The following is a 72,089-nucleotide window of genomic DNA, read 5'->3' on the forward strand; positions in this document are numbered from 1 at the left end:
TAACGGAAAACAAGTGGTGTGAATCAGGATAGTGTTGCAGTGCTGCGGGCACGCTTGGAATTTGTCCCGGTGCGTGAACCTTCGGGTAAAGTCTGGCACCGGCGGGTCAGCGATACAGCCTCGGCGGCGTCAAAAGGACTGGAGCAGATGTGCCTGGAACCCTCCACCTCGCGTCGCCTTGACGCTAAGGCCGTGTCCTACACGGGCGACAGAAGCGAGCGACAGAAGCGCGCGACAGCTTCTAGCAACAAAACACAAACAACCGCAGGTGTAGTTACAGAGGTGCCCTACGTGAGCCACACCTGTGTCGCTGCCTGTCTCCCGCTGCAACTGGCGATGTTTGAATTCAGACGTGTTTGAATCTTGGGGCTGCAGCACGCGCGGCACAGAGCGACAGCCACGTGTCTCCTCGGCAAAGCTGTGGAGCGGACGTGACGGCAGCTATGAAATACTTACCATCCGGTTTTAAGAAAACTATTCTGTGAAAAAATTTGACTATTTCGCATCTTAGAGCTTGATATCCTGAAACGATAAAGGTCTCAATTTATTTTCCTTATTAGTCATAGTTACTGTGCTGCACGAAATTGAGTACATGACTGCACGAAATTTTTAAGAATTTGCAGAGGTAAAATCACACTGCGTAGACTTCCCGAGTAGTTCATTTAAGGCCATACATTATTATTGTTGTTGTGGTCTTCAGTCCTGAGACTGGTTTGATGCAGCTCTCCATGCTACTCTATCCTGTGCAAGCTTTTTCATCTCCCAGTACCTACTGCAACCTACATCCTTCTGAATCTGCTTAGTGTATTCATCTCTTGGTCTCCCTCTACGATTTTTACCCTCCACGCTGCCCTCCAATACTAAATTGGTGACCCCTTGATGCCTCAGAACATGTCCTACCAACCGATCCCTTCTTCTGGTCAAGTTGTGCCACAAACTTCTCTTCTCCCCAATTCTATTCAATACTTCCACATTAGTTATGTGATCTACCCATCTAATCTTCAGCATTCTTCTGTAGCACCACATTTCGAAACCTACTATTCTCTTCTTGTCCAAACTATTTATCGTCCATGTTTCACTTCCATACATGGCTACACTCCGTACAAATACTTTCAGAAATGACTTCCTGACACTTAAATCTATACTCGATGTTAACAAATTTCTCTTCTTCAGAAACGCTTTCCTTGCCATTGCCAGTCTACATTTTATATCCTCTCTACTTCGACCATCATCAGTTATTTTGCTCCCCAAATAGCAAAACCCCTTTACTACTTTAAATGTCACATTTCCTAATCTAATTCCCTCAGCATAATCCGACTTAATTCGACTACACTCCATTATCCTCGTTTTGCTTTCGTTGATGTTCATCTTATATCCTCCTTTCAAGACACTGTCCATTTCGTTCAACTGCTCTTCCAAGTCCTTTGCTGTCTTTGACAGAATTATAATGTCATCGGCGAACCTCAAAGTTTTTATTTATTCTCCATGGATTTTAATACCTACTCCGAATTTTTCTTTTGTTTCCTTTACTGCTTGCTCAATATACAGATTGAATAACATCGGGGAGAGGCTACAACCCTGTCTTACTCCCTTCCCAACCACTGCTTCCCTTTCATGTCCCTCGACTCTTATAACTGCCCTCTGGTTTCTGTACAAATTGTAAATAGCCTTTCGCTCCCTGTATTTTACCCCTGCCACCTTTAGAATTTGAAAGAGAGTATTCCAGCCAACATTGTCAAAAGCTTTCTCTAAGTCTACAAATGCTAGAAACGTAGGTTTGCCTTTCCTTAATCTTTCTTCTAAGATAAGTCGTAAGGTCAGTATTGCCTCCCGTGTTCCAGTGTTTCTACGGAATCCAAACTGATCTTCCCCAAGGTCGACTTCTACCAGTTTTTCCATTCGTCTGTAAAGAATTCGTGTTAGTATTTTGCAGCTGTGGCTTATTAAACTGATTGTTCGGTAATTTTCACATCTGTCAACACATGCTTTCTTTGCGATTGGAATTATTATATTCTTCTTGAAGCCTGGGGGTATTTCGCCTGTTTCATACATCTTGCTCACCAGATGGTAGAGTTTTGACAGGACTGGCTCTCCCAAGGCCGTCAGTAGTTCCAATGGAATGTTGTCTACTCCGGGGGCCTTGTTCCGACTCAGGTCTTTCAGTGCTCTGTCAAACTCTTCACACAGTATCATATCTCCCATTTCATCTTCATCTACATCCTCTCCCGTTTTCATAATATCCTCATAACGTTTAACTTCACCACCACAAAGACAGCAAGAGACAGTTTCAGAAAGAACTTGTTCAAGGATTTCCAGATCAATAATGACGTTGTCCATAATGTCATTGCTTTCACCACTGTTAGCTGTTTCTATAGTTACTTTCCTTTTCCATGCTCTAGGGGGCGTGGTCACTTCAGCCAGGTGTCCGGATACTTTTGATCACATTGTGTATATTCTCCAACTGATGTTTTACGTTTGAAAATGAAGACATATGTGACCTCTTTTTTAACGAAAAATTTTATGTACTGTGAGTATCCTTTCACTATTTTAGTGTCAAATAGAACTTTAACTTATGTTATGGTCGCACTCTTTGTAACAGTTATGTCGGAATATACACTACTGGCCATTAAAATTGCTACACCAATAAGAAATGCAGATGATAAACGGGTATTCATTGGACAAATATATTATACTAGAACTGGCATGTGATTACATTTTCACGCAGTTTCGGTGCACAGATCCCGAGAAATCAGCACCCAGAACAACCACCTCTGGCAGTAATAACGGCCTTGATACGCCTGGGCATTGAGTCAAATAGAGCTCGGATAGCGTGTACAGGTACAGCTCCCCATGCAGCTTCAACACGATACCACAGTTCATCAAGAGTAGTGACTGGCGTATTGTGATGAGCCAGTTCGTCGGCCACCATTGACCAGACGTTTTCAGTTGGTGAGAGATCTGGAGAATGTGCTGGCCAGGGCAGCAGTCGAACATTTTCCGCATCCAGAAAGGCCCGTACAGAACCTGCAACATGCGGTCGTGCATTATCCTGCTGAAATGAAGGCTTTCGGAGGGTTCGAATGAAGGGTAGAGCGACGGGTCGTAACACATCTGAAATGTAACGTCCACTGTTCAAAGTGCTGTCAATGCGAAGAAGAGGTGACCGAGACGTGTAACCGATGGCACCCCAAACCATCACGCCGGGTGATACGCCAGTACGGCGATGACGAATACACGCTTCCAATGTGCGTTCACCACGATGTTGCCAAACACGGATGCGATCATCATGATGCTGTAAACAGAACCTGGATTCATCCGAAAAAAATGACGTTTTGCCATTCTTGCACGCAGGTTCGCCTTTGAGTACACCATCGCAGGCGCTCCTGTCTGTGATGCAGTGTCAAAGGTAACCACAGCCGTGGTCTCCGAGCTGATAGTCCATGCTGCTGCAATCTTCGTCGAACTGTTCGTGCAGATGGTTGTCGTCTTGCAAACGGCCCCATCTGTTGACCCAAGGATCGAGACGTGGCTGCACGATCCATTACAGCCAAGCGGATAATATGCCTGTCATCTCGACTGCTAGTGATACGAGGCCGTTGGGATGCAGCTCGGTGTTCCGTATTAGCCTCCTGAACCCACCGATTCCATATTCTGCTAACAGTCATCGGATCTCGACCAACGCGAGCAGCGATGTCGCAATACGATAAACCGCAATCGCGATAGGCTACAATCCCACCTTTATCAAAGTCGGAAACGTGATGGTACGCATTTCTCCTCCTTACACGAAGCATCACAACAACGTTTCACCAGGCAACGCCGGTCAACTGCTGTTTGTGTATAAGAAATCGGTCGGAAAATTTCCTCGTGTCAGCACGTTGTAGGTGTCGCCACCGGCGCCAACCTTGTGTGAATGCTCTGAAAAGCTAGTCATTTACATGTCACAGCATCTTCTTCCTGTCAGTTAAATTTCGCGTCTGCAGCAGGTCATCTTCGTGGTGTAGCAATTTTAATGGCCAGTAGTGTAGATTCCAAACTCTTAACAGGAATTCAAAGAAAGTGCTGTAGAGAAGAACGGGGGGGGGGGCGGGGGGCGGGGTGGTAGAAGCCGAATATCAGCTCGCAGCTTGCCCTCTCTGCAGGAGACTGCTGTTGAGTGAGCGCCCCGGGGTCTAGCCCACCCCACACTCTAGAGTGAGTCTACAGTGTGTTAACTGTAACACGGCAGAGTTGTGAGGGGAGTGTGGGGAGAGGAGGAAGCAAGCATTGGCTGGCGAGGGGAGGGGACTGGAGTCGAGGGGGGGGGGGCAAGGCTCGCCTACCAGTTGCAGTGTTGGCACTACAAATTGCGCGTCATGCTTAGACGAAAGCAGACGAAAGGCTTAGAGGTAAAACTCGCTTTAAATGTTGTTCATAAACGAAACTGAAATCGTCAAATACATTAAAGTCTATATATATGAATGTATGTATGTTTGTCTACTATGCGCGCACAAACCATTTATCCGATTGCAATGAAACTTTGGTGAGTTGCTCTCCGAACGCCCGAAAAGAGTAATGGACAATGTTTCAACAGTTAGGTCACTGTAGCAAGCGTAGCGCAATTGATTAGGTTAGATCGCCGGCACGGTAGCTCCGTGTGTTCGGTCAGAGGAATAGCTGCCCTCTGTAATAATAAAAAAAAACTGAGCTAATGGATCAACAACGAACTGAAACGGATGTCTTTCGACGTCCGCCCAGAGCAGATACAACGAACGAAAACGAACAAAACGAGATTAATAAAAAAAAATTAGGTTAAGGCTTGTTATGCAGCGGACCCGGATTCGATTCCCACTGCTCGCAATTTTTTTTTCATTTTATTTCATTCGCCGCAATGTTAAACTATTAATTATAAAATTTAAATATACTTAAACAGGTCATATAGTATAAAGTAACTGTCAATCTCTATATACACTCCTGGAAATGGAAAAAAGAACACATTGACACCGGTGTGTCAGACCCACCATACTTGCTCCGGACACTGCGAGAGGGCTGTACAAGCAATGATCACACGCACGGCACAGCGGACACACCAGGAACCGCGGTGTTGGCCGTCGAATGGCGCTAGCTGCGCAGCATTTGTGTACCGCCGCCGTCAGTGTCAGCCAGTTTGCTGTGGCATACGGAGCTCCATCGCAGTCTTTAACACTGGTAGCATGCCGCGACAGCGTGGGCGTGAACCGTATGTGCAGTTGACGGACTTTGACCGAGGGCGTATAGTGGGCATGCGGGAGGCCGGGTGGACGTACCGCCGAATTGCTCAACACGTGGGGCGTGAGGTCTCCACAGTACATCGATGTTGTCGCCAGTGGTCGGCGGAAGGTGCACGTGCCCGTCGACCTGGGACCGGACCGCAGCGACGCACGGATGCATGCCAAGACCGTAGGATCCAACGCAGTGCCGTAGGGGACCGCACCGCCACTTCCCAGCAAATTAGGGACACTGTTGCTCCTGGGGTATCGGCGAGGACCATTCGCAACCGTCTCCATGAAGCTGGGCTACGGTCCCGCACACCGTTAGGCCGTCTTCCGCTCACGCCCCAACATCGTGCAGCCCGCCTCCAGTGGTGTCGCGACAGGCGTGAATGGAGGGACGAATGGAGACGTGTCGTCTTCAGCGATGAGAGTCGCTTCTGCCTTGGTGCCAATGATGGTCGTATGCGTGTTTGGCGCCGTGCAGGTGAGCGCCACAATCAGGACTGCATACGACTGAGGGACACAGGGCCAACACCCGGCATCATGGTGTGGGGAGCGATCTCCTACACTGGCCGTACACCACTGGTGATCGTCGAGGGGACACTGAATAGTGCACGGTACATCCAAACCGTCATCGAACCCATCGTTCTACCATTCCTAGACCGGCAAGGGAACTTGCTGTTCCAACAGGACAATGCACGTCCGCATGTATCCCGTGCCACCCAACGTGCTCTAGAAGGTGTAAGTCAACTACCCTGGCCAGCAAGATCTTCGGATCTGTCCCCCACTGAGCATGTTTGGGACTGGATGAAGCGTCGTCTCACGCGGTCTGCACGCCCAGCACGAACGCTGGTCCAACTGAGGCGCCAGGTGGAAATGGCATGGCAAGCCGTTCCACAGGACTACATCCAGCATCTCTACGATCGTCTCCATGGGGGAATAGCAGCCTGCATTGCTGCGAAAGGTGGATATACACTGTACTAGTGCCGACATTGTGCATGCTCTGTTGCCTGTGTCTATGTGCCTGTGGTTCTGTCAGTGTGATCATGTGATGTATCTGACCCCAGGAATGTGTCAATAAAGTTTCCCCTTCCTGGGACAGTGAATTCACGGTGTTCTTATTTCAATTTCCAGGAGTGTATAAATGAATGTATGTTTGTCTGCCCTCTGTGCGTTACCAAACCATTCATCCGATTGCGATGAAGTTTTTGGTGATTTGTTCTCCGTACGCCCACGAAGGTTCCTAGCATTCAATCACACGCAGTATAATTTTGCGAGCATCGCTACGTAATACTGGTTTCCTTCTAACCGTAGGCCTACCGGTAGGGGTTGTTGGCGACTCCCGAGATGGGCCAGCAACTGCCTCTTCACTCATTTTGATAATGTTTAGCACAACTGCAGAATAAAAACACGCAGAACAGTACAGTGCAAAACAATAACGAAGCAGGCGACAATGGCTACCTCGTACAACACAGTCAGCTACATAATGTTCGCAGCAGCGAAACTGCGTGCCTACCGAAGCCTCCCGACGTTTACCGACTTCTACCGATTCAGGACTAGGGAGAGGTCTGCCATCTGAAAGTTTACACACTGTGGACGCTTCCGGCAGCCGTGCGGTCGACGCCCTGAGCACAGAGCTACCCGGCCGCTTCTGCTGTCGTATCCTGTAGAGACCTGCAACCAAACTTTTAAACAAAGACTTGGAAAACTGGTAATATTTCACTTCTTAGCGCCACTAAAAATCGATAATTTGTAAAGAAAAAAAATTCTACCCATCCCTTTCTTGTTGTTGCTACTGCCCACGATGGTGGAGACTTTTCAGACGATTCGAGAGGATTAAGATTTACAATAAACTTTTTACTTACACTATGTGATCAAAAGTATCCGGACACCCCCCACAACATACGTTTTTCATATTACGTGCATTGTGCTGCCACCTGCTGACAGGTACTCCATATCAGCGACCTCAGTAGTCATTAGACATCGTGAGAGAGCAGACTGGGGCGCTCCGCGAAATTCACGGACTCCGAACGTGGTCAGGTGATTGGGTGTCACCTGTGTCATATACGTCTGTACGCGAGATTTCCACTCTCCTAAAGATCCCTACGTCCTCTGTTTTCCGATGTGATAGTGAAGTTCGAACGTGAAGGGACACGTACAGCACAAAAGCATAAAGCCTACCTGGTCTGTTGACTGACAGAGACTGCCGACAGTTGAACAGGGTTGTAATCTGCAATAGGCAGACATCTATCCAGACCATCACACAGGAATTCCAAACTGCATCTGTATCCACTGCAAGTACTATGACAGCTAGGAAGGAGGTGAGAAAACTTGGACTTCAAGGTCGAGCGGCTGCTCATAAGCCACACATCACGCCGGTAAATGACAAACGGCCGGCCGCGGTGACCGAGCGGTTCTAGGCGCGTCAGTCCGGAACCGTACGACTGCTACGGTCGCCGGTTCGAATCCTACCTGGGGCATGGATGTGTGTGATGTCCGTAAGTTAGGTTTAAGTAGTTCTAAGTTCTAGGGCACTGATGACCTCAGATGTTAAGTCCCATAGTGCTCAGAGCCATTTGAACCATTTTTGAAACAACAAACGACGCCTCGCTTCCTGTAAGGAGCGAAAACATTGGACGATTGATTAGTGGAAAAACGTTGTGTGGAGTGACGAATCACGGTACACAATGTGGCGATCCGATGGCAGGGTGTGGGTACGGCGAATGCCCGGTGAACGTCATCTGCCAGCGTGTGTAGTGCCAACAGTAAAATTCGGAGGCGGTGTTGTTATGGAGTGAGCTTCCACCCCTTGTTGTTCTGCGTGGCACTATCACAGCACAGGCCGACATTGATGTTTTAAGCACCTTCTTGCTTCCCACTGTTGAAGAGCAATTCGGGGACGGCGATTGCATCTTTCAACACGATTGCACACCTGTTCACAATCCACCTCCTGTGGTGGAGTGGTTACACGACATTAACATCCCTATAATTGGACTGGCCTGCACAGAGTCCTGACCTGAATCCTACAGAACACCTTCGGGATATTTTGGAACGCCGACTTCGTGCCAGGCCTCACCGACCGACATCGATACCTCTCCTCTGTGCAGCACTCCGTGAAGAATGGGCTGCCATACCCCAAGAAACGTTCCAGCACCTGCTTGAACGTATACCTATGAGAGTGGAAGCTGTCATCAAGGCTAAGAGTATGCCAACACCATATTGAATTTCCGCATTACCGATGGAGGGCGCTATGAACCTGTAAGGCATTTTCATCCACGTGTCCAGACACTTTTGATCACATATTGTATCTTTTCTCACACAGATGGCTCCACTTCTTCATGTCTTCTTGAAGCTTAAATTCTTACATTTTAGGCTCTCGTGGTTCAATTATCTAAATCATTTTGAAGAATGTCTTTGCAGAATTATTGTTTTCACGATAATTTATTGTTTCACTTTGTACTGTACCTTACTGTCTTTTGAATTTCCACATTAACAAAGCTGAAATTACATTGTTCGTCCGAAATACAAAAGTATCTCCCATCATATCAGACGCATGCTTACTACTACTTCACTCTGTGGTAATAACAGTATTCCAGAGTGAATGAGATTTTCACTCTGCAGCGGAGTGTGCACTGATATGAAACTTCCTGGCAGATTAAAACTGTGTGCCGGGCCGAGACTCGAACTCAGGACGTTTCCCTTTCGTGGGAAAGTGATATTTCTGCAAGGTTCGCAGGAGAGCTTCTGTGAAGTTTGGAGGTTAGGAGACAAGATACTGGCAGAAGAACTAAAGCTGTGGGGAGGGGGCGTGAGTCTTGCTTGGGTCACTGTTATGGTAGAGCACTTGTCCGCAAAAGGCAAAGGTCCCAAATTCGAGTCTCGGTCCAGCACATAGTTTTAATGTGCCAACAAGTTTCAATGTTTCAAAGGGTTTACAATTTTTCTTGCCAAATGAATTTCTATTAGTTTACAATAGATTATTATTTTATAAATGAGTCCAGAAATAGACATAATAAACAGTACTAAATTGAGTAACTGATAATAGAAATTTTAAATTTGCCAAATATTCCATAATTTCTAATGTTTCAAAAAAAAAAAAAAAAAAAAAAAAAAAAAAAAAAAAAAAAAAAAAAAAAGGAAAGGAAAGCAATTCTAACTGTACATTCAGAGATAGTACATATCGATTGTAACAACGAAAACAAAGTAATACCTTTTCATAAATTTTTGCGTGAAATATAACATATTGTGTATAAAATTCTATGAAATTTTTCAGGAAAACAGCTGAGATAATACTGACCTGTTCAAAATCCGAACAATATTTGTGGTATCGACTACCACTGCTGAGGAAATGTAATGCTAGAGGAGGATGTCCCTTTACAGCCTACAGGTCACGTATCATACATGATAAATAAAATGTTGTATTTTTAGGGATCCACGAGCTCCAGATGATTAATAAACGTAGTAGGCCGTAATACGATATTTATTTCCGCGAACGACTAGCTAATTTCGACTAAGCGTCATTGTCAAGCGCGTTTGTGACATCTGTATTTCATGACATTTTCAAATCACTCTGATTACAAGTAAAAAGTAGCCATTTCCGTCAATTTAACGAAAGGGTCCACACTACAGTGACAGCTTGTAAGATTGTATTCCGAACTTTGGTAGCATACATCGTACTAAAATACAGTAACTGCCATAAACAGTAAGACATATGAACTTTTTTTAGAAACTCTATACAATTTGTAATTTATTCGCTACAATGATGCATAATTTGTTGTATGTATATTTTTTGCTTATGTAGATCATTTAAGTAGTAATTGTCAACAACACTTCATTTTTATTAAGCTACAAATTAACCAAATTTCCTAAATATGAACAGAAAATTGGCTACCGCGGGGGCGGGGGAGTGTGGGACGGCCACAGCTTGTCGTTATTTAGGCGTTTCTTAATCTCGTTACTAAACCGTGGTGGGTCTTTTCCGTCCTTAATTCACTTACTAGGCACGTAATTCTCCAGACCACGATTTAGAATCTGCTTAAATTCTGCCCATAATTCCTCTACGTCCAGCTTAATGAAGTAAACGATGTCAGTTCATTGTCAAAGTGAGATGATAACAACCGCTTATCTGCTCTTTCTAGCAGAAACACTCTCCTAGCCTTCTTAAATGATTTGTGAACTTTAGTAGCCATAGTTGCTATAATGTCATCATGATCGCTAATCCCCATTTGTACACTTTTAACTAGGTGTTGACTTCCTCCGTGTTGGTTTGCTAATTTCTAATTTAACTGATAGCTTTCTGTGGTAATGTCTTAGTTGCTAAAGCTATTTTTCTCTGCTGGCGTAATCGGCCTTGTAAATCATCTGCTTCTCTCCTCCTACCCTAAACTGTACGGCACACTAACTACTTTTCATCCTTTAATACAAAGGGTACACTTTTCTCACAGTCGTCATATTGTGAGTCACATTCCCTCACAATGAATTAGGGGTGAGCAAGAAGTCACGTATCTGTTACAAATCAGAGATTGAGATGTCACAGATATGACAATAACAACTTCACAAAATCTGGCTGCGATTTCAGTCACAGCTGAGTCGCAAGTAACCTTTAATATTCAACACCGTGTGCCATCTATTGGCCGAATTTCGTACTTCTTCCTCTGAACCTCTTGTCTAGCTGCGATTTCGGCGACAAATCGCAAGTAGCAGTCGCAAGTAGCAACCAAAAGGTGCAGGTAACATTCAACGCCGTGTGTCGTCGCGATTTCCGTGACAAGTCGCAGCGAGAATTAGCAAATAGCAATTAAAAAGCGCAATTAACATTACAGGCCGTATGCGATCTGTTGTACTACGTCCGTACTTTGTTCTGAGAACCTTGTGTCTCACGATATGGATGTATTACATGCTTATAGTCGAAGAAATGTACCAAGAAGCTAATTTGCTCTGAGAAAAAAATTTTACTCTGTTGAGAATGGGTGCAGCCGAGGAATGTGAGGCCGAATAAAGGTTGTGTCAACAGAAAGACCATAAGCGTAGCCTGGAATTGTCGTGACACATTTAAACACACACTTCATCATAAAAGCTAAAACTGCACGGTAATTTCAAGAACAGATAATGGATAAGTCTCCAATGAGTATTTTGATGTTTATTACACACGTATATCGTACACAATATACTAATAATGCAATCTGGTGTCTTACTATGGAACTTTTACCAAATGTTTAACAGCTGCATTCACAAGACGAATATTTTTTCTGACAGTACAATATGCAGTTAAACTTTTGTTTGTATTTTCAGATATTGCATTAGTACTATTCCCAATATCAACTTGTAACTGTAAGATCAGTGCTTTCCTCTGTTTTCGCTTGCATATCATCAACCTTAAAACACGCAACGTTCCAAGATAACGTAGACCTCGGGCTAGTCTACAAGTCAGTCTGTCATCACAATCGACATTCAAGGCGGGAGGGATAGACATATGAGTATCACACTCTAGCAAGTCTTTAACAATAAATATATGGTAGAAAATTTTGGGGTATGTGATTTTCATTAATCACTCACAGTACAGTTCACATTTATTTATCATCCCTTTCACATAATGACTTCAATGACACACTATACAAATACTAATTTTGCACACTTATGTTATCAATTACGGCTCTTTTATGCTGTGAATTCTTCAAGAGTCGTTTTGAATCTTCACGATTATCTCTTCTAGATGTGGATGGGTACATGAAGCAGCCAGTAATCGAAATGGGAACTGCGTCTGGAAAATCACTAGGATTATTAAACTTTTGTATTGCTACTAATTACTAGCAATTTAATTCACATTATGCAACTGTGATACTTCTGGTGATGCATGCACTTGAGTGGGGAGGTTTCACACTTTGCATAAACGATGCCCCTCCGTTCATTCACAAACTTAGAAACTAACCTTACTTCTGATGAAGACGGTGTAAAGACGCTGTGGCAAATTTTCCAGTTCTGTTGTCACTGATATTTTGAATTATCGCTATATTGAGTGACTGATAATGTGGCTCAGATACTTGTGAACATAACAATGTGGTTAGAATCCATATTCTAAACATGAATTCCTACGGTACTCTGTGGTGATTTATGTTATGATTCTCAACATCACACTATTGATATTTCCACACTTGTTCCATTAATTTAAACTAAAGTCATAGGAAGAACATCTGTAAAATATACTTAATACTGATTGTGTTGAGATGAAATTTTGTCTGTGGGCAAGGGTTTCTTTCGTATATCTTGTAACAACTGAGGAAGTATCATTGGAAATATTAATGATACCATTTCAGGTAACTTTTTGTCAGTTAGGTTACTGAAACATTACTTTAGGCCTTCACAAATAATCGCCTGTACAGGCGAGAATATATTTCTGGGTTGCAGTGACACAGTTCACTTCTTACTTGCGACTAATGACAGTGTAACATCTACAGTGATAAATCGCGTAAAGCTCAGAAGTCACAGAAATGGCGGGTGTCACAGAAATGGCAGAAGTCACAGAAATGGGACAGAAGTCGCAGAAATGGGGCAGAAGTCGCAGAAATGGGGCAGAAGTTTCTGAAATGGGGCAGAAGTCGCAGAAATGGGGCAAAGTCGCAGAAATGGGGCAGAAGTCGCAGATATGGGGCAGAAGTCGCAGATATGGCAGAAGTCGCAGATATGGCTGAAGTTGCAGATATGGCAGAAGTCACAGATATGGCAGAAATCGCAGATATGGCAGAAGTCGCAGATATGGCTGAAGTCGCAGATATGGCAGAAGTCGCAGATATGGCAGAAGTCGCAGATATGGCAGAAGTCACAGATATGGCAGAAGTCGCAGATATGGGGCAGAAGTCGCAGAAATGGGGCAGAAGTCGCAGATATGGGGCAGAAGTCGCAGAAATGGGGCAGAAGTCGCAGAAATGGGGCAGAAGTTTCTGAAATGGGGCAGAAGTCGCAGAAATGGGGCAGAAGTCACAGAAATGGGACAGAAGTCGCAGAAATGGGGCAGAAGTCGCAGAAATGGGGCAGAAGTCGCAGAAATGGGGCAGAAGTTTCTGAAATGGGGCAGAAGTCGCAGAAATGGGGCAGAAGTCGCAGAAATGGGGCAGAAGTCGCAGAAATGGGGCAGAAGTCGCAGATATGGCAGAAGTCGCAGATATGGCAGAAGTCGCAGATATGGGGCAGAAGTCGCAGATATGGCAGAAGTCGCAGATATGGCAGAAGTCGCAGATATGGCTGAAGTCGCAGATATGGCAGAAGTCACAGATATGGCAGAAGTCACAGAAATGGCAGAAGTCACAGAAATCGCGTAAATCGCAGGAGTAGTAAAAATCGCATAAGTTGCAGAAATACCAGAGGGATACAGGTAGTGAATTCATCAACTGTGATTTGTCACAGTTAAGAATTGTAGCATTCACAGAAATCATTGATATCGGAAAATCGCAGTTTAGCCCATCACTACAATGAGTACTCTCTGCTCCCCACTCCTCCGTATTCGCTCCAACCTCTGTGCTTTGCACTAAGACGTATCTGGAACACATTGCTTTCTCCAACCCCCTACCAATCTGTGGGACCTCCCCTCGCATACCAGGCAGCAGCTGTCCCTACTCACAAAATTACAGCGGAAACGATTCGCAGCGACTGTATGCTACAACTCACGTGTGCAAATGTGCAGTTGTTACCGGCCGACTTGACCGATTTCAGATGCATATTTCAGGACCTCAGCTTTCATATCGTACTACTGTCTGAGATGTGGCTTAAGCCGAATATCTCTTCCAGCTATGTAAGCCTCGACGGCTTTGTGCTTCTGAGACATGACAAGTGTAACAAAAGAGGTGGCGGTGTTGCTGCACATATGGGTGCAAAACGTCACCCCAATGCCCTGCTCACGTCCAAAGATGAGGAAAAACAACTGGAGTTTATGTTCATTGAAATTACGCCTCTCAAAAGAAAGTGCCTTACCTCTGTAATTACAACGGCCTTGCCACAGTGCTAACACTGGTTCCCGTCAGATCACCGCAGTTAAGTGCTGTCGAGCTGGGCTAGCACTCAGATCGGTGACCATCCGGTCTGCCGAGCACTGTTGGCAAGCGGGGGTGCACTCAACCCTTGTGAGGAAAACTGAGGGACTACTTGATTGAGAAGTAATGTCTCCGGTGTCGTAAACTGACATACAGCCGGGAGAGTGGTGTGCTGACCACTTACCCCTCCATATCTGCATCCAGTGCCGCCTGTGGGTTGAGGATGACACGGCGGCCGGTCGGTACCGTTGAGCCCTACAAGGCCTGTTCAGACGGAGTTTAGTTTATCTGTATAATACATACTATGCTGTGCAGCTCTCTAGCTTTGAATCTGCACTCTCAGGTCTTGAATCTTTGTATGAACATGTAATTGTAGCCAGAGATGTGAACATAAACTTTATGAGCAACACTCCTTCAGTTTCAAAATTCGGGTATATGCTTTCCTGCTCAAATCTTGCACTGCTTCCACTTGGGCCAACTCACCATACTGCAGACATACCTCTATCGATATTTTTGCGACCAAGTCCCCAAACAGATATTCACACTGATCAAATTTCTGCACATGGCTTATCTGCTCAAGATGTAATATTCATGAATTATTCGTTGTAATGTCCAAGGAACAAACAGCAACTGGCCACTTTTAGAGATTTAAGCTTATGGCTGACGCCTATGATATCTCTTGGCCAGGAATGACCAGAAATAACTTCGACATGAATTATGAAGTATTTAATTTCGCTGAGAGACTCAGTAATTTATAGAATATACATGCTTCGATAAAAACTCTAAGAGTCAGGAGACAACCTGCACCATGGCTTGCCAATCAACTGAAACACTTGATCACCGTCAGAGACATGAAACACCTGATCACTATCAGAGACACGAAACACCTGATCACCATCAGAGACATAGTGCACAGGAAATATAAACGGCACCTGACCTCCGAGAATCATCTCGCCTAAAAGTGGCTGTGCACCCGATTCAGCCAGTCAGTGAGAAATGGAAAACTCAGACATGCCCACTCCTCAACTAAGACTTTCACTGACCCTTCATCATGTGGAAAAATCTGCAGGGGCTAGGAACAGGCAAATATCAGCGTGCAGCTGAATCTCTGGTTCCTATTGAGGGTCCAAAAGAGTGTTTCTCCAAGACTACATCTCTACCTGACCAACGCGCAAGGAGACAAACCATCGAATTCCTCGAACTGTCTGCGGTGGGTACAAAGGAAAAACTTTTTCTGCAGCCGGTAAGCCTTAACAGAGTCAGAAAGTCAACATGTCAATGTTACAATACAAATGATCAGTTTCCTTGTCGATTTATTACTGCCGATAATAGTGTATATTTTCAGACATTCACTGATCTCCAGCATCTATTCAATGGCCTGGAAAAACGGACTTATTAAACCTCTACCTGAAAAAGAATATGTCAAAGAACCTTCTGACTACAGGCCCCTTTGCACTCGACCAGAATTATCTAAGGCTTTGGAATACGTAGTTCACAACCAGCTTACCACTTACTTAACCTCAACTAACCTCCTGCATGAATACCAATCTAGCTTCCGAATAAATCGTAGCATGACGACTGCTCTTGTGAAAGTGACTGACGAAGCGAAACTAGCTAAGGACAAACAGGTGGCGACCATTATGTGCTTTTTGGATTTCAGCAAAGCTTCTGACACCGCCGACTTTGGTATTCTACTTGTTCAAATCAAAAGTCTAAACTTTTCTTCAAGTGTGCTACAATGGATCCGCTCATACTTTATATCCCACCAATAATATGTAGTGATCTGAACAAAGAGTTCACAGTGGAGGAATGTTGTATCAGGGGTCCCACAAGAATCAGTATTGCGCCCATTACTTTACTCATTATATGTCAATGATGTGCTGACTATTATCTCCCATTGCAAATATCATTTATACCCTGATGACCTTCAGTTATATGTAGGTGCAAGCCCAACAAATCTGAGTACAGCCAACCAGAACGCAAAAGCTGACTTACTTGCTTTATCAGAACAGGCTCAAGACATAGGTTTGAAATTTAATGCATCTAAAACGCAACTAACCTTAGTCATTCACAAAAGATTTATTACAAAACAGTTTAGAGTACCTTAATTTCCATTGCAAAGGCCCTTTGTATATGAAAGTTTTCTTGCAATGTCAGGAGGTTTTTGTTGTGATTATTCACTCTGTGATGATTCATATTCCATTTTGTTGAATGGTTCATGTCCATGTTTTATCAGGTGTTTGGTGAAGGTAGAATGACTGTTTTCATATTTCCAACGTCTTATGTGTTCTTTACATCTAGTTATAAAGTTCCTGTTTGTCATCCCCAGATATGCTGATTTACATTTCTGGCACTCTAGTCGATTATACCTGCTCCCTGGTATTTATCTGGTTTTTCTTTTGTTTGTAAATATGACTGGCGTGTGTTTCTTGTTCTGTAAGCTATTTGTAATCCCTGGTTTTTCAGTGTATTTTCTGTTTTGTGTGGTGCTTTGAGTTTGTATGTAAGAGTGTACCATTTTTTTTTTTGTTCATGTCTTGAGTGTTATTGTTTTGTGTTTCCATGTGTACTGTAGTGTCTGTGAGGTTCTGTGCTCTCTGCTTGTTTTGATTTTTCCTTAGTTGTGTTTTAATTTTTTGATTGAGTTTTTGTACTATATGGGTGCTTTGTACTATATGGGTGCTGCAACCATTGTTAGTGGCTATGAGTTGTATTGTTTGTAACTCTTTTTCATAACTTTCTTTTTTCAGTGTGATATTATTTAGCCAGTGTAACGTGTTGTAGGGCTGATAATTTTTGATTTTGAGGGTAGTTAAATGATGCATGTATGATAATGTCTGTGGCTGCTGGCTTTCTGAAGAGGTCAAATATGTGTTTATTGTTCTCTCTCCTTATTGTTATATCCAAGAAATGATTTGCTTTTTTTCAATATACCCATTGTGGATGACGAACTAATGGAAAAAATTCAGAAACATCGTCCAGTACGCCTTAGATAAGTTCGTACCGACTAAGGTCCAAAGCGAGGGGAAAGATCCGCCGTGGTATAACAATCATGTACGAAAGGTACTACGGAAACAAAGAAAGCTTCATCATAGGTTTAAGAGTAGTCGAATCATAGCTGATAAGGAAAAGCTGAACGAAGCGAAAAAGAGCGTAAAGAGAGCAATGAGAGAAGCATTCAACGAATTCGAACATAAAACATTGGCAAACAATCTAAACAAGAACCCTAAAAAGTTTTGGTCATATGTAAAATCGGTAAGCGGATCTAAATCCCCTATTCAGTCACTCGTTGACCACGATGGAACCGAAACAGAGGACGACCGAAGAAAGGCAGAAATACTGAATTCAGTGTTCCGAAACTGTTTCACTGCGGAAAATCGTAACACGGTCCCTGACTTCAGCCGTCGCACGGACGCCAAAATGGAAAATATTGAAATAAACGATATCGGAATTGAAAAACAACTGCTATCACTTAGTAGCGGAAAAGCATCCGGACCAGACGAGATACCCTTAAGATTCTACAGTGATTATGCTAAAGAACTTGCCCCCTTTCTATCAGCAATTTATCGTAGATCGCTGGAAGAACGTAAAGTACCTAGCGACTGGAAGAAAGCGCAGGTCGTTCCCATTTTCAAGAAGGGTCATAAATCAGATGCGAATAATTATAGGCCTATTTCGCTTACGTCAATCTGTTGTAGAATAATGGAACATGTTTTGTGTTCTCGTATTATGACGTTCTTAGATAATACAAATCTCCTTCATCATAACCAACATGGATTCCGCAAACAGAGATCATGTGAAACTCAGCTCGCCCTATTTGCCCAAGAAATTCACAGTGCCGTAGACACTGGCGAGCAGATTGATGCCGTATTCCTGGACTTCAGGAAGGCATTTGATACGGTTCCGCACTTACGTTTAGTGAAAAAAATACGAGCTTACGGAATATCGGACCAGGTTTGTGATTGGATTCGGGATTTCCTAGAAGAAAGAACACAACATGTCATTCTTAACGGTTCAAAATCTGCAGATGTAGAGGTAATTTCGGGAGTACCGCAGGGAAGCGTGATAGGACCTTTATTGTTTACAATATACATAAATGACTTAGTTGACAACATCGGTAGCTCCGTGAGGCTATTTGCAGATGACACGGTTGTCTACAAGAAAGTAGCAACATCAGAAGACTCGTACGTACTCCAGGAGGACCTGCAGAGGATTAATGCATGGTGCGACAGCTGGCAGCTTTCCCTAAACGTAGATAAATGTAATATAATGCGCATACATAGGGGCAGAAATCCATTCCAGTACGATTATGCCATAGGTGGTAAATCATTGGAAGCGGTAACGACCGTAAAATACTTAGGAGTTACTATCCGGAGCGATCTGAAGTGGAATGATCACATAAAACAAATAGTGGGAAAAGCAGGCGCCAGGTTGAGATTCATAGGAAGAATTCTAAGAAAATGTGACTCATCGACGAAAGAAGTAGCTTACAAAACGCTTGTTCGTCCGATTCTTGAGTATTGCTCATCAGTATGGGACCCTTACCAGGTTGGATTAATAGAAGAGATAGACATGATCCAGCGAAAAGCAGCGCGATTCGTCATGGGGACATTTAGTCAGCGCGAGAGCGTTACGGAGATGCTGAACAAGCTCCAGTGGCGGACACTTCAAGAAAGGCGTTACGCAATACGGAGAGGTTTATTATCGAAATTACGAGAGAGCACATTCCGGGAAGAGATGGGCAACATATTACTACCGCCCACATATATCTCGCGTAATGATCACAACGAAAAGATCCGAGAAATTAGAGCAAATACGGAGACTTACAAGTAGTCGTTCTTTCCACGCACAATTCGTGAATGGAACAGGGAAGGGGGGATCAGATAGTGGTACAATAAGTACCCTCCGCCACACACCGTAAGGTGGCTCGCGGAGTATAGATGTAGATGTAGATGTAGAATAGTGCCAGACACAGCAACATTTGCCTCCTTTGACATAGTAAGCCTCTACACCAATATCCTGTGGAAAGACACTCTCACAATAATACAAAAGAATATTACCAAATACAAAAAGCTAAGCAATGCAGAAATTTATGAACTCATGATGTTGCTTGAATTAGTCCTCTCACATAGCTATTTTTCACTCAATGGCAAATTTTACATGCAAATCTTTGGTCTGGAAATGGGTAGAAGCCTTGCAGGCTTGCTTTCTGACGTATTTATAGATAATCTGGAACAAAACTTCTTCTTAAAACACTCACAATTTATTGACAAAATTCTATGTTCTAAAAGATATGTGGATGACACAATAATACTTTTCAATAGTCGAAAGAAGAACTAAATAACCTAACAGATGAAATGAATAAAATGCACCAAAATATTAAATTAACAGTTAAACACCAGACCACTGAAGGAATTAAGTTGTTTGACATGACTATCTCCACTCGCAATAACAAGCATACCTTCAAAATATACAGAAAACCCACTACCAGTGATGTTACCATTAGCAATACCTCACGCCACTCGAACAAACATAAAACTGCTTTCTTCAGGTCATCTGTAAACCATATGCTCTGCACCCCTATCAGTGAAGAAGACGCATGTAAAGAAATGAATATTCTTAAATTTATAGCCCAAAATAATGGTTATAATTCATCTTTGATAAACAACCCTATCAGTGATGTAGATTCATGTAAAGAAATGAACATACTTAAATCTATAGCCAAAAATAATGGTTATAATTCATCTTTGATAAATACCCTATATGAAAAATCCAAAGTAAACTCAAGCAACCACCATCACCATTAAAAACTAAGACTGAAATGCCAAAATTTGTCTGTCTTCCATTCTTTGGCAAAGTATCATATAAACTTGCAAATCTTTTCAGTCCACACAACATAAAAATATCGTTTCACACTGACAGTAAACTACAAAATAAAATTGTTCACAATAATAAAACCACTAGAGATTCGCATAAAAATTCTGGCATATACAATCTCACATGCTCCTGTTCTTCCTTCTACATGGGCCAAACAGGGAGAAATTTAACAACTCGCTACAGGGATCATATGGATGCCCTTCATCTGAAAAACTTAGATAAGTCCAGTTTTGCATCACATGTTGCTCATCATGAACACTCTGTTGATGATATCAATGACAGTCTTTCTGTGCTACACACTGCCGAGGAAGGGCTACATATGGACCTCCTTGAACAATTAGAAATTTTCATCCACAAACTAAAATCACCCCAAAAAATCCTGAATGAACAGACTGAGTCAACGCAAAACCTTTTCTTCCAGAATTTCCAGGCTATCCTGGCAGCAAGAAAACAACAAAAATGACAATAATTCATCTTCATGCATAAATCTTGTTGTTCTCGGTGTGTAGCGACTATGGTATTGTATGACTTACAAAAAGTTTTTAATTGTGTTTTAAATATTCACCTCTAACTGTTTACCTTTTGTATGCACCTAGGAACATTTACTGAAATGTAAAACCTGTACTAGCAATATTTGTATCATAATACAATGATGTCTTGCCAAAGATATTAGCAAAGTGCAATATCTATCCTATCTGTGTTCTTTGTAAAAACATCAAACTTGCCGTAAGGGTTCTGTGACGCGAAGGTGCCACCGGCCAGTATGAATTCGGCAACTGGCGGTTACTTGCACTTTTTTTTTATAATGAGACATGCTTTCTTTAAATTGAGATACCTTTCCTTAATTCACATTACATTTCGTGAAGATAAAGGCCGCTACTCTCGATCGTAATAAATTTAGTTATTTTGTAAATGTTTTCTCGTAATGTTGTTCCCATTCATGATTTCATACACCCTACGGTTGATTCTGCGGATCAGGATTTTTTTTCTATCATTTGTGCGTCCACAGTGATTGTAGATTCTATTAGAATATGTATGGTATTTCAAAACCATCTTTGCAACTACATAGAAAAATGTGTGTTTAGTTCGCAACGCTCGTTTCAACTTTTCCTTCTGGTAAATCAGCGTAATTGGCTCCAAGGGTGTTGGAATAGTAATAAACTAATACTATTCTAACGTCCTTGGTTTGATTTGTTCTTCCACTTTTATTATCTTAGAGCATGTGGGTTCTGCCCATATTGACTATTGAGGAATGCAGAAATAAAGTTAAAGCTGTTGCAATCTCATGTTCTTGCGGAAACTCGTGTATTGGTTTTTCCAGGTATTAAATACGCGACTTAAGTATGACTCTAGGAAAAACGAATATATATTTTGGAACCAAGTTAATACTACATGTTTGTTGTATTTGATATGGACGATTGAAGCAGTTTGACAGTATCTTGAAATGATCTTGTAACTGTGAATGAAAATAGGGTATGGGTTTAATGTTAGTTTGCAGTTATTTACTGGACACAAGTGAACGTTATTTTATTCCGTATTTAACTTGTTGTGACCCCACTAGTTATGGTTTGGGACAAAGGTGTTAATTTCACATATAATTTTTTTCGGGTTATGTGAATTACAACCAACAATTGTCTTTAGTGAATATATGTTTTCGAAATACTAAGTGGTAGAAAATATGTTTTAAGTAAGTATTTTAATACACACCAGTATCTGTACTAATACACACCAGTATCTGTACTCTTAATTACGAAAAATAGCAGGTCGATATGTATGTATATCATATTTTCAAGTGCTTGCTATTTTCGCCACGTCCTATGAAAATTGGTACATGTCTACTGTGATTTCGTAAAAGATGCATATCACATACTGATACGTTGTTTGAAGCAGGTTCTGTATGCTGTGATCTCCAGCAATACTTTGTGAATGACAGGAAAAGCGCAAAGTGAAGTTTGCACCCTACTAAATTCGTATGAGTCTTGAGTTTTATACCCCATGTGACGAAATAATGTTTGTGAAAGAACCACCAGGAATTAGTTTGCTTAAACCTGATGTACTGCTCCTACAGACTATAGCATGCCAAGTGCCTATTACCTTCTTGTAGGGATCCATTATGCTGGGAGGAAAGAAAATGCTATAGAATGTTCCACGAGTTTTCAATGTGCTTTGAGAATTAAAAGTTTGTTCTGCTATATATTTTAGTAAATAATGTGCTTTTTAATGTAGTTTTCTATGAGAATAGTGGAACGGCCTCCTGGAAAGATAATTAAAAGCTGAGTAAGGAAAGCCACATGTAATCAGGATCATCTTCATGGTTGCAATTAGGAGGAAGTCATTTCAAGAAATTCGGTTGTTTTAGAGAAAGCTAAACACATATTAAGGTCAAGAATCAGAACTTTTGCAGTGCAGTGTCTAGACTGCAGTAGGTGTTATTCTTTAGTGAGCAGGTGATTTCTGCATGGTATTAGTTGCCCCAAACTGGGTAGCGATACACCCATGGAAAGCGTCAAAGTAACAGATGTGTTAAAAGTACATATTAAAATATCTGTTAAAAATGTGGGTCACCAGCAGTCAACAATCTGTAGGGCTGGAATTTTATTTTGCATCTGTCAGCCTGAAATTAATTACTGCAGTGAGCAGAGTTCTGATAGAAATGTGGGTGTAGTGGTAAACGATTTAAAGTGCAGCATGCGTGATTAACATCAGTCCAAATTGTATTGTTCATACCTTTTGTTAATGACATGATTATGGACCTTTTTGAGTGTAGTACATGTCCACAAGCATTTGCCTAGCAGGAGACAGCAAGCTCTGTTGTACCCGTTCGTTCTCCGTGTGTAAAACAGAGGCCAGCTTTAGTAAATGGTTTTATTTAGAAAATTCACTTTGCCATTTTAGATGCCTTTATTGGTCTTGATGCTGAAATTAGTGGTCGTGTAGGAAAGTACACATGGCGACTGTAGTTCAATCCATGGCAGTATACAGTAAGCCTGTGGGACAAAGGAACAACAGAATTCATTACTCATTTGTTGACATTACGTACCATTTTGAGATTCAATTTCTCCAGGTGTATTTCATGATGACATAAATCTCGTGTGAACAAAGGACCTGTTCACTCAAGATTTATTTCATCATGAAATATGCGTTGAGAAATTGAAGAATCATACTTTGAGATTGTTCAGACTCCTCACAACCTGAGAACAGTGAATAATATTTTTCAGCTAGTGTCTGATTTAGCTGCTCAGCTGTGGGCTCATTTGCTGCAGCCAGTACTGGATAAAATATTGCCTTTAATTTGTACCTCATAGTAAAAATGGCAACTGGATGCAACTGTTCGTCTGCCTGCTTGTTTTTCAGAGGTGTAGAACAGCATCAATTGACATGGAGACAATCTGGATAAAGGAAGAGAGGTCAGATGACGTCCCTAATGAGCCAGGTTCTGTGGTAAGTGGTTTACCACTGTTTCATTAATTTGTGTGCCATATGTAGGGGTGTACTTGGTTGTAGGATACCACCCGCCTGCTTTGTTTGACCTGTGGGAAATATGGAAGCGTCCGATCCCGCCCGTCTGCTTTGACCCATGACGTCACAAATATGGCGGAAACGACCATAAACCACGATTCCAATATGGCGCATATAAAGTCGTTACATACACATTATGAGGACGAAAATACATCAAAAAACACACACACACTTTCCACAAAAAACCTAATGACACTAACGGGACAAGCGCGGGAATTGGGGTGTTTTTGGGTGGGGGCAAACTAAATATAAAAAAAAATTTAGACACTCACCCCCATACTAAACCACACAAAACGGCGAAAAAAACTGACATCACAAAACTCCCCAAATACCACAAAACACAATATCATCTGGAATCGGACACTTCCCTTGACCTATATAGCTCAACAGCAGCTCCCGATCCCATAAATTAGGATCAGACACTTCCCTTGGCCTATATAGCTCAAAAACATCTCCCAATAACAATAAACACACACATCGGGATCGAACACTTCCCTTGACCTGCGCTCTGTTAATTTTATCCGTCATATCCATTCCTCAACAAAAACAACAACCGATTAATTTACTAAAATTACCACAGGACATACAGCGAACAACACTAAATTAACCTTCACACAAAATCTTTAACTCACTGAAACGAATTCCACTACAAACATCCTACACTCGAACAATTCTGGACAATGAGCAAAAGCGAACTGAGCCCATAACACCACACAAACGAAAACCCTGAACATACCACCAGAGAGCACAACAAACCACAACACGACGACATCTACGAACACGCCACACTCACAAACCAAACTCCGCGCCGTCATGACGTCACACACAACACCCTTACGTCACGGGTCAAAGCCAATGCGTGGGATCGGACGCTTCTGTCGACCCAACCTGTGATATAGTTGTACTGAGCCATGATGTGTTGAGAAATTGAGCAGTGGTGTTGAAGATTGATAGTGAAATGTTGATGTAGTGTATGAAGATGCGAAGGCATAATTGTGAAGGCCGTGTGAGGTATGTTGTTCTATAAGCCTATTGTGCAACAGGAACGATATGGGGTATGGTTATTGTAGTAAAGATTCATTTGCTCTTCTGACTCAACCATCTCGAAATTTGTGAACTATGTGGCACAACATTCTACTCAATATAGCACTGAACAGTAAGACATACAACAAAGGAATTTCCATCACTTACACAATAAACCCATGTGTGTGCAGGGATGAAATTTTGAATGTTGCGGAATTTTTTGAACAGATCTTGTCACCCCACTGCCCAAAATGTGGCAAACACATACATAGTCTTTGTGAACATCCTTCTTTGCGTGTCAACTGTGCAGCAATGGAGGAAATATGAATGTCTACATTCTGTGGGTTGTGGGTATGATATGTTGTGCTAACCTCACAACCATTGCTGCCCCAGCCTTGTCCCATCCTCCACCCTCTGCCTTCCCCACCACCCTCCTTTTTCCGTTGTTCTCACAGCACCTTCTTAAGGAACCACCTCTTGCACGTGGCTGGAGAAATGTTCTCCTTTTTTGCTATATACTGGTGACGTGGCCCCCTCTTGGGATCCCTCTCCCCGGTAACCCTCAGACCGGAGGCCCAATGGCAAATAATGGCCGAAGGAGCCACGACACATGGATCCCAGGGCTATATGCTCATAATCTATCCCCATAATCAGTGTGGATATCCCCTTCGAGGAACCTTGCCCACCAAATTGAAGGGGTAACAGTTGTGTAGGAAACGTGACCATAAAGCATAAGGTGAACAGTGGTGCACAAATACTCATAAGACATTAAAAGAAATGTTATCAGTTGGTGAACAAATGACATTAATATAAAGTGTTTGGGGTTTCCCCACAACGAATATTCTGAATATGTAGGATACATTACCATGAAATAAAAGGTTATACCAGCAGTGACAACCTATATTAAGAAGCGCAAAAATTCGTTAAAACATCATGAAAACATAACAAATAGACCATGTTGTTAAGATGAACTGAAAGTACATGTTGAGTACGTAACTGTCACAGAGAGACTGTTAGTGCTACATGGTGAAATCACAATGAAACTAAAACTACCAATTGGGGATGCTAGATTGGTCAAAGTGGCGCCTTCGTTGTAGAATAGGCAAGTGAAGCAAATATTGGAAATTTAAATAACAATACAAAATATATAACTCTTCAATTGAAGACAATTAATGCTGATTAGATATTCAGCAGGTCTGTTGTAGCAAAAGATAAACATATGCCTCTATCTCCTTCTCATGTCTGTAGTGTGAAAAAAAATCACCCCCCCCCCCCCCCAGGCACACAATTCTTTTGAGGTCGTGCGTGGTGCACACTGGGAAATGAGCTATTGTGCCCCATTGATCCTACCTGAATTGCATTTCCATCACCGTACCCCTCACTCATACATGGAAGAACCCTGGAGACACTAAAAGGTATCAGATAGATTATATAATGGTAAGACAGAGATTTAGGAACCAGGTTTTAAATTGTAAGGCATTTTCAGGGGCAGATGTGGACTCTGACCACAATCTATTGGTTATGACCTGTAGATTAAAACTGAAGAAACTGCAAAAAGGTGGGAATTTAAGGAGATGGGACCTGGATAAACTAAAAAACCAGAGGTTGTACAGAAATTCAGGGAGAGCATAAGGGAGCAATTGACAGGAATGGGGGAACTAAATACAGTAGAAGAAGAATGGGTAGCTTTGAGGGATCAAGTAGTGAAGGCAACAGAGGATCAAGTAGGTAAAAAGACGAGGGCCAGTAGAAATCCTTGGGTAACAGAAGAAATATTGAATTTAATTGATGAAAGGAGAAAATATAAAAATGCAGTAACTGAAGCAGGCAAAAAGGAATACAAACGTCTCAAAAATGAGATCGACAGGAAGTGCAAAATGGCTAAGCAGGGATGGCTAGAGGATAAATGCAAGGATGTAGAGGCCTATCTCACTAGGCGTAAGATATATACCGCCTACAGGAAAATTAAAGAGACCTTTGGAGATAAGAGAACGACTTGTATGAATATCAAGAGCTCAGATGGAAACCCAGTTCTAAGCAAAGAAGGGAAAGCAGAAAGGTGGAAGGAGTATATAGAGGGTCTATACAAGGGCGATGTACTTGAGGACAATATTATGGAAATGGAAGAGGATGTAGATGAAAATGAAATGGGAGATATGATACTGCGTGAAGAGTTTGACAGAGCACTGAAAGACCTGAGTCGAAACAAGACCCCTGGAGTAGACAACATTCCATTGGAACTACTGACGGCCTTGGGAGAGCCAGTCCTGTCAAAATTCTACCATCTGGTGAGAAAGATGTATGAAACAGGCGAAATACCCTCAGGCTTCAAGAAGAATATAATAATTCCAATCGCAAAGAAAGCACGTGTTGACAGATGTGAAAATTACCGAACAATCAGTTTAATAAGCCACAGCTGCAAAATACTAACACGAATTCTTTACAGACGAATGGAAAAACTAGTAGAAGTCGACCTTGGGGAAGATCAGTTTGGATTCCGTAGAAACACTGGAACACGTGAGGCAATACTGACCTTACGACTTATCTTAGAAGAAAGATTAAGGAAAGGCAAACCTACGTTTCTAGCATTTGTAGACTTAGAGAAATCTTTTGACAATGTTGACTGGAATACTCTCTTTCAAATTCTAAAGGTGGCAGGGGTAAAATACAGGGAGCGAAAGGCTATTTACAATTTGTACAGAAACCAAATGGCAGTTATAAGAGTCAAGGGACATGAAAGGGAAGCAGTGGTTGGGAAGGGAGTAAGACAGGGTTGTAGCCTCTCCCCGATGTTGTTCAATCTGTATATTGAACAAGCAGTAAAGGAAACAAAAGAAACATTCGGAGTATGTATTAAAATTCATGGAGAAGAAATAAATACTTTGAGGTTCGCCGATGACATTGTAATTCTGTCAGAGACAGCAAAGGACTTGGAAGAGCAGTTGAATGGAATGGACAGTGTCTTGAAAGGAGGATATAAGATGAACATCAACAAAAGCAAAACGAGAATAATGGAATGTAGTCTAATTAAGTCGGGTGATGCTGAGGGAATTAGATTAGGAAATGAGGCACTTAAAGTAGTAAAGGAGGTTTGCTATTTGGGGAGCAAAATAACTGATGATGGTCGAAGTAGAGAGGATACAAAATGTAGGCTGGCAATGGCAAGGAAAGCGTTTCTGAAGAAGAGAAATTTGTTAACATCCAGAATTGATTTAAGTGTCAGGAAGTCATTTCTGAAAGTATTCGTATGGAGCGTAGCCATGTATGGAAGTGAAACATGGACGATAAATAGTTTGGACAAGAAGACAATAGAAGCTTTCGAAATTTGGTGCTACAGAAGAATGCTGAAGATTAGATGGGTAGATCACATAACTAATGAGGAAGTATTGAATAGGATTGGGGAGAAGAGAAGTTTGTGGCACAACTTGACCAGAAGAAGGGATCGGTTGGTAGGACATGTTGTGAGGCATCAAGGGATCACCAATTTAGTATTGGAGGGCAGCGTGGAGGGTAAAAATCGTAGAGGGAGACCAAGAGATGAATACACTAAGCAGATTCAGAAGGATGTAGGTTGCAGTAGGTACTGGGAGATGAAAAAGCTTGCACAGGATAGAGTAGCATGGAGAGCTGCATCAAACCAGTCTCAGGACTGAAGACCACAACAAAAACAACCCCTCACTCCGAATCCCCACTCCTTCGTTGCTGCGCCCCTGTTATCCTTTCTCAGTGTTTTGATTTATGTCAACCTGGGTTGACTGTTCCCCGTATTCATTGCAATTTTGTCCCACTTCCCTTTCCTCCATTTAGACATTTTCGGCACCCCTTGGGTTTTTACCTCCGCCTCTAAATTTATGTCTCTAATGTGAGCAGTTTGGGGGACAACTCCGTCCCTGGCTTCTATGGCATGGATTAGGCTGGTATTACACTATTAAATTTATTTGTCAAAAATCTTTGTCAGAGATATTTGATGGTGTAAAAGGGAACTTTGTCAAATGTCGTCCAATATTTGATCAAATCTAGGGCCTTGCTGTAGATTTGATCAAAGAAGTCGCTTGTCTTCTGTTCACTGCAATGTGACATGTTACAACATGGAGTGCTAGCATCGCTGCAGCTTTCTGCCGTCTGTAGTGCTTTTACAAACGTTGCTGGTAAATATAATTGCTGTGTGCCGACAACTATAAAATTAATAAGAGACGTATGAAGTTGATGAGGCGCTTAACGTGAGGCACCCTGAATACAAAAATATATTAAGAAGACTGGCGACCTAAACTGACCTAACCTAACCCTCTCCTGTAGCAAGGATTCGGAGTGTTACAGTGAGCCTGTCTTCTGCAGATGTAGCAGTTCTTAAATGAATACTGTAATCTGTGATAGAAGACACACTTCACTGAGGACATACAGAAATGTATGCTCATCCATTCTAGTCCGCCCTCTTCCTCCTTGCCCGCCCCCTTCCTCCTCCTTGCCCGCCCCCTTCCTCCTCCTTGCCCGCCCCCTTCCTCCTCCTTGCCCGGTTTTTGGTATTGGATTTTGATACTTGGCTTCCTCATATTCGGCAGCTTAAACAGATGTGCTGGCGGCACCTTAACGCTATTCATTGTTTGAGACACACCAATTGGGCTGCCGATCAGTGTACCCTTCTACGGCTGTACCAGGCATTAATTCAATCCTGTCTAGATTATGGGAGCCTGGCTTATGGTTTTGCATCCCCTTCCCCATTGCAGTTGCTGGACCCCATCCTTCACAGTGGGATCCGACTCTCCTCTGGAGCTTTCCAGACAAGCAGGTGTCCCTCCATTGCGGGTCCGGCGCAAACTGCTACTGGCTGCTTATGCTACACACATTTGTAGCTTGCCTGGGCATCCCAATTATCATCTCCTGTTCCCTCAGTCAGTCGCCCATCTTCCGGAACGCGGGCCCCAGTCAGGGTGTACGATTATGGTTCGCATCAGAGCTCTTCTCTCTGGGCTTGAGGCTTTCCCTCTTCCACCTCTTTTCTGGGCCCCTCTGCGTATACCCTCATGGTGTGTGCCCCACAGGTGCCTTTGGCTCGATTTAGCACAGGGCCCAAAGGACTCAGTCCCTCCTGAGGCCATCTGCCACTGCTTTCTTTCAATCCTTGCCACGTTTCAAGTTTCTGACATTGTCTATACTGACATTTCAATGGTTGCTGGTCGTGTTGGTTATGTTCTTACTCTAGGGGATCATTATGAACAACTCTCATTGCCGACTGGCTGCAGTGTTTTCACTGCCAAGCTGGTCGCCACCCCTCGCGCCCTAGAGTATATCTGCTCCTGCTCAGGTGAAACCTTCGTTATCTGTAGTGACTCTCTGAGCGGTTTACAAGCTATCGACCAGTGTTTCCCCCACTCGTCTGGTGATGGCTATCCAGGAGTCCCTCCATACTCTTGCCTGTTGCAGCTGCTCTTTGGTCTTTGTGTGGACCCCAGGTCATGTCGGCATCCCGGGAAATGAACATGTTGACATGCTGGCCAAACAGGCTGTCGGTCCACCAGCCTTGGAGATTGGCCTTTCGAAGAGTGACCTCAGGTCAGTTTTGCGGCAGAAGGTACTTCGCACCTGGGGTGAAGAATAGCGCACCCTTCCTTTGTCCGGCAAACTTAGGGCCATCGAGGAGGCTACCGGTGTGTGGCGCTCCTCCTTGCGGGTCCCTCGCAAGGACTCTGTTGTCCTCTGCCGGCTGCGCATTGGCCACACCTGGATAACACACAGCTATTTATTGCGCCGTGAGGACCCACCTTTATGTCGCTGTGGGTTAGCTTTGACGGTGGTCCACATCTTGTCAGACTGGCCACTTTTTACTCTGCTCAGGCAGACATTTGTGCTGCCTGGTATCCTTCCTGCACTTTTATCAGATGACGTTGTGGTGGCAGATTTAGTTTTGAGTTTTAATCATGCAGGGGGTTTTTATCGCTTGATCTCAGTGTTTGTCCTTTTTTTGTGTTGAGTCTGGCTTTGGCCTATGATTTTGGGTTTTTAGTGCATTTCTTGGTGGTTGGCTTTTCCTTTTTTGTTTCTATGGTCGGCCAACCACTGTCACAGTCGGTGTGATTTTAATTCCTTTTTTCTGGTATCTGTCTTTGTCTTTCTTGTCCTGTGTTGTGTCTTGTCATCTCCATTGTTTGTTTTTATTCTTTGAAGGTGTTTCAAGTTCATGGAAAAAGGGACCGATTGCCCTAGTAGTCTGGTCCCTTCAATCCCACAAACGAACCAACCAATCGAGTGGTCTGTTCTTTCTGACACCTACTTGAGCGACCGTGTGCTATCAGTTTTCTGACTCCAACCCCATCCATGTGCTCTCCACATTTTAACAGTCATCCTACGATTGCAGACTGCATTCATTGTAAACAGATGCATGCAAAGTGTCATTGTGTTCTTCAGGATAGCAAAAGAGCTAGCTGGATTTCGTTCACTAGTTCTTTTAACAGTTCCACACCTTCCTCTGTAGTGTGGGACAACCTCCAACGGCTCTCTGGGAACAAGATCCATTCCCCAATTTCTGCCCTGAAAGTAGCAGACGATGTTATTATGGACCCTGTTGCTATCTCCAAGACCTTGTGCCATCATTTTGCGGAAGTTTCGAGCTCTTCCCTGCTATCACCCTGCCTTCCTCCATCGGAAACGAGCAGAGGGGGCTCAGGCGATACTCTTCCCTTCTCCGAATTATGAGTGCTACAATGCTGCCTTTGCTATGAGGGAGCTAGATCATGCTCTCAGTTCATCCTGATCCTCCGTCCCAGGGCCAGACGCCATCCACATTCAGATGTTGCTGCACCTTACTCTTGCGTACAAGCACTTTCTGCTTAACACATACAACCTCTTCTGGGCAGAGGGCACATTTCCCGGGCACTGGCGTGAAGCCAAATCATACCCATACCTAAGCCCAGTAAGGACTAAAACCTTCCTTCTAGCTACTGCCCCATCTCCCTTACCAGCTGCATTTGCAAGGTGATGGAACTTACAATTCGTGCCCAGCTGGTATGGTGGCTCGAGTCTCTCAGTTTACTGACGAGTGCACAGTGTGGATTTTGAGTGCGGCGTTCCGCAGTTGACCATCTCGTTACTTTGTCCACTCGTGCCATGAATGGTTTTCTGCAAAAATCCCAGACTGTGGCCATGTTTTTCAGTTAGGAGAAGGCCTTCGACATCTGCTGGAGAACTGGTATCCTCTGTACTCTTTACACGAGCGGCTGGCATGGCTGCCTGCCCCTTTTCCTTCTGGCATTTTTAAATAATCGAGGTTTCAGGATACGTGTCGGTGCTGCCTTGTCAGACACCTTTATCCAGGAAAACAGTGTGCCTTAGGGTTCCGTCCTGAGTGTCGTCCTCTTTGCTATCACCGTTAACCCTATAACGGCCTGTCTCCTGCCGGGCATCTCCGGCTCCCATTTTGTTGGCGATTTTTCCATCCATTACAGTTCTCCACAGACCTGTCTCACTGAGCGGCATCTTCAGCGATGCCTTGATCGTCTTTACTCCTGCAGCGTCGACAGTGGCTTTCGCTTTTCCACTGACAAAACTGCCTATGAATTTCTGGTGACGCAAGTGGTTTCTCCCACCATCTTTACGTCTTGGGCCTGTTGCCCTCCCTTTATTCAAACTAATGAATTCCTGGGGCTCATGCTTGATAGGAAACTGTCCTCCCATGTGTCTTACCTGTCAGCCCACTGTACACGTTCCTCATTGATGTACGTATCCTTAATGGTACTTCCTGGGATGCCTATCGAACCATCCTCCAACGTTTGTACCGGTCCCTTGTCCATTTGAAACTCGACTGTGGGTGCTATGTTTATGCATCTATGGACCCATCCCTCTTACGCTGTCTCAACACTATCCAGCATCGTGGCATCTGTTTGGCCAGGAGTGCCTTTTACACTAGCCCGTTTGAGTCTGTGTTCTGAAGCTGCTGTCCTACTGTGGTGACTTTCTCCTCAGAAGTGATGCACGCTGTTTGTCTGCCATGCATGGCCACCCACCCTATGCCTCCTTTTTTGATGATTCCTTTGATTATCAGTATGGGGTGCATCCCTCTTCTCTGTTACCTCCTGGAGTCTGTTTTTGGCACGTGTTACAGTGGCTTACCTTCACACTACCTGCGACTCTCCTGGTGGGTTGAACCCTTTACCACCTTGGCTTCATGAAGCAGCACATGCCAACCTTGGGCTCCATTTGCTTCCTGAGGACACTACTCTAGCCTCGCTGTGTCGTCTTCAGTTTCACAACCTTCACAGGGAACTTTGCCATAGTACCTTTGTATACACTGATGGCTCTCAGACTGGCCGTGGGGTCGGTTGTGCCTTTGTCATTGGCACCCGTGTCTTTCGATATCGGCTTCCATCACACTGCTCAGTATTTACAGCTGAGCTCTTTGGCTTGTATCAGTCCACGGAGTACATCAGGTGACACAGCCTTTTCAATTGTGTCCTCTGCTCAGACTCTCAGCGCCCTTCAAAGTCTGTGTGTGGTGTACACTGCCCATCTCTTAGTGCAGCAGGTCCAGGAAAACTGTCACTTGCTCACTGTAGATGGAGCCAGTGTGACGTTTGTGGGTTCCTGGTCATGTCAGTCTGCTAGGAAACGAGGTTGCTGCCGAGGCTGCAGTCCTTGTTCCTCAGCCCGTAAGTACCTGTATTCCCTCCAGTGATACCTGTGTCACCGTCTGTCAAGATGTGGTGTTCCTTTGGCATTGCCAATGATCCTCCCTTCGTGGGAATAAGTTCCTCCTCTTCCAGCAGCTTGGACGACCTCCTCTCTGCCCTCCCGCCAGGAGGAGGTCATTTTAACTAGGCTGTACCGTATTTACTCGAATGTAAGCCAAACCTGAAAAATGAGACTCGAAATAAAGGGGGGGGGGGGGGGGGGAAAATTCCCGAATCGGAGCCGCACCTGAAATTTGAGACTCGAATTTCGAGAAAAGTTTTAGGCCGCACCACCAAATCGAAATAAAGTTGATCCATTGTAATATGAGACACAGTTTAGATCGAATGAATGACGATACAGCTACAATAGTTTGGTTCGAGTCGTAAGCTAAGCAGTTAAGCTTTACCAGTTATCCATTGCTATGCGTCAGGCGCTCCATCTGTATTTATACGGGTACCCTTCCTTTTTCATGTGCTTCGTCTGATTTGAATCAATTGCTTATTTTGCTTTGATCTGATAAGTGCCGTTTTCTTTGTTATAGGTGTTTACGTCACTCTAAGCTGAAAATGCATTACTGTACTGTGTTATGCATTGTTTGTTGCATTCTGATAATGAGTGTTTACGGCCTGTCCCCGCTCGCGGCATGGCTTGCTTTTGTGCGCGCTACCACCACTTACAATAAAAAAAAAAAAAAAAAAAAAAAATAGAGGAATCGCCTCATTAGCGAAACAATGGCAAGAGACTGATATTTGTTGTTACTTACACTGCTGCTTTCTTTGATAATGATCAACAAGAACCAAATAATAGACTGTGTATGATAGAACATGTTCTGAACGAGAGTTAGCAAAAATTTTTCTCCGTTTGAAAATCTTTACGGCCGCTTCTTTAGTTCGTCAAATTCTGCACAGAAATTAGTCATCTTAGATTTAAAAATCTAGTCAGTTCCCGTGCTTCGTTTCTGACTGTATCACTATTAGGCATAAGACTAATATGAATATAAACATGACACGATACATATATTCTTCTGCGTTTGCTGTTGTCTCACTCTAGTTTCGTAGTTTATTAGGCAGACACGATTTAAATGAGATAGCAGCAAACACGAAAGAATACATGGCAAAATGTTTATATTCGTATTATTCTTATGGTGCAGAGAATACTGCATGTGGTTCACATTTCATCAGGTTCCTATTAGCAACCATCTCTTCTCACAGGTAGGAAAAAATTCAGAACGTAGAGTTGGCCATATTGACAAACATCTCAAACAGTCTTGCCAGTCAAATTTTCGTAGTACATTGAAATTCTGCTACATTCGAAGATGAACGATACGGAATTTGTATTTACTTCGTTGGATAATGTATGAAAATGCAGTGGTCAAAACTCGGGGCGGAGGAAAAAAGCTCGTCTTCCACTTTTTTTTTAATTTATTTATTGATGCAAAGGTTTTGGCGCCAGTATTTATCATTGTGCCTACAAAGCATGCCTGTGTAGCGCTACATATATTCGACGGCATAAGTTAGTTGGGCAGCACCTACCAACATTTTGCAGAACTTCCTCCTGCTTTGCACTCAACTCTAAGCCGCAGGCGGTTTTTTGGATTACAAAAACCAGAAAAAAAGTGCGGCTTAGATTCGAGTGAATACGGTATATTGAGCACTGCCTTTTTAGCCATCCTCATTTGCTTAGTGGAACTACCACACCACTTCATATGCATAGTGCCCAAGTTTTAACTGTCTACCACTTCCTGATGGAATGCCTATTTTTTAACCACTTACGTTCCAGCTTGGGTTTTCCTCCTGATTTATTGGCCGTTTTAACAAATGATGCACGAGCTGTCGACCACATTTTACTTTTTATCTGCCAAGGTAATGTGGCAAAGGCCATTTAAATTTCAGTTTTGGACCTTAGTTTGTGTATGGTGTCATCTTTAGCCCTTTCTCCACATCCCTGTTTTTAGCTGTTTGCTATTTTGTCAATTGGGACTGTTGTATAGTCGTTTTTTTTTTTTTTTTAAGTCCTCTCTGTCTTTATTTTCTCTAGTTTTGACTCAGCTCCATATGAGCCCACTTGTTTTTTGTGCCCTAAAGCAAAGCAAAACAAAACCAAAACCAAGGAGAACTGTCCTGGCTGCATACAGGGAATTAATTGTTTTGTACGGTGATGTATGGCTAATAAAGGTTTCATAAAGCGAGACAAATAGCTCATAATATCTCACACCTATATTTCCTGTAGCAATCTCCTCTTGCAGTTTTCATTTGGGATAAGCACAGAAAGAATTATTATGTCTTTTGTGCTATTGCTATTGTGCAGAGATGTCTGCTTGTCATTCAGTCAAATCTGTTTCAAAGTTTAATGGCTGATCAAGCAGCTCATGAGAAGTTGTTTGTAGGATGGCTATACAGTAACAGTAAAAATCAACAGCTAGGAATATAGAAATTAAATTTTTGGAACTTCAGGAATTCATATTGACACCAGCCTGAACACGGAAGAATGTATCAATGAAATGTGTGAAACCATCATAAGAGTGTCCTGAGGGGTGTTATTACTATTAATAATCTTCATATGACATATTGGCTTCCATTTTACTCATATACCTTATTGGAATACTCGTGGAGTTACTCCCCTCATTTGATTGAAAAAGTTGTCCATGTGACTTGGAAGACTGGTCCTATGGAGCAGAGCAACAGTCTCTTTACCAGGCTCTGAACACACAGCTGTGAATCTGCTATCTTTTTTGGGGCAGCAGTGGAGAAAATGCTCCCAAGGGAGCAATCCAGGATATCAGAAAGAAACCAACATCCAAAGCCACCAGCTGACAAGAATTGAAAACTCAGTTGTAAAAATATCAAAGTGACGTGACTGGCTGTCAGGACACCAATGTTAAAATATCAGTTATATGATGTGTAAAATGCCGATTTTAATATTTAAGGCTTTGGCTGTTCTTTCATTTAGTATGAACTATGTTGATATTAGTATTTATGATTCCAGCAGCACCTTCTGACTGCACTACTATTACTTAAATTTAAAGAATATGAAGTTACAAAATATGATTGCAAATAATAGCATAGGGAGAAGGCTATGTGAGAGATCCTAATAAATATTTAAATACCATTTACTTCAATTTTTTTGTTCTCTCAAAGAACTATTCCTTAACGATTTTTCATCCAAATTGTATCACCAAAAAGAACACTTACGTAGAACTTGTAATTAATTCTTAAGATGTACCATAGTTAAACATAATATATGTAATACTTTCATGTACTGTGTAGAGATTGTGACTGCTTAAATGCGCTGGCCGGAGTGGCCGAGCGGTTCTAGGCGCTACAGTCTGGATCCGCGTGACCACTACGGCCGCAGCTTCGAATCCTGCCTCGGGCATGGATGTGTGTGATGTCCTTAGGTTAGTGAGGTTTAAGTAGTTCTAAGTTCTAGGGGACTGATGACCTCATATGTTAAGTCCCATAGTGCTCAGAGCCAAATTTTGCTTAAATGCACTTCTGCAGTTTGTTTTACTGTTACCACAGGCCCATGTTTCTCCATGTAGTCTGAATGTAGAAGATAATTAGTGGAGGTTGTTATTAAAGAAGTAATTCTAGAATTTCTGACTGGTTGGAATGAAATATTGTTGTTTCATGGCTTAATTGTAGTGAATATAATGAGACGGGTAACCAATATGTCTACATCCAGGTTTTTGCAGTAGGCACTATGAAGATGGTGGTCACAATAACATAGATACCCATCATGGGAGGTAATAAAAGGCAACATACAGTTTCCTGTAGGTATTATGCTACAAGGATTTGCACATTAGTGCAGACCAGGTGAAATAATTTTAGCATTATATTTGTAGAATTGCTTCTTTATGCATATGACAGGGTGTATACGTGGACAAGGAAAAAAAAATTCCCGGATTTGTAACAATTTGAGAGAAGGAAAGTTGCTACTCACCATATTGTGTGTGTGTGTGTGTGTGTGTGTGTGTGTGTGTGTGTGTGTGTGTGTGTGTGTGTACTGCTGACAAAGGCCTTAATGGCTGAAAGCTGTGATTGTGTGAATCTTTTTATTGTGCCTATCGCGGCTCAGCCATCTCCACTATATGGTGAGTACCAACTTTCCTTCTCTCGTATTGTTACATTTCATCCTGGATTTTCCATTGTTTAAATTCCTGGATTTCACGGTTAAAAATACACTTACTCCAGGGTGAAAACACACTTTTTCAAAACTCATCAATCCTTTGAATGTTTATGGTTTTATATACCGGAGTGGAATTTCCCGGCACCTTAGGAAACGAAACACGGGGAAAAACACGTTTTGAAAGACATTTGATGTGCAGCAACACGTACACTGCATATTTTCATATTACGAAGGTATAAATTTGAATTCCACCAAACACCGCACGTTACTTTCCGAAGCATTGAAATCGAGACTTCGATGCGCTTTTGTAAGACAGTTATAGCTCATGTCACGTGATCTCGCCAGCTGATGGAGCATAGGACACGTCATGTAGTCAGCCAATAGCAAGAGCACTCTTAAGTAGCGCGAACACACAAATAAGAAAAGTTAATGGCTTAAATTAATATACATAGCATTCACATATAATAATGGTCTCGAAGATTAATAAGCTGGAAATGAAGCAAAGCTTCCATGCATAACGTTGATCTCTCTTGTGCTTGTTACACTTTAAGATACATCACACAAATGTGCCAGTAAAAATTTTAATAATGGCGTGAATGTCTGATCTTCTGGGCACGAAATTCTTCTAAATGGTCGTCCTCAAAGAGTTGATTTTTAAATGAGAGTCAAACACTTTGTGATTTAAGAAATTCATCATACATTCTCGCACATAATTCATCTTGTGTAATAGGAAATCTGCTTTGAATGTGACGCTTTTCAAACCACCATTCGCAATATTGTCCCGCTACCTGTTAGAAATAGGTTCATTTCAGCAGTTGTAGGAGAGCGCCAGATAACAGGCGTCACCGCGATTGCGCAGCTACGATGACGCAGGAAGTCCAAATGTTCGTACGTGTAAAACATTGAAAGATCTTACATTATGTCATAAAAGAAACAAGACTTCAGACGATACTTCAAGTGCATTGGAATTTCGTGAACCATAATAAAACACATAATCCGACTTAAAATGCACATACATATGTAAATTTTCTTGGAGTACAGTACTGTATTATCTCATATTTGGTTCTTTATTACGGCATAATGTCATAAGTGCACTTGAAATGCAACGAACAGTTGAAACTAGCCAACAGTGTGAAATTCAACACTTCGTTTCAAATAAATTGACTGCCTCAGCAGGAAAGATTAATTTTAAGCCAAATCTCTTTAGCAAATCGGCAAAACTAACTTCATTGTTCTGCAAGGTGATTAGTGTGTGACTGTCAGAAAGGTGGAAATAAAATCTGAAACTAATAACATATTTTAGCCTTCCATAATTATGCAAACATATTTTAAATCGTTTGATAGCTCCTGGCCACAAAAATCCATTTTGTTATCATTTAACGTGAGAGCAATAAACGAAGAGGAGACAATAAAATCATTGAACGTAAACACTGGTCTCGTGGAGACTCCCCCCCACCTCAGATTGCTCTGTGCATCAGCCCCAGATTTAGTAATTTCCGAACCGGGGCAATATTAAGTAGTGGCGCCCAGCCACACTTCTGTAACCAGAAGCGGGACAAGGTACTACTCGTACGCGACTCAACTGTGCGTGCTCAAGAGCCCGCCCGCAACTGCTCAAACAAATCTAATTTAAATAGTTGTCATGTCACGCTCATCGGAGGCAATTTGTTATAAAGCATTGCATAGTCTTCCTAAAGCCTTTGACACACTTTGCTGTTGGCAGACGCTTGTATGAGCGCTGTTTTGTTGTTGTATTCAGCACATTTCCTTTTATTTTCGTTTTTTTCCTCTCTCATTCATGTATTGTTGCTGCAGTATTATTCTGCAGTAGCGGGATACAGTAATATCCTTTGTTACAGTATTGGTTCTTACCTGTCAAAATCACAAAAATTTAACTGAAAACTAAAACAATGAAAAATTCCCAGAATTCTAAACAATTCCCGGATTTTTCCCAGATCTCCCGGGTCGTATACACCCTGTATGAACACAGAAAGAAGTTATGAGATACTGGGTTTCTATTTATACAAAGTGACACATGGAGTTGTTGCTGTGTTTAGAACTCAAGCCAGGAATTAGCTTTGATAAGTAGTTGTCCTAATGGTTAGGCCATCCAGTCGTGCCTCCTTGAATGAATTATATTTTCAGTGTCACTGTAGACATTGCTAATTGTTAAGGTGACTCCCTATGAAAAGTAAGAAATTTGGGTTAAACTCATCATTGTGGCTGTGAAAAAGGTTTACTTCATGCTCTCATTTTTACATGGATTAATTTCCAACTTTCAAAATTTGTTAGATCCTTATTGGAGTGTTGTAATAAGCTAAAAGCTTCTGATGGTTGAAATGAGTTTTTGTCTCTCTGAATTTTTTTGTGAAAGTGGTGTGGATAACAGATACATGTTTCCTCGGTATATTTGTCTGTGGGGTGTAGGAAGAACCAGAGGGAGAGTGGGGAAAGAATGAATGTCGTTGAAACGTGTGTAAAAAAAAATGAAAGTCAATCATACGTGTGTTAATAAACCCCTCAAAGACTATTGAAAACAAGCATCCTAGTTGGATTTAGTCATGTATTTGTGTTGCAATTATTTAACTACACTTTGAATACTTGCAGCCAGATGTAAAACACTTGTGAAAACATTAAATTGTGCTTCCATAAGATTTGTCTGTAGCTTGTGGCCTCTCTCTCTCTCTCTCTCTCTCTCTCTCTCTCTCTCTCTCTCTCTCTCTCTCTCTCTCTCTCTCTCTCTCTCACACACACACACACACACACACACACACACACACACACACACACACACACACTCATACATTGTGTCAGCACTAGTTTCACATGATCAGTGATTGTGGGATCCATTTTTATTCTTGCAGAGGACTTGTTTCGAAATGAGTCATATGGCAACACACATTCTAAAAGATTTTAACATTACTAGAAAAGTTTGTAGTTCCATGCATATTTCATATGACTATTTTCCCAAACTGGCATGTCCTTTGCCTTTTCACAGTTACACATGACACACCACTCTTTCATAAACCAACAGTTCTCATGCTAGAGGGGGCAGTTCTGTTTCATTCCTTATTTAAAACTGATGGCTACCCCATCGGATCCTGGTGTCTCCTGTGGTTCAGCATCTTTTTGATCAGTATTCCATATAGGCTTTGAGATTATGCAGCTCTTTGTGTAGTTCAGTGGTCATCAAACTTCTCTTTTCAACAGCCAATATTGACATTGTAGGGTGACAACTTGGGCCGCATAGGAAAAGGGGGGGGACCAAAGAGACCACTGAAAGGAATTAAGATTTCACCAAACCATAGTTGTTTATGGAAGCTTGCAACTTGAATGTTCAGATTGTCACATCAGATATTTCTAAGTGAAAAATACATGCACTTTTCTGAAGGCTTACTTAGTGACAAATTTCCTGTACCTACCGTATTTACTCGAATCTAAGCCACACTTTTTTTCCGATTTTTGTAATCCAAAAATCCACCTGTGGCTTAGGATCGAGTGCAAAGTAAGCGGAAGTTCTGAAAAATGTTGGTAGGCGCCGCCACAACTAACTTCTGCCATCGAATATATGTAGCGCTACACAGGCATTCTTCACAGGCACAAAGATAAATACTGGCGCGAAAACCTCCGTGTTAGTAAATAAATTTTAAAAAAAGGTGGAAGACGAGCTTTTTTCTCCACCCCGAGTTTTGACCACTGCATTTTCATACATTATCCAACGAAGTAAATACAAATTCCATATTGTTCATCTTTGTAGCAGCATTTCAATCTACTACGAAAATCCGACTGGCAAGACTGTTTGGAATGTTTGTCAATATGGCCAACTCTACATTCTGAATTTTTTCCTACCTGTGAGAAGAGATGGTTGCTAATAGGAACTTTTATGAATTGTGAATCACATGCAGTATTCTCTTCACCATAAGAATAATACGAATATAAATATTTTGCCATGTATTCTTTCATGTTTGCTGCTATCTCATTTAAATCCAGTCTGCCTAATAAACTACGAAACTAGAGTGAGACAACAGCAAACACGGAAGAATATGCATATCATGTCACGTTCATATTCGTATGCCTAATAGTGATACAGTCAGAAATGAAGCATCGTAATTCACTAGATTTTTAAATCTAAATGACTCTAATTTCTGTGCAGAATGTAATGTACTAAAGAGGTGTCTGCAAAGATTTTCAAACGGAGAAAAATTTTCACTAAACTCTTGTTCAGAACATCTTCTATCATACGCAGTCTATTATTTGGTTCTTGTTGATCATTATCAAGGAAAGCAGCAGTGTAAGTAACAACAAATAGCAGTCTCTTGCCATTGTTTCGCTAATGAGGTGATTCCTCTCTCTCTCTCTCTCTCTCTCTCTCTCTCTCTCTCTCTCTCTCTCACTTTCTCTTTTTAATTGTAAGCGGCGGTAGCGTGCACGAAAGCAAGCCATGCCGCGAGCGGCGACAGGCCGTAAACACTCATTATCAGAATGTGACAAACAATGCATGTCACAGTACAGTAATGCATTTTCAGCTTAGAGTGACGTAAACACCAATAACACAGAGAACGGCACTTATCAGATTAAAGAAAAATAAGATATCAGTTCAAACCAGACCAAGCACATGAAAAAGGAAGGATACCCGTATAAATACGGACGGAGCACCTGACACATAGCAATGGCTACCTGGTAAAGCTTAACTGCTAAGCTTACGACTCGAACCAAACTACTGTAGCTGTATCGTCATTCATTCGACCTAAATTGTGTCTCATATTACAGTGGTCCAACTTTGTTTCGATTTGGAGGTGCAGCCTAAAACTTTTCTCTCCCCTTGAATTTCGAGTCTCAAATTTCAGGTGCTTAGATTAGGGAAAATTTTTTTTCCTTGAGTTCGAGTCTTATTTTTCAGGTGCGGCTTAGATTAGAGTGCGGCTTAGATTCAAGGAAATACAGTAGGTGGGTGCTGTGACCAGTGCCATCACAACAGGATTCCATGTTTGTTGTCCTGATCTGGAGACATTGTTTCCAATAATCTTGATGTCCTGGTATCTGAAATTATACTGAGGGGCTGCAGGAGACTGTTTTCAGACAGACTTTATTAGGCCAAATATGACAGTACAGTTGTAAATTATGTAACTTAATTCAAAATTTTTACGAAGAGATAACTATGGCAGATGGTAGATTTGCTTCTGAAAAGGTTTAGAAGTCAGTGTCGTATATTGTATTAAGTTTTTTTTAAAGTAACTAACTCTTATTGGTGTGTACACCTTGGCCATGTTTCTTGATAAGCATTGTGGCTGCTTTTCGTGATCGGATGTCATGTTGAAGGATTCACAGAAGAGGCTATTACCTGAAATACTTGTTAATTATAAGGCACTATATTTGTAGGCCAAAAGATGTTTAATCATTGATATTGTAAAAACATTATTACTCTTCATATTGTAACACAATTATCAGTATTACCTATAATTGTCTTACCTAACTTCTTTGTCTGTTTTTTCTTAATGTGACTTCTCTAGCACCAAGCACTTTGATGTGTGAAGGTTTTATTCAATATTTGTGAGCATTTATGTAATTTTAATTAATCTGTGGACGTAATTTCAAAAAATATATACTGTGAAAGAATGAAGCTAAATTTTATGTCTGTTTTTACTTAATGTGACTTCTCTAGCACCAAGCACTTTGATGTGTGAAGGTTTTATTCAATATTTGTGAGCATTTATGTAATTTTAATTAATCTGTGGACGTAATTTCAAAAAATATATACTGTAAAAGAATGAAGAAGCTAAATTTTATTTGTAGAACTGGTTCATGCATAGGGAAAGTAGGTTTGCAATCGTGTAAAACTTGGAGGGAAGTTCCTCTGCAACAGAACTGGCTAGGCTGGAATATAAAATGTGTGTCTGGTTGTCGAACCGAAAGGTTCCTGTGTGGCACAAGTCAGTTGGTCACTATCAGGCAAAGTGTGCGCATGTTGTGAACTGAAAGAGGCAAGAAGAACTGCAAGAGTGTATAACATAGCCTCAGATATGGATGTAATTTGGCTTTTTATTGATGGCGTACTTGGGCTGACTCAGGACTACATAACTCTGACACTAAGAAGAGAATTTGTGTAGTTAGTTACACAGAAAGAGTTGTGGATACTTTGGCTGTGATTGCACAGCTACAAATATAATTCATATACATTGTACTTCTTTGCTGTCAAGAAACGTATCTGGTGCCGGTGTATCTGTGGCTGTATATGCAGTGGCAAGATCTAAAAGTTTAAAGGATGGAGTGAGTGCTGCAGCGATAGTTCTTAGACCTAGTGTGAATATTGCTGAATAATATACAGCTGAAATATCAGAAGCAGCAGCTGAATGTATGTGGCTGCACACCTGAAATTTAATGGAACAGTTTTGTGCCACAGATATACAAATATGCACAAAAAGTTTCAGTTAAAGGAACTAGGATCTCTTCAGTGTTCACTGCTTGGAAAGTAAGACATAGTTTGTTCATATTTAGTGGATGATCTATTACTGATTATCTGGTTTCCAGAGTAAACAAACCTTTAGTTTCAAACATTTGACTGTGGCATATATGTTTTCTTTTGCCATGGACTGCTTGTGGAATATGCATGATCATAAGTATTAGGGTCTCAGAAGCTTCTACGTGACACGTGTTTGAAAGCATTCCCGTCACTTCCTTTTCTTCACCCCCTCTAGAGAGAGACCCACATATGAACAAGGACAGAAGCTTTGCATGCATCACTTTTTTTCTTTTTCAGTTTTTTGAAGACTCTAATCTCCCTGTGAAGCAAGATCCAGAACCGAATGTGGCTGGCTCTGTGCATAATGTAAGTTTTTACATCAGTTTTGTATTGTGTATGATGTGCAGTGGGAATATTATGGCATTTAATGTGTACTTTAAAGGTGAATAATTTTAGGTAGTGAACTACAAGCTTTGATGAAATATATCAGCAATTTTTAAGAATTTTTGTAAAATTTTGACTGATTCCGTTACTTTGAGTAACTTGTTGGTTGCTATGAATAGTATCTGAACAATACACATAATAAGCATAGCTTTATTAAACAAGGCACTTGCTATATTTTTTATCATCATTGTATTAATGAATGCCTTCCATTCATTTTTGTTACCAATGTAGCAAGGAAGACACCTCTTTGCAGTAGCTGTTAATCTGTGTATTTGCCACAGTGTCAGTGCTTTAACAGAAAAGCATTAAGAGATGAAGCAGTCGACCATAAGCAGTAAGATATGTGACAGGTATATGTGTGAAACTTCGTGATCACTGTCCACTGAAGTATTTAAAGAAATACTGCCTTCATTACCAAAGTCGCACATTGACTGTACGTACAGTACAGAAGATGGTTGTTCAGTGCACATGGCATAAAATTTGCGTTGTAATGAGCATAACATTTCCTAAACAACATTCATTGAACACACTGTCACAGCAAGAACCAGTGTAAATAGCAAGAGAGTGGGTAAATTCTGGTGATACTACATGGAATGCCTTATTCATTATACTATTGATCAGGAAGCCCTCTGTTTGCTGGTTTCAGCCGACAGTAAAATTATTTGCATCTCTATATTGTCAGAGTTTAATTTTGAAATGACATATCACATTGCTGTACACAACACCAGGCTGTACAGGGAAGTATAACCACTGGATACAGCAGGCCCTTGTGCCACTGAAACAATAGTAGATGCTAAAATAAGAGTGGAAGATGGAAGTATGCCAAGAAAGATGGGAGTAAAACCAAATCAGATTTCTGTTGAAAGACAAATAAAATAACATTCAAGGAAATCTGCACAAATATCTGATGGAAGATTGGTACACTTAAGAATTTTTTGAAGTTTTAAAGTCTTGATTTTCACAGACCTGTGGCAAGATGTAAGATGATCACATGTCTTTATATTCTTAGCAGTAGTACCCAGCTTTGTAAAATAAGATACACTGGGATACTACAATTAGTACTTGGTAGGCACAGTCACAAAATGCAAAAGAAAGATAACTGAACCACCTAGGATGTAGTATGACAGAATAGTGATAAAAGTAGATAACTGATAAGAAGTGCAGAGGTTCTCCACAGAATCAGTGAAGAAGGAACTTAGGGAACATCTTGACAAGAAAGGACATGATGACAGACACGTTAAGACATCAGGGAATACATTTTATGGTACTAGAGAGAACTGTGTAAAAAACACTGTAGGGGAAGACAGTCTCAAGTACATCAAATACTCGACATTGGATGCAATATTCAATTTAAAATGAAGAGGTTGGCACAGGAGAAGTCATGGCAGATCACATCAAACCAGGCAGAAGTGTCCGACCTCCACTATGCAAAAAATAAATAAAATAAAAATGTTAATGTTAGACATCTGAAATAGGAACTGAAAATGTGCTGTAGTCGATTTTCGTGTTTTTTATCTAGCGCATAATGGAACCTGAAAGTGCCAAACACGAAGATTAAATTGGAAGGTAGTGTGCATATTTTTGGGAGAAGAATATGCCATAGTTTCTTCTACAGGGCTGGTAAGAAGAACCTGGCATCATGTATTTAATCAAATATGACTGTGATGGCCAAATTGGGGACATTAGAGGTTATACAGATTCCCTCTGCCTTCAAAAGCACTGTTCCACACAAATGTTTCGGAAATCTCCAGATCTTTCTGTAGTATTCTCTCTGTGTGAAACAAGGCACAGAGTGATGGAGTGTTGGTAACGAAGAAAGTGGGCATAGTAAGTAGACAGCCAGGGGCAAGAGCAAATATGGTTATACCAGAGAGAGACAGGCACAGGCAGAGAGAGGGAGGGAGGGAGGGAGGGAGGGGGAGAGAGAGAGAGAGAGAGAGAGAGAGAGAGAGAGAGAGAGAGAGAGAGAGAGAGACTGATGCAGCGAGTTTAGTGCACACACACAGTTTAGGGACAAGGTGATGTTCATGCAAGTGTGTTCAACATTGTAATTGAGAAATAAACAAAACTAGTAAAGGTGCCTACATGAATGAGAAATACAAAATGTGGGCACATGACTTAATCTGCAACAGTAATGGCAAAGTCTGAGCGGAGGGAGTGGGAACAGTGATGTTTGTAGCCTGTAATGCCAGTATACTTGTGCTGGAGGGCAATGCTGAGAAACACACGTGGTAGTTCTTTCTGGAATAGTGCTGACTGCCCTACTGCAAGCTGGGAATTTCAAATTGGCCAGCCTGGAGAAGTTTTGATGTGCAGACAAACATTTCTGCTGGGTATAAAAGAGTGGAGCAGTGGTGCATACAGAACCTTGCAAGTAAACAGTTGAAGACACTGATAGCTGGGCAGAAGGAGAAACAGACCTGCTGAAAATTTTGCAAAACATTTCAGCCAAAGCTGTGGTCAGGAGAATAAGTTAATTGATAAAACCAGGCAGAAACAGGCAGATGAGATGATTAAGTATTGAGGTCAAATTCTGTGATAAAAGGTTAGTGTTTGGAGGTAGCACAAAAGCACTGTAACTACAGGCAAGCTGTGATTTTAGCATTTGAAAGTGAATGTCAAAAACCCATGAAGTATACTGAAATGGAGAAAGAATGGTCTGGTTCATTCCAAAGAATGTAATATTGTATAGTACAGGATGAAATAGTCAGAATGTGTGTTGGAAGAACAGCTGCTCAGCAAATCATATTATTTTAAAAATTCCTTTTTGCATAAGAGATAATAATCAGTAAAAAGTTTGATGGTACCCAGAAAAAGAAATAAAAAGTCATGCCATGTGTATAGAAGTATAGTGGCAGTTTTAATTGAGGTGTTCTTTTTCCTAGTTTGTTGAAGAGCCATTGGGGATCTCTTTCTCTACTGAATTTATCAAGGAAGATCCTGAACAAAATTTGGAACAGATGGAACTCAGAATATTGTAAGCTTTAACATTTCTGATTTATTGCATGCAGAGTAAGGAAAATTTTCATAGGTTAATTGTTTAATGTGAAACATACATTGCAGTGGAATTAGTGGCACTAATAATTTCTCAGTATCATTATAAAGTTTCACATGACTTGGATTATCATAGATTATTTGCTGACTGCTCTAAATACAATTTGAACAAGAATTGTCACAATGTGTGTAATCCTATCTTCAGTGACCCTATTTGATATCAGTTTCTCATTGGCTTTTCACCTGTTGGCATGGTGTCTATATTTCTGGATTTTCCTTGATCCTGATGGAGTTTTGCTAGGCATCAACTACAGACCTGTTTTACTGCAATTGCAATTGTCCACTTTTTGGCTATTTCTTCACTTATATTTTTTATACAGTGACTCTTCAAATTATTTGCTACTCAGATTTTTCAGCAGTCACATTAATTTTTCCACAAGTTCTTTTACAAGGTTAAAAAACTGGAATGTTTGCTGACAACAGGCATACCAATTAAGTAGCCATTCACAACCTTATGGCATAGATCAGAAGATGGCTAATCAGTCCTACAACTGATCCACAACTAACAGCATATATCCTGATGATAAAATGTTCTCGAGTTGAAAGCCGAGTCAATGTGTTGTTCTCCAGCAACGTTTCAGCAATTTTCATACTTGCCATTTTCAGGCAGAGTGTCAGGTTCACGTCTCGTCCAGATCTTTATAGTTGCTGCACCACGGGCTTCTCTGCCTCACCCGGGCTGAACTCGACAAAATTAGACATGCTTTACTTGCATGCCACCTGAAACTGGCTTCGACACTCTCACCTTTATGGTCAGCTTTGACGTTACATCCCTCTTCATGAGGGTACTGTTAGAGGACACCTTGAAACTATTGGAGACTCATTTCGATGAAGACACAGTGGAATTATTCCTCCATGCGCTCATGACCACGTATTCCCAGTGTGGGGGCAAGTTTTACCAACAGGTACATGGGGCCACCATGTATTGCTAATCTGTACATGGAATACTTCAAGGCTATTGCCCTGGAAACAGCACACCTTAAACCCAAGGTCTTTTATTGGTACCTGGACGATACTTTTGCAGTCTGTCCGCATGACGAGGACACTCTAATGGAATTTCTCAACCATCTGGACAGCATACATGAGAACATAAAGTTCAGAATGGAATTGGAAGTGAATGGGTACCTACCTTTCCTCAATATCCCAATAGAGAAGAAAACGGGACGGCACACTGCGACACTCGGTCTACCGAAACGAAACACACACAGAGCTGTACCTAAATGCCAACAGCTACCATCACCCAGCACAACGGAAATCTGAGCTCCCTACTCTTGTCCGCAGAGCTCATGACATGCAACAGGGACAGTTTATCTACTGAGATTCAGCACCCGAAGAAAACCTTCCATAAGAATGGATACACTGAAATGCAGATTAGACACACTCTCAAGATAAGGAATAGAAAGAAGAAGAAGAAGAAGAAGAAGAAGAAGAAGAACCTTCAGGAAGAAGAGAACAACAAAGGTTTGGCATTCTCCCGTATGCAGTGCCTCCCTTGGCCAAGATTGCTAGGATACTGGAGGGGAACAAGATAAAAACCATCTTCCAGCAAAAATCAGAAATATGCTGGGCTCAATGAAGGACAACTTGGATCTAAGAACACAAGGTGTCTACAGTATTTCCTGTGAATGTGGGAAACAATATATCAGACAGACGCAGTGTTGCATAACACAATGCATCTCTGAACATGTGTGCCTCGGACAAGAAGAAAAATCCGCGGTAGTGGATCACAGCCTCAGTGAAGAACACAGGTTTCAGTTTGAAGCAACCAAGAGACTGTGTAGAGCGAAAGGTTTCTGGGACTCTATTATTAAAGAGACAGTGGACATACAGGTCAGTGATAACCTGGTCGATCAGGATAGTGGCTTCCAACTCAACAGCGTGTGGAACACAACATTATCAGGAACGAGACAAAAGCGCACCGATGGAGGCAGGTTAGTGGCAGCGGATGGAATAAACAGGCTGTACAAAGTCGAGACGCTAGGACCCTCGGCTGTCAACTTGAGAAGATTTTATCATCGAGATTCGCCAAGAGAGCCTGCATTCTCATATAGCATGTATCTTAATACCACGAGGACTCGCACAATAAAATTTCATAGGAACGAAAATAGTTAGTGGTACCACTATAAGTAGACATTATTCATCATATACTAAATGGAACATAGTATGTAAACTTCCTAGGCATCCATGTAGATATTTTAACTTTTATGCGTTTGAGCCTAATAGACTGCACGCTGCTACAATTGTCCTCCTCCAAAGTCTTCTGTCCATTGCTGCCATCCTATATCCATCCACGTAGGTGGTTGATTGTTACACGTCTTCAGAGGCCATCGCTCCACCTCTTCCTAGCTCTTCCTGCGAGTCTGCCTCCAGGTATGATATCCAGGAACTTCTGTGTCCAGCTGTTGTCTTGTCAAAGCCACATGTCCAGCCAAATTGCTTCTGATGATTCCTGCTATATTGGCTTCTTGGCACAGGTCATCCAGCTCATTGTTGCATGATGTTCCATTTACCTGTGTTTGCAGTTGAAACTAGACAAAATATCTTCTGCATCACTTTTTCTCAAAAATGAGAAAATTCAGTCCTGCTTTTGTATACCCCACATCTCAGAGCTATATATCACCGCAGGTGCAATGAATGTTTTATGTGGCCAAACCTTCAACTGCCTTGAGACATACTGACATTGATTGTGATTGCATGTGAAGAGTTGTCCATGAAATGTGCTCACAGATATTTACATTCAGGTTCCCCTGTAGGACCAGTCTCCCAGACAGACATCAAAGTAAAATGGGAGTCAATGATATAGGCATATGCTGATCAGTCAGAACATTATGACCACCTAACCTAATAAACAGTATGTCCACCTTTATCATGGATAACAGTGGTGAAGCACCTTGGCATGGAAGCAGTGAGGACTTTTTAGGTTGCTGGAGGGAGTTGGCACCACATCTGGACACACAAGTTACCTAATTCCGTAAATTCCAGGGAGGGCAGCCGATAAGATCTGGTGCCATGTTCAATCATGTCCTAGATGGATTAGATCTGGTGAGATAGGGAGCCAGCACATCAATTGGAACTCGCCATTGTGTTCCTCAAACTGCTCAACACCCTTCTGGCATTGGGACATGGCACATTAGATTGTTGAAAAATGCGACTGCTGTTGGGAAACATGATTGTCATGAAGGGGTGTATGTTACCCCTTAGCTGTCATGGTGCCTTGCATGAGCGCCACTGGACCCATAGATGCCCACATTAATGTTCAAAGGCCATAATGGAGCCACTTACCAGCTTGTCTACGTCACACGGTACAGGTGTCAAGGAGCTGTTCACCTGGAAGATGACGGATTTGCAACCTCCATTGGCATTGGGATTCATAAGACCATGCAATTCCCTACCAACGTCCAGTGCCTATGGCCATGTGCTCATTTCAGTCATAGTTGTGGATGCTGTGGTTAACATTGGCGCATGCATGGATCATTGGCAGCAGAGGAGTGTTTGGTGCACTGTGTGTTCACACACACTTGTATTCTAATCCTGAACAAAGTCTGATGTTACTTCTGCCACAGTTCGCTGCCCTGTTTCACCAGTCTGCCTGGCCTACAGTGTCGGACATCTGTAATGAGGAGGGAGCCACCCAGCCCCAAGATATATGGACATGGTTTCACCTTGGTTTTGCCGCATGTTATATACACTCGAGACAGCACTCCTCAAACACCAGACCAGTTGTGCAGTTTCCAAAATGCTTGCACTGATCCTCCAGGCTGTCACAATCTGCCCCCGGTCAGACTCTGATTGCTCACGTTCCCCAGTCTGCACACAGACAGCACGCTCAGTGGTACTACATACATCGTGCATGTGTGTGACTAGCAGCCATTCCTTGCCAGGTGATGCTGCTATCACCTGGGCAGGTTAACATTGATAGTAGTCGGTTGTCATGTTCTGGCTGAACAGTGTATAAGGAGTGGCCTAAAAGTTCCCACTCAGAAGTTTGGAATCAGTACGCCAATTAGGCTAGATCGCTGTGAGCATTGACTCAGTTGTTTCGCCAGTGCACCAGTTTAAAGATACCTATTTGTTAAAACAACATGACCTGCTGCATTTCCTCAATATCCCAATAGAGAAGAAAATGGGACGGCACACTGCGACACTCGGTCTACCGAAACGAAACACACACAGACCTGTACCTAAATGCCAACAGCTGCCATCACCCAGCACAACAGAAATCTGAGCTCCCTACTCTTGTCCGCAGAGCTCATGACGTGCAACAGGGACAGTTTATCTACTGAGATTCAGCACCTGAAGAAAACCTTCCAGAAGAATGGATACACCGAAATGCAGATTAGACACACTCTCAAGATGAGGAAGAGGAAGAAGAAGAAGAAGAAAATTCCTATCCAATCCACTGATGTGCAGCATGCAGTTATGGACTACTTCATGCAGTGATGTCAGGATTTCCCAAACTCTTATTTCACATGACCCAGATGTTGAAACAAAGAGGAGGACATAATTATATTGTCTTTGCCTAGCAAGGATTGTCTTATTCAGGTAAGATCTTAATATTATTTAATCAAATCAAAATCAAAATGAATCCAGCAATGGAAAAACCATGTTGGAATATCAGTAACATCATGAAAAAGATAGGTAGCTACTCACCATGAATATGAGATGTTGAGTTGCAGACAGGTGCGAAAAAGATAACTGTTACCCACTGAGCTTTTGGCCAAAGTCTTCTTCAGGAAAGAACACACACACACACACACACACACACACACAATGACGCAAAGAGAGATATGTCACACACATAACCACTATCTCCATTCCCTCCACTGGGAATTTGTGAGGTGTGCTTGCGTGTGTGAACGTGTGTTTGTCTTCTTTTCTGAAGAAAGTGTTGGCCAAAAGCTCTATGTGCAACTTTTTGTTGTGCCAGTCTGCAATCCAGCATGCCATCTTTATGGTAAAAGTGACTCTACTTTACGTATCATCAGGCAGTGCAGCTGTATGCTTTCAGTCACGTAACATGCAATTCAGAATAATAGTCATGACCAATAACGCATTACATTTTTGCTGCAGTGCACAAAATTTTGAACTGAAATGACCATTACAATGTAATGGACTACTGAAACTACTGATAGCACCGGCCGGCGAGGTGTGCGGTGCCGTCAATCAACTTGAAGGAGCAAGTGAACTTTAACTATGTAAACATAAACATATTATTTTTTTGTTACAAAACTGTTAATATGAGGACAATCATGAGGTATAATGCCACAGAACTATATTATAAACACTTTTCATTTTCCCGGCGGGGTCAGGGATTTTCTCTGCCTCGTGATGGCTGGGTGTTGTGTGCTGTCCTTAGGTTAGTTAGGTTTAAGTAGTTCTAAGTTCTAAGGGACTGATAACCATAGATGTTAAGTCTCATAGTGCTCAGAGCCATTTGAACCATTTGAACTTTTCATTTTTCATGCTATGGTTTTCATGTATGTATATGTGTGATGTGTAAAATATCGATGTACAACCAAGGTTGGCAGTAGTGCACAGTTTGTAAGCTCTGTGAAACAGGAGCTGGTGGTTGGCGGGTGTAGAGGCAATGGGCAGTTGGTGTTGAGACGTCTTGTAATACGCTTGCTTTGAGAAGGTCAAGGATAGAGGGAACGAAATGATGTATTGGAAAAGCTGTCACATTGAAAATTATTGAGTATCATCACAATCAGCATTTATAAAATAAAAGTTGGAAGTTTAAATATGTGTCAGTTCTTACGCAGCAGAATACGCACCCTGGACCCCAAATTGATTTAACAAACAGCGGATTGTGAGATTCATCATTGGACCACGAGCGTGCAACAACGACCAATAAAGGTAAGAAAGTTATATTACTCTAAATTCAAATTGTGATGATACCTTTCTTTCTCCATGTCTTCAACCCTGTATGTACTCTGTTGTTAGAGTGAACAGCGTGATGGGGACTTGTGGTCGACTAGCCACACCAGGGAGACCACACAGGTTTAAAATGATAATTTGTAGCTTACTATTTTACTACTGACAGTAATTAATATTTGCCCCCCAGAGAAAGAGGTGCATTACACCATCACTTTCTTACTTCAACAAATTGATCATTTGTTTGTTATGTATCAGAATATCTTGAAGAAACAGGACTTCTGTATTGACTGTACTCACCACAAAGTCTTGCATTCATTGCTTAACATACTAGTTTTCAGTAGTTTGCGTTTTTAATGATTTCCTCAGTAGTAATCATATTGGGACAAGGAAAACAAAATTAAAATAGATAAACAAAAAGAAGTTCACTGTTTATGTATAGGAAAGAAATTACTATTGTGTTTAGTTTGCAGTGTTTGGCAAAAGATGAACTGAGTTCCCAAAATGGCTTATCTTTCCTCAAACTGAAGAAATATCATCTTGTAATAAATTATATAGGCAAAGATGTTTTTTGCAAAATTAAGTAAAAGAACCACTTTTAAATACTGAAATCATTGTTTAAACTCTACTGCCTGAATATGTCTTAATTATTTATAATACTATGGAAAGGATAGATTTCTACTCACTATAAAGAGGAGATGCTGAGCTGCAAACAGGCACAATCAGACCCCCCAGGGGATCCACATCTCTTTTGTGGATACGTGCGTAGCGAGCACGGGGCCCCGAGCTAATGTGGCCTTCCTTCCTTTCCGGGCTGCATACCTTCCCTTTCCGCATCCTTCCCCATCCCCTGTCTTCACCCCCCCCCTCACCTCTTGCTCTTTCCTTTACTTTCTCCCCCTCTGGGAGCATGGTTTGCGCCTACGTCCGGAGACGGACGCTTGTAAATGTACCGCATTCTTCTTCTTCCTTGCTTGTCTGTCTTCTTCCTTCCTTTGTCCTTCTCCTTTCCTTACCTCTTCTCTTTACCCTTTTCTCCGCTGCGGCGTTTGAGACCCCCTCTTCTTTCCTTTCCCTTTCTCTTTCTTCCTCCCTGTGCGTGTCTGAAGGCCGACCCACGCACTTCCATGCGTAGCCGGTGACGGGGTAACGCGTAATTCCCCGCCCCGGGTAGACAGGTAGGACACGTACGTACCCCCTGGTAAAGGCCAGGCCCAGGGAGGGGTGATTACCCGAGCTGATACCTTCCGAAAGTGCCGATTGGTCCCTCCGTCCGTATGTCGGGAGGTGTGACCTGAGGTGTGAACAATCACCTAAGGCGGGTGTGCCCTCGGTGAGGGCCCCCACAAGGGAGGAGCGCGCCATCGGAGACGCCGGTAATCATGGGGGATTCTTCCGCAATGGTTTCCTCACCTTCCACTATGTCTGCTCACAAACGTAAGTTCACTGAGTCTCAGCCACAGACGGTTCTTCCATCGTTGCCACAGTTCCTTGTTGTTTCTCGGTCTGACGAAGGTCACGACTTTTCCACGGTCAACCCTTTCATTATTCAGAAAGGTGTCGACGCAATTGCAGGTCCTGTAAAGTCTTGTTCCAGATTACGGAATGGTACCCTGTTGTTAGAAACACACAGTGCCCTCCAGGCTCAAAAATTGCTGCGTACTTCTCTGCTCCACACCTTCCCTGTCCGGGTGGAACCGCACCGTACCTTAAATTCCTCGCGTGGAGTCGTTTATACACACTCCCTCGATGGATTGTCTGACGAAGAAATTCAGCACTACCTGTCTGACCAGGGCGTCACTGCTGTTCATCGGGTTATGAAAAGGGTTGACTCGAACATCATTCCAACCCGCACTGTCTTCTTGACTTTTGACAAAGTTCAACTCCCATCAAAAATCAAAGCAGGCTATGAGATAATTTCCGTTCGCCCGTATGTCCCAAACCCTACGCGTTGCTATCGATGTCAGCGGTTCAATCACACCAGCCAGTCCTGTTCCAATCCGGCCAAATGTGTTACGTGTGGCAGGGATGCCCATGAGGGTGCTTGTCCACCTCCATCCCCTCGCTGCATCAACTGTATGGGTGACCACGCTGCTTCCTCTCGAGATTGCCCTGTTTTTAAGGACGAAAAGCTGATCCAGGAAATAAGAGTGAAGGAAAAGGTGTCGACCTTTGCTGCTCGAAAGTTACTCGCCAGTCGACAGCCCACCGTGCCTCAGAAAGGAAAATACAGCGCTGTCCTTGCTTCTCCTCGGCCAACAAAGGAGGCGGCCACGCAGACTTGCGACCTCACATTTAGTACCACGGTCGTCAGATCGGCCAGCGCAAAGATCGCCCGTTCAACCTCACCTCTTTCGCCTGCCCACTCTATGGCTCACCCTTCGTCGGGTTCTGCTAAATCTCGAGCCCAAAAGTCAGACGCCAAGTCTACAAAAAAAGAGCATTCTCGTGAAGAGTTTTTACGTACTGCAACTTCACAACCATCGGTTCCTCCTTCATCTAAACATACCTCCAAGAAGGCTACGAAGAAACACAGTTCCTCTCCTTCTCCGCCAAGGCGTGTCCCATCTACAGCACCACCTGGCGGAAATCGCCCTCGGCCATCTTCTGTGTCGCCGAGGCGCACTGTTGGTGGCCGGTCAACTGGCCGATCGTTGGTGGCAGGAGCTGCTCCTGACCAACCTATGGATCAGGATCTTCTGCCTTCGACTGAATGCCATTCCATGCTGTCGGTCGCAAGCTCTGAGCAGTCGTTGAGTTGACAGCACCCTTGGTGCCGTTCCTCCATTTTCTGTTCACCCTATGTCCATTATCCACTGGAATATCCGCGGCATTCGCGCCAATCGGGAGGAATTGTCGATCCTCTTACGATCCTACTCGCCGGTCATCTTCTGTCTTCAGGAAACAAAGCTGCGTCCCCATGACCGCTTTGTTCTCCCTCATTTTCAGTCCGTCCGATATGACCTCCCCTCAGTTGAAGGCACTCCAGCCCATGGAGGACTCATGATTCTGCTCCATGATACTCTCCATTATCACCCAATCCCCTTAAACACTTCCTTCCAAGCTGTCGCCGTCCGTCTTTCCCTTTCTGGATACACGTTCTCTCTTTGTACGGTATACATTCCATCGTCTACACCAATGGCACGAGCTGATCTCCTTCATCTTCTTGATCAGCTTCCACCCCCCTATTTGCTGGTTGGGGACTTCAATGCCCACCACCCGCTTTGGGGATCTCCGCATCCTTGTCCACGTGGCTCACTATTGCTAGACGTCTTCCACCAAGCGGATCTAGTCTGCCTCAACACTGGGGTCCCTACATTTTTGTCTGCCTCCACGGCAAATTTATCCCATTTGGACCTTGCGGTCGGTACTGTTCCGCTAGCTCGGCGCTTCGAATGGTTCGCCCTTGATGATACACACTCGAGTGACCACTTTCCATGTGTTCTTCGACTGCAGCCTCAACTGCCATATATGCGCTCGCGACGCTGGAAGTTTGCCCAAGCCGATTGGACACTTTTTTCGTCTCTAGCGACATTCGATGACCGTCGCTTTCCCAGCGTCGACGATGAGGTCACACATTTTACCGACGTTATTCTCACAGCTGCGGAACGTTCAATACCACGCACCTCCGAATTGCCCCGGCGCCCTCCAGTTCCGTGGTGGAACGAGGCCTGCCGTGACGCAATACGTGAGCGGCGACGTGCTCTTCGCATTTTCCGTCACCATCCAACTTTGTCCAACTGTATCCGATATAAGCAGCTCCGTGCGCGATGCCGTCGCGTCATCCGCGATAGCAAGAAGGCAAGCTGGAAATTCTTTACTAGCTCATTTAACAACTTCACTCCCTCCTCGGAAGTTTGGAGTCGGCTTCGACGGTTCTCAGGCGCGCCTAGTTTCTCCCCGGTCTCTGGGCTCACTGTCGCGCATGATACCTTAGTGGACCCCGTCGCAATTTCTAACTCATTGGGTCAGCACTTTGCTGAGATTTCGAGCTCTTCAAATTACCCGCCAGCGTTTCTCCCGAAGAAACGTGCAGCGGAAGTGCGACATCTTGCTTTCTCCTCTCAAAATCGCGAAAGCTACAATACTGTTTTCTCCATGCGCGAACTCCAACATGCACTCTCTACTTCTCGCTCCTCCGCCCCAGGACCGGATGGTATCCATGTCCAAATGTTGCTGCATTTATCAACCCATAGCCTGCGTCACCTCCTTCGCCTTTATAATCGAATTTGGACCGACAGTACCTTTCCCAGGCGATGGCGGGAAGCTATTGTCGTTCCCGTTCCGAAACCTGGAAAGGACAAACATCTCCCCTCTAGCTATCGCCCCATTTCTCTCACGAGTAGTGTCTGTAAGGTTTTGGAGCGTATGGTGAATTACCGTTTAGCTTGGTGGCTGGAGTCCCGCAGTCTTTTAACACCAGCCCAATGCGGATTCCGAAAGCATCGTTCTGCTGTTGACCATCTTGTTGCTCTCTCCACTTATATCATGAACAATTTTCTCCGGAAACGCCAAACGGTAGCAATATTTTTTGATCTGGAGAGAGCGTACGATACCTGTTGGAGGACAGGCATCCTCCGCACACTGTTCTCTTGGGGCTTTCGAGGCCGGCTGCCCCTTTTTCTTCGCGAATTTATGGCAGAGCGCACATTTAGGGTGCGGGTGAACACTACTCTCTCCCGTACCTTCTCCCAAGAAAACGGGGTACCCCAGGGCTCCGTGCTGAGTGTTGTACTGTTTGCCATCGCCATTAATCCAATTATGGATTGTCTCCTTCCTGATGTCTCGGGCTCCCTCTTTGTGGACGATTTTGCGATCTACTACAGTTCTCAAAGGACCAGCCTTCTTGAAAGACGTCTTCAAGGATGTCTCGATCGCCTCCACTCGTGGAGCATCGAAACCGGCTTCCGTTTCTCACCCAGTAAGACCGTTTGTGTTAATTTTTGGCGACGTAAGGAGTTTCTTCCGCCCTCCTTACATCTAGGTCCTGTCAACCTTCCGTTTTCCGACGTCGTTAAATTCTTGGGTCTTATGTTTGACAGAAAACTGTGCTGGTCCTCCCACGTTTCCTATCTTTCGGCTCGCTGTCTGCGTTCCCTTAACACCCTCCGTGTCCTGAATGGTACCTCTTGGGGAGCGGACCGGGTGGTCCTTCTCCGCCTCTATCGCGCCTTAGTGCGCTCGAAATTGGATTATGGAAGCATAGTCTACTCCTCTGCTCGGCCGTCTATTCTTCGGCGTCTCGACTCTATCCACCACCGTGGATTACGTTTAGTGTCTGGAGCTTTTTACACCAGCCCTGTGGAAAGCCTTTATGCTGAGACTGCTGAACCTCCGCTGTCCAATCGGCGGGCAGTCCTTCTGAGTCGTTATGCTAGCCATCTGTCTTCCATGCCTGCTAATCCAGCCCATAACCTTTTTTTCGACGCCTCCTTTGATGTCGGGTATGCAGGCCGCTCCTCCTCCCTACTACCCCCGGGAGTCCGCTTCCGTCAACTGCTCCATTCTCTTTCCTTCCGCTTTCCTAAAACCTTCTTGACAACTTGGGGTACAGCACCGCCTTGGCACCGTCCCCGGATCGACTTGCTCAGAGACCTATGTCAATTTCCCAAAGATGGTACCCCTACACTTGTTTACCGTCGGGCATTTGCTGCTCTATGTGCACAAATGACGGAAGCCACATTTATTTACACCGATGGCTCGAAAACATCGTTAGGTGTAGGGAGTGCCTATATTGTTGGCGACACCCCAAATCACTTTCGGCTTCCCGACCAGTGTTCGGTTTATACTGCGGAGCTTTACGCTGTTCTCCAGGCTGTCCACTACATCCGCCGCCATCAGCGGATACAGTACGTAATCTGCTCAGATTCTCTCAGCTCTCTCCTAAGTCTCCAAGCTCTTTACCCTGTGCACCCTCTGGTCCACCGGATTCAGGACTGTCTGCGCTTGCTCCACCTGGGGGGCGTCTCAGTGGCGTTCCTCTGGCTCCCGGGACACGCTGGTATCTGTGGAAATGAGGCGGCCGATATAGCGGCCAAGGCTGCAGTTTCTCTTCCTCGGCCAGCTCTTCAGTCTCTTCCGTTTAGCGATCTACGGAGCGGTTTATGTCGCCAAGTTACTCACTTATGGCATGCGCATTGGTCAACACTTCCCCACAATAAATTGCGGGAAGTGAAAGCCGTTCCTTGCGCTTGGACCTCTTCCTCCCGAACGCGTCGTCGGGAGGAGGTAATTTTAGCTAGACTCCGGATAGGGCACTGTCTTTTTAGTCATCGACATCTTTTAAGCGGTGATCCTCCCCCACTCTGTCCCCACTGCTCTCAGCTGTGGACGGTCAGACACCTTTTAATTGAATGCCCCTATTTTAATCCGTTACGCTCCCGTCTACAGCTATCGCCTGATCTATCGTTGATTTTAGCAGATGACACGCGCTCAGCTGACCGCGTTCTACAGTTTATTAGTGACAGTGAAATGACGTCAGTCATTTGAACCTTTTTTTTTTTGGGGACAACCAACCCCTTTCTATAGTGGACTTTTAAGCATTCCTTCTGCCTTTAGTTTCTCAAATTTTCTGACTTTGTTTCCATTGCTGCTGATTTTAAATTTCGTTTTTTTCCTGTTTTCTACGTCACGGGCTGGGCGCTAATGACCATAGAAGTTTTGCGCCCTAAAACCACAAACAAAAAAAAAAAAAAAAAAAAAAAAAAAGGCACAATCAGAATACCACTAAACATCTAAGCATTCAGCATAAATGCCTTCTTAGAAAACAGAAAGCACGCAAGGGCAACTCGCACACAATCATTGTCACTGGCTGCTGTGGCCAGATTGTAGGCTACAACTGCCTCTGACTTAAGCAGCACTCCAAGGTGGGTGGTGGGGTGAGAAGGCACGGAGTAGGGAGGGGACGGATAGTGGGGCAGTGGTTGGGGAAGGTGGTGTGTTGGCTGTGAGAGCGTACAGGCGTGTGGTGGGGGGAGGGTAATGCCGCTGTCACAGAGTCATGATGCTTGCTGGCAGGGTGGCAGGGGCAGGATAGGGAGAAGGTAGAGGAGAGAAGTAGCTAGTGGGTGTGTCACCAGAATGGAAGGTGTGTGAATTGCTGTAGTGATGAAGTGGGAGCAGGAAAAGTGATAGGTGGAAGACAGGGACTAATGAAGGCAGAGGCCAGGTGGGTTACAGGAACAAGAGATATGTTGTGAGGAGAATTCCCCCCCGTGCAGTTCAGAAAAGATGCTGCTGGTAGGAAAAATCTAGATGTCACAGGCTGTGAAGTAGTCACTGAAATGAAGCTCATCGTGATGTCCATTTTGAACACTGCAGGCCACCAGTTATTTTATATATGCAGCTAGTATCAAAGTTTTGTAAATTTAAACACCAAAACTTAAACAGAGCAATCGGTCCCTCATTTATGGTCTAAAAGAACATAATATTCGCTATTGTAAGAATAGGATTTTTTTTTGTCGTTGTGGTAGGTTACTTCCATTGACTATGTACTTCTTCAGTAAGTCAGTTCTGATGTAATTAAATATTCAGAAAAAGCATTGGAGGACTTGTGGGAAAGTCCATCAGCTGCATAAAGAAGATGACATCCTCAGAATAATGTGGACCACAAATCTCAGTACACTGAGTTTGCCACAATTACCAAAGTTAGTATTAATTCAGAGGAATCTTAGCAATTAGTCACATTTGTTATTACAACTCTTGTCATCTAAATTAGAAAGTAGAAGCTAAATTCAAATCTGAAATCACCTCTTCTAATTGAAAGCTAGAGTACAACACAAGTCACTGAGAAAGAAATCGATAACACTAAATCAAACATTATTGCCTGCAATAAAGCACTTCAGGTCTCTGTCAATCAAATAATAGACGACTGCAGAAGACAATTACGAGGAAAAGTCATGGTTCACATTGCATTATTGCCTGGAACACTTTAAAGAGCTAGACAAGAGCTGTGCTGCATGGACCACTCATGTTGGGAATGAACTGTTATAGCAAATCCACTGAGGAATGAGACGCCATAGTGAGGTGTGATTTACATATATCTGTCAGACTGTTGTAAATATATTACCAAAATTTAACATAACAAATATAAGAAACTGTCATTTTTCAACAATCATCAAATACAAATAATTTAACAACAATCAAGAGGTTACAAATGTAACCCAGACACCATTCTGGCCAAACACCTAACCTACATTCACTCGGTGTATCAGCTGGTGATAACGCTAAACCTGAAGGTAACTTAAAGCTCAAATGATTTCATATGTTTACACAGAATGGGAAAATTTTTGCCAAAGGCAAATCTGAAAGCACACAAATTAGAGTATACAGTGAATTTTATACATCCAGAATAGTATACTGATTGTTTGGAAATTATGTAAAGCAGTGACACTGTCCAGCTATTTGAAATGATATTTTTAATAAATGTTGGCCATTTGATGTTTAACACATCTATTTACCAAGTCTGAAATTAAATGGCTTGCAGATTATTTTACGGCCTTGTGAAATAGGAACAAAAGTTTATAGAATCCAGCTCAGCATGATTTCATAGCGTGTGCCATTGCTAAACTACCAACCAGTGTACAACTATAGTTATTAGGGAGTCCGAGAGATTCAGAAGGAAAGATTTTGGGGGCACTATGATCAATGAGGTGCTATATATTATGGACTTTCAGGAAATAATTCCAAATGATTACCATGGTTGTGATGCAGGCAAAAAATAAAAGTTAAACTAATCAAAACTCACAGCAAAGTCCATCTATGAATTTTAAAAATCAAAGTCACTTGTAATAAAAATGAACACAATCCAGATTTTGACCATCAATATATATACAATAGTGGTAAAAATTACAATAATAAATATAACCCAAATTTGAAATGCAATAATCAAACTACCAATGTAGCCAGAATGTTTATTTGGTACAATCCAATGACACACAGGCCAATAAATGCCATTGACCAAATTTCAATTGCAATTGTTCTTGTGAGCACCAATGTCACTGTACTAATGAATGTATAAATCATAGGAGACAGTGGGAGTCTATAATGGTTACTCATGATGGTATTTCATGACTCCCAAAATGATATGATCATGTATGTATGGATGTCGTGTTACAAGAAGTTCATAGTGATACAGGAAGACAATTCTGAGAATCATCCCATCAATAATACCATTTAAAAACTAACTACTTCTCATGCAAGAACATCAGGTGTGGGCAACAATTCCTACAATAATTGTATTAAGACAACAAATTTCAGTCATTCTGTCTTCACACTGAGTAAAAACGATTCAAAATTACACAGGGATAAATCAGAACTTTTTGATGATGTGATAGATGAGCTATTCAAAGGACACATTCTGCTGTAAATTCAACAATTAATTCTATTGTTGCTGCAGAAATTTATGACACAGCAGAGCCATTTCTCATTTACACAGATGGTGATCTGTAACTGGTTAGTAATTCAATTTATCTACCACTAAATACAATTTATGATGAAGAGATTTTCCACATAAGTTTGGCCCAATGGACAAAATGATTTGTTTACAATTTAGGTTAGATGGTGCACACAACGAACATGCTTTCTATGTTATATCAGGACTAGTCGTAGATGCAGTCTGGGGAACAATTCTTTATGTGAGAGTCTACAATAAATTATGCTAATGTTTACTTATCTTTTGTGTGCTCTGATGTTAGAAGTAAGATTTCATTTGAAGAAGCTTCATCCGCCACTATGGGAAACATCCTTCACAGTAAGGTCTGTTTTGTCCAAAAGCCTCCATGTCTCATAGCTGGTTATACTATCAGGTGGTAATAACATTAACGATAACGCTGCAGAAGAGACAATGTCTCATGTTGTTATTAATGGGCTAACTGCAGTCAACTCTTCCCACAAAATGTCCATCATTCCTGTAATTCCCCTGCCCTCAGCCTTCACTAGTCCCTGTGCTCCATGTACCTACCCCCTTGCGTGCTCACACTCCAGCACTGCACACACCTTACATTCTGCCAAGGTACCCACTGTTTCTTTCCCCTTCTTTGCTTCTATCTTCCCTCCTCTCCCTTTTCTGCTTCTTCCCCTCCCACTCGACCTCCAGCAAGCACCCCAATTCTGTAACAGCAGTCCTATCCTGTCCCCTCCACATCCCTGCACACCCTCACAGGCAGCACATCACCTTCGCCCACACCTACCATGCAGCCCACAGTCTGGTCACAGTGGCTCGTGACTGGCCATACGTGTGTGTGTGTGTGTGTGTGTGTGTGTGTGTGTGTGTGTGTGTGTGTGAGAGAGAGAGAAAGAGAGAGAGAGAGAGAGAGAGAGAGAGAGAGAGAGAGATAGAGAGAGAGAGAGAGAGAGAGAGAGAGAGACCTTCAAACGCTTAAGTATTCAGTAGTCCTTTGTGCCTGTCTGCAACTCATCACTGTCTCTGTGTATTAAGTATAACCCCATTCTTTTCATAATTCATTGTTCTTCTATCTTAGACTTTCCATTGTGTGATTTTGTCTTGATTATTTATTATTCTTAGTATTAGGAATAATTGAAATTGACATCCTCTTAAAATGGTGGCTATTTGTGACAATTCCTTTTCAATGATACATTATCAGGAAATAACAAAATGATTTTAAAAGGTTAATGATAAATACATCTTAAACAATGTTCCACTTGTGACTGTGCCTGTTCTGTACATATACGAAGATATCGTGTTCTTGAAAAATAAACTGCACAGCTATGATGAACAAAAATGTACGTAATTGCAGTGTTATGTGTAAAGAAAAATGCTGCATGTATGCAAATAGACTTATGTAAAAAAGACCATGAAGTAGCTGAAAGTATGTTTCTTAAACTTGTAATCAGTATGAAAAACACTGTCAGCTGTCAAACAAAAGTTATGATGTATCCAGTCTCATTTTGATGTTACACTGAAAAGAAGTTCCTAGGTGTAAGTACAGCAATTCTTAAGAGATTTTTATGCAGGTTCTCTGTAAATAATCTAAAGACATTGTGCTGGCCAGTGTATCTGCATACAACTATGTATGTTTTTCTTAACTCTGTCTGATACTACAGTGTTTGGGTATGTTTGTAATCTTAGTTGTATGGTGTAAACTCTAAATCTATTTTTCAAATGCCTGAAAATTAGTACATATCTATGTTTTTTATGTATCTATGAAATAATTTGTAACAAATCCATGTATAATCTGATGTATCCAATATCGCTATCAAAAGTGATCAAAGAATGAATAAATAAATACACACATATTTAATACGCTGATGATTTGATAACGGTTTTTCAGAACAGACATAAAACCTGAGTTGACATCAGCTGCCAAGAGAGAGAGAGAGAGAGAGAGAGAGAGAGAGAGAGAGAGAGAGAAGGCAGTACATGACATGGACATGGAAGGAGTTGTGTGGACCGGAGAGAAGGGTAGAGGTAATGTGAAGCAGTGGGAAACATGTTAGTGCAGTTTAGGGCAGGGGATTGGGAGAGCTCTTGGTATGCTGGAGAGAGAATTCCCAACTGTGTAGTTCAGAGAAACTTGTGCTGGAAGAGAGGTCCAAATGGTCCATTTAGTGAAGCAGCTGTTGAAGCTACTAGTGATGTGGCGCACATGTTCAGCAACTGGATGATCAAGTCTGTGGTTTGCCACCATCTGTTAGTGGCCATTCAGGCGAGTAAATAGCTGGTTACTCGTCATGACCATGTATAATAATGTACAGTAACCCCAGCTTAGCTCATATACACTGAGGTGATGCAAATCATGAGATACTTCCTAACATCATGTCCATATGATGTAGTGCAGCAACTCAGTGTGGCACAGATGCAATAAGTCGTTGGAAGTCGTCTGGAGAAATATTGAGCCATGCTGTCTCTATAACCAGCCATAGTTGCAAAAGTCTTGCCACTCCAGAATTCTGTGCACAGACTTACTTCTCAATTATGTTCCATTCATGTTAGATGGGATTCACTTAGTGTCCAGAACATTCTTCAAAACAATTGTGGCCCAGTGGCATGGCACACTGTTATTTGTAAAATTTCCATTATTGTTTGGAAGCATGAAGTCTGTGAAAGGCTGCAAATGATCTCATAATAGTTAAGCATAAACATTTCCAGCCAATGAGTGTTTCAATTGGACAAGAAGACTCAGTCCATTCCACGTTAACATAGCCCACACCATTATGGAGCCACCAACAGATTGCACAGCGCCTTTTCACAATTTGGATCCATGGCTCCGTGGGGTCTGTACCACACTCTAATCCTGCTGTCACCTCTTACCAATCGCAATCAGAACATAGTTGACCAGGCCATCATTTTCTAGATGTCAAAGATCCAATCAGAAATAGGTCACGAGCCCAGGAGAGGCACTGCCGGCGAAGTCAGTCTCTGAGCAAAGACACTTGTGTCAGTTGTCTGCTGCCACAGCCTGTAATGCCAAACTTTGCTCCACTATCCTAACAGATACATTTGTTGCATGCCCCACACTGATCTGCGTAGTTGTTTTGTGCATTGCTACTTGTCTGTTGCCACTGACAACTCTATGCAAACGCTGCTGCTCTCACTCATTAAGTGAAGGCCATTGTCCACAGCATTGTCCATGGAAAGAGGTAATGTCTGAAATGAGGTATTCTAGTTCCACTCTTGACACTGTGGATCTCAGAATATTTAATTCTTTAATGATTTCTGAAATGGATGTCCCCTGCCTTTAGTTCTAACTACCACACCACGTTCAAAGTATGCTGGTTCCTGTAGTGTGGCTATAACTGTGTCGGAAAGCTATCCACATGATGCACTTGAGTACTGATTATAGCTCTGTCAATGTGCTGCCCTCTTATACGTTGTGTACACGATACTGCTGCTATCTGTATATGTGCATATAGCTATCCCGTGATATTTGTCTCCTCAGTGTACAACATGGCTGCTTTCACACGTGGGTCTGCCTTTTATTGGGTAGCAGATGCCTGCAACTGGATTGTGGTAGGAGATGATGGGTGTCACACCTGGGTCACCTGTGTAGGGGCAGACAAGATTATTCTGTAGGTCGGGTGGGCAGTGGAACACCTTTTTGCGGATCTGCGTAGGATATTGAGTAGGATATTTCTCATCTCAGGGCTTGACAACAGCTCTGAGGAAGGACGTGGTTGAGCTTTTCGAGGCAATGGTGACACTGAGTGATCAGTAGAGTTCTGGTCGGTGGTTGGTTAACAGATTTACTGGTGTAGAAGGCACGGGAGATCTGTTTATTGCTGAACTTTGTAGCATACTGTCTCTCAATACAGGCTCCAATAAGGCTGTGAGTATATTTCGACAACTGCTTTGCACTGCTGATGTGGTATCCACAGATGGTGAGGCTGTAAGGAACAGACTTTTTGTCAGAAAAGGGATGATAGCAGTGGAAACGGAGGTACTTTCGGTGGCTTGTGCACTTGATATGAACTGACTTATTGATGGAGCTGTCTGAGAAGTGGAGATCAGCATCTACAGAGGTGGCTTGTTGAGTTGAGAATGACCCGGTTAAACAGATTTGGAAGATGATGTCAAGGTTATGGAGGAAAGAAAAGCGGTTATCCCTGCTGTGAGTCCAGATAATAAAAATGTCGTCAGTGAATCTAAACCAGACAAGACTTTTTAGGTGTTGACTGCATAGGAAGGATTCCTCCAGGTTCCCCATATATAAGTTGACACGTCAAATATCTCTGGCAGAACCACAGATTTCTTTATAGATTTTTTTCCTTTGAAAGTGAAATAATTGTGGGCAGAATGTGATTGATTAGGAGGTTAAGGAAAAATTTAGCGTGTTTGGTATCAGGAGTTTGTCTGAGAAGGTAGTATTCCATGCCTATGGGGGATGTTGGTGTATAAGAATGCCACATCCACAGTGACCAACAAGGAGTGTGATGGTAACAGGGCAGGTACTGTAGAAAGGTGGTGAAGGAAGTGAGTGGAGTCATGAAAGTGGGATGGCAGGTTACAGCCAGTAGTTAGGAGATGTTGGTCAACAAGCCCAATATCATGAATGTGATAATAAAGGCACTAAAAAATAAATAAACAAAGGCAGAGTTTTAATATGTAGAAGCACTGTACCCAGCTACAATGGGGCAGCTGGTGGGGAAGCTTGTTGGGTTGGGCTTGTTTTGAGAGAAGTAAGAAAAGGTAGGAGAGTGCAGGGGGAGATCCTGTCGAACTGGGACTGGAACACAGTTGAAAGGTTTGTTTGCGGAGGTGTTGGAAACTTGATAGTGACCCTCAGAGGACTTTCATGCTGCATCCCACTTTCTGATGCCTCACTGCGGGCACATTGCAAATTGCTGTTACCCAGTAGCATTGTGGCAATCACTCTGCAACCTCACAGCTCTCTGCCTGCTGGAAGTCATTATCCTGCAGCTGTTCATGTATTGAACAGAGTGCTAGCAGAGTAAAATGCAGCATGCTGGAGTCATCTCGAAGTAGCCAATCGCAGCGCAAGTTTCAGGACATAAGGTGACGATTGCATCACAAAACACAAACTGACCCAACATTGTTACCTGACGAGGATCATAGTGACAAGCGGCACGAGCAGCGACGGTCGCCGTTAAATGGACCCGTAGACACAGATGGTTTTATTCGTCATCACCGTGCCGTGCTGGCGAGCAGTGAGGTGCCAGCATAAACACACCCTTAGCAACATAGTCACTATGATTTGTGACCACTGTAGTGCAGCCTTAGTGTGTCAGAACAATGATAAGGTCTTGGTTCCTGCTCCCAGTCATGCAACCCATGTGTCATTTCCTTGATTAGATTAGATTAGATTTACTTTCATTCCAATTGATCCGTAGTGAGGAGGTCCTCCAGGATGTAGAACATGTCAGAAAAACAACAATACATGACAAATATTTACAACTCAAACAAGTAAGCTAATGTACCATTCCACAGGTCCCAAGTGGAATGATTGTAATTTTTTAACTAACACTATATGAAAGAATCATTTTACAAATGCTAATGCACTGAATTTAAAATATCAAAAGCTTTTTTTATATCTAAAAACAAAGATGATGTGACTTACCAAACAAAAGCGCTGGCAGGTCGATAGACACACAAACACACACACAAAATTCAAGCTTTCGGAACCGATGGTTGCTTTATCAGGAAAGAGGGAAGAAGAGGGAAAGACGAAAGGATGTGGGTTTTAAGGGAGAGGGTAAGGAGTCATTCCAATCCCGGGAGCAGAAAGACTTACCTAAGGGGGAAAAAAGGACAGGTATACACACACATATCCATCCGCACATACACAGACACAATCAGACATTTGTAAAGGCCAGTTCTTTTAAAGTTTTTTTTAAATTTATTTATAAGGTAATAAATGTGTAAGACAACGACTAAAATATTTACAATGAACACATTACTACACTGAAATTGTGCAGAAGTGTCCTTTTTTTCCCCCCTAAGGTAAGTCTTTCCGCTCCCGGGATTGGAATGACTCCTTACCCTCTCCCTTAAAACCCACATCCTTTCGTCTTTCCCTCTCCTTCACTCTTTCCTGATGAAGCAACCGTTGGTTGTGAAAGCTTGAATTTTGTGTGTATGTTTGTGTGTCTATCAACCTGCAAGCACTTTCGTTTGGTAAGTCACATCATCTTTGTTTTTAGATACATTTTTCCCACGTGGAATGTTTCCCTCTATAAACTGGTTCTACTGAGAAATTCATCAGTGGAGTAAAAGGAGTTGGCCACCAATAAATGCTTTAGGCTTCTCTTAAACTGATTGTTAAGCTTTTTATGGCTGCTGACAAGTTATTGAAAATGTGTGTTCCTGAATAATGCACACCTTTTTGTACAAGACTAAGTGACTTTAAATCCTTGTGAAGATTATTCTTATTTCTAGTATTTATTCCATGAATTGAGCTGTTTGTTTGAAAAAGTGATATATTTTTAATGACAAATTTCATTAAAGAATAAATATATTGGGAAGCAGTAGTTAGTATCCCTAGTTCCCTAAACAGGTTTCTGCAGGATGTTCTTGAGCTCACACCACATATAACTCTTACTGCACATTTTTGTGCCTGGAAAACTTTAGCTTGACTTGGTGGATTACCCCAAAAAATAATCCCATATGACATTATGGAATGAAAGTAAGCATAGTATGCCAGCTTTTTCATATTTATGTCCCCCATGTCTGACACAATTCGCACTGCAAATAGAGATTTGTTAAAATGCTTCAGCAGTTCTGTAGTGTGCTTTTCCCAGTTGAATTTATTATCAAGCTGTAATCCCAAGAATTTAACACTGTCCACTACTTCTATCTGCTTGTCATCGTATGTTAGGCATATACTCGTGGAACACCCCTTACAAGTTCTGAACTGCACGTAGTGTGTTTTTTCAAAATTTAGTGACAAGGAATTGGCTAGGAACCAGTGATTAATGTCCACAAATATTTTATTAGCTGATCTTTCTAAGACTACACTTGATTTGCGATTTATTGCAATGTTTGTATCATCGGCAAACAAAATGAACATGGCATCTGGTAATGCTACTGATTAAAGGACATTGATATACACAAGAAAAAGTAAGGGCCCTAAAATGGAACCTTGTGGTACCCCACATGTAATTAGTTCCCAGTTGGATGATGCCTGATAACTTGATACATGTCTCTTTCCTAATAACACCCTTTGTTTCCTACCAGAGATATAAGATTTGAACCATTTTGCAGCATTTCCTGTTACACTATAATATTCTAATATTCTAATTTACTTAAAAGGATATTGTGATTTACACAGTCAAATGCCTTTGACAGATCATAAAATATACCATTTGCCTGCAATTTTTTATCTAATGAAATAAGCAAATTTTCACTGTGAGTGTAGATAGCCTTCTCAATATCAGAACCCTTTAGAAATCCGAACTGCGACTTTGACAGTATGTTATTTGAGATAAGATGGTTACAAAGCCGATTGTACATTACTTTTTCTAAAAATTTTGAGAATGCAGGCAAAAGTGAAATTGGATGGAAATTTGATGCTATTTCTTTATCTCCCTTCTTAAACAGTGGCTTAACTTCAGCATATTTTAACCATTCAGGAAATATTCCACTGATAAACGACTAGTTACACAGATAGCTTAATATGTTACTTAACTCAGAATCACATTCTTTAATTAGCTTTGTTGGTATTTCATCTTACCCACTTGATGTTTTTTATTTTAAAGATTTTATGATGCTCAGATATATTACCACAATGATTATATTACAATGACCACAACAATACTTATAATAAGGTTGGATGTATTACTGCGATGATCATTTTACAATATCCATAACAATGTGTGTATTAAGGTGGGGTAGGTATTTTATCATTCACCATTAGCTGTCTTAATTTACTGATATAACAGAGTCCTTGTGGACAAACAGCAAATAGTGCCTCCCTCCCATCTAAAAGCTTTTTTTTTCTTTTTCTTGTCGAATTCACGATGAAGAACAAGTATAGAACACAAAAATCAGATACAGATGTGCAAGTGCATAATATTAAATTAACAAATACTTGAGGAGGCATTTCCTGAAATAGTCAGTTGGCTGGTACAGTAGTAGTGGGCTAATGATAAGCAACGGGAAATGCTCTCAACATTTCAAACACCTCAGCCCTATTGAAAGCATAGAGTATGACCTAAACTTCTTGCATTATTTCAGGATTACAAACAGATGTATAGAAAAGTCCATATCAAAGGCAGTGCTGACAATATAAGCAGGTAAGTGAAATACAACGTAGTATCCCTCTGTGCTATTAGGCAACAGGGCACATCACTGCCTTCACAAATGATATTTAAACTAAACAGCACAAATTAAGACCAAAATACAAGTGCATAAACAAAGTACACATATAGAATTTGATGGACACAAGGACTCATATGAGACAAGTTCATTTCCATTGGACATACACATACCAGATAACAGTATGGCATAACCTCAGACATGGAGGCTCATAACAAAAAATTAAGACAGCTGAACACAAAAATCAGAAAAAAATTAAACAAAACTCTCTATGGACTTCTTGAATGAGTCAGTTTTGAGTACAGCACTGATACCAGAAGATGCTGCCATTTTGCAGCATGCATCCATAATGAATTGCCGGTATGGTGTAGAGGTGCATTACCGACCAACTGGTTTCCGGCTTGCCGGCTACAGTTAGACAGCAGTGTATTCTTTACTTCTGTATCACATACCAGGCAAAGTAATTTCTTGTAGGTAATACTGTACCATGGCAACCAAATTTTATTGTCAAATAACGAATGAAATGAAATGTGTTGGATTCTGTTCTGAATGAAGAGCAAGGAGAAAGTTCCTCACGGATGAGCCGATGTTTCAGGACTCTGCAGTTTTAACTCATAATCTGTAATACTTCTTTGCAATTTTTTCGACTATTGTGTAACAAACTGAACTGACATAAACAACATGATCTTTCCACTAGATGTATTTTCTTCAATACAACAACTGATTACACAGCTAAACAGATTATGTATTTTATCATAAACCATTGAGACACAAATGCTATTTCCATTATTACTAACAAGTTTCTCACAGCATTTTTCATGTTTTTTTGAGCATCCCTTTCAGTTCACTTTGACCTTGAGTGAATGTTTAGGTCTACAGGATGATGTAGAAAGCTACACACGGCAGAGTGTGAACTGCATCTAGAAAATTACAAGGAGTATTAAACTGCCCAACTAGACATATAGTAGCAATGTTATTTGCAGTGTACAACAGTGAATGTTACTGTTAAAGACAGTATTAGGAAAGGGGTTGGGTGTCATAACATTTGTAAGTCACAATATACAGGG

At 42.2% G+C, this 72,089-nt stretch overlaps 1 long non-coding RNA gene across 1 annotated transcript; it reads left to right on the top strand.

Annotated features, from left to right (window-relative positions):
- The first annotated feature begins 22,706 nt into the window (after positions 1-22,706).
- Positions 22,707-52,029, top strand: LOC124562662. Its single transcript, XR_006969595.1, has 3 exons — positions 22,707-23,569; positions 44,217-44,285; positions 51,664-52,029. It is a non-coding gene; the product is annotated as an uncharacterized LOC124562662 (long non-coding RNA).
- The last annotated feature ends 20,060 nt before the right edge of the window (positions 52,030-72,089 follow it).

Source organism: Schistocerca americana, unplaced genomic scaffold, assembly GCF_021461395.2.
Source record: "Schistocerca americana isolate TAMUIC-IGC-003095 unplaced genomic scaffold, iqSchAmer2.1 HiC_scaffold_117, whole genome shotgun sequence".
NCBI lineage: Eukaryota > Metazoa > Arthropoda > Insecta > Orthoptera > Acrididae > Schistocerca > Schistocerca americana.